General features: G+C 36.1%; 1 protein-coding gene across 2 annotated transcripts; it reads left to right on the top strand.

The window, feature by feature from the left end:
• Positions 1–24,958: 24,958 nt before the first annotated feature.
• On the top strand, positions 24,959–26,015 carry LOC118764845 (protein GVQW3-like). Of its 2 annotated transcripts, none has more exons than XM_036505965.1 (2): positions 24,959–24,969; positions 25,304–26,015. In XM_036505965.1, exon 2 carries the CDS (start codon positions 25,340–25,342, stop codon positions 25,865–25,867), a length of 528 nt encoding a protein of 175 aa, XP_036361858.1. In that variant the 5' UTR covers positions 24,959–24,969; positions 25,304–25,339; the 3' UTR covers positions 25,868–26,015. The 2 variants fall into 2 exon arrangements, with proteins under 2 accessions (XP_036361858.1, XP_036361857.1); XM_036505964.1 differs by lacking the exon at positions 24,959–24,969 and adding an exon at positions 25,140–25,226.
• The last annotated feature ends 28,985 nt before the right edge of the window (positions 26,016–55,000 follow it).

The raw sequence follows: 55,000 nt of genomic DNA, 5'->3' as shown, positions 1-55,000 counted from the left end.
ATATATATACACATATATATATGTGTCTATATATACATATATATATACACATATATATATGTGTCTATATATACATATATATATATATATATAGATATATATATATATATATAATATATATATATATTTACATATATACGTATACGATATATTTAGAGAGATACTTATGTTCCTATTACACACATAGATATATATTTATATGTATATGTATATATTTATATTTATATATACACATATATACATACAAGCATTCACATTAATATACATGCATATGCTCATAAACATATAACATACATACATATATGTATATATTTCAAATTCTAATATATATGCCAGATAATGCTTTTATCCAGATGTGCCAAGATTTTTAAAATTTTACCATAATGTAGTTTTTTTGTTTCAATTTTTTTTAAGGGGTGACAATTGTTTTTGCTGTTGCTGTTGTTGTTGTTTTAAACGATGGCGTTGTTTTATTCACTCACATATTTCCTAGTTTGTATTTTCTCTCCATCGTGGCTTGTTTGTTATTTTCAAATGTGTTGATAAAACAATTTAAATAAATAGAGCATTTGTTAACGTAAAAGTATAAGGTAGATTATATATATGTATATACACATACATATATATATATATATATGTATGTATGTATATACACATACATATATATATATATATATTATATATATATATATATATATATATTATATATATATATATATAATATATATATATATATATATATATATATTATATATATATATATATATATAATATACATATATATATATATATGTATGTATATATATGCATACGTATATTTTTGGAACAAAAAATATAAACGCTTAAGATATATATTTATGAAAGCAAAGAAAAAGACCTTAAAATTTTCTAGTGATTTCGCTTTATCCTTTCCTCTTCACTGACAATGCACTCATAACTTGAAAAGAATAAATGGTTAAATTGTTAAATTGTCTACTTCTAGGATAAATTCTAGTCATGTACGTTTTCTGAGAGACAAAAAGTAAAAAAAAAAGAAAAACTTGGTGATGATGACAATGATGATGATTCCCTACCACCACCACCCCACGATGATCATCATCATTATGAAGAAGTCGAATAAGGTTAGGCTGGATGTGTTTGTTAATGATGTTGGTGACAATGGTAAAGACAAGGAGGAAAGAAAAAAATATTAATATAATCAATAACAATGATAATTTCAACAATTTCTGTAAAAGTAATGGATAAATATATTACTAATAATATTATTAGTAACCAACTTGATAATGGCTTCAAATTTTGGAACAAAACCAGTAAGTTAGGTGGGAGGTGAGGAAGTGGAATACATCGACCCCAGTGCTTAACTTGCACTTATTTTATCAACCCCGAAAGGGAATTTGAACTTAAAATGTAAAGCCGAACGAAATACCAGTAAACATTTTCTCCGGCGTACGAACGATTCTGTCGGCTCGCTGCCTTATAAGGGTTATAAATATTAACTCGCTTATTTAAGGCGGTGAGCCGGCAGAATCGTTAGCACGCCGGGTGAAACGGTTAGCGGCATTTCGTCCGTCCTTGTATTCTGAGTTCAAATTCTGCCATGGTCGACTTCGCCTTTCATCCCTTTCAGGGCCGATAGACTAAGTACCAGGGAAACATTGAAGCCGATATAATCGACTTAAAACCTCCCCAAAACTTCAGGCATTGTTCCTATAGTAGAAAAGATTATTATCATTATTATTTTACTTCTCAGATCTCGGTCTTACTTGCTCTGGTTGATTCTGTGAGAGCGGATAGCAGCCTGTGGCCAGATGTCTCACAGTATCTCTTTCCGCACATTATTAGCTTTTGTACTTTGATATTAACTTACCGTGGAAGAGACTCAACATTCAAGCACCAATCTTAAAATTCTCGCTGTCCCCAACAGAGCAGAATTTTGGGCCTGCTCTGCCCTCATGTCAATTCCAATTTCTCCGACATATTTCTCGAACCTGGTTGTTAGTGTTCTGAATGCCCCTACAACTACTGGGATAACAGTTACTCTCCTCATTGCTTACATCCTTGCAATTTCGTCGTTGAGTAGTCTGTATTTTTCCATCTTATCCAGCTCTTTCACATTTATAGGTATATACAAGGCGGTGAGTTGGCAGAAACGTTAGCACGCCGGGCGAAATGCGTAGCCGTATTTCGTCTGCCGTTACGTTCAGAGTTCAAATTCTGCCGAGGTCGACGTTGCCTTTCATCCTTTCGGGGTCGATAAATTAAGTACTGGGGTCGATGTAATCGACTTAATCCGTTTGTCTGTCCTTGTTTGTCCCCTCTATGTTAAGCCCCTTGTGGGTAATAAAGAAACAGGTATTTTGTCTGTCTATACGTTCTGAGTTCAAATTCCGCCGAGGTGACTTTGCTTTTCATCCTTTCGGGGTCAATAAATTAAGAACCAGTTGCGTATTGGGGTCGATCTAATCGACTATCATACACCCCCAAAATTTCGGGCCTTGTGCCTAGAGTAGAAAAGAATATCTATTATCTTGGTTTTGTTTTTCCTTTTATCTACCACAATAATGTCTGTCCTCCGAGCATCGATTAAGGACTCACATTGGATTGTAAAAGCCCACATTGTTCTCAGTGTCGTCCTCTGGCTCGGGTTTGTGCCATTTCTGTGCTCAGCCTAGACCGTACAATAACAATTGACCGCGGTGTGATTTGAACTCTACGTGTAAAGAAGCGAGAGAAACAATGCAAAGAATTTAACCCAATACTCTAACGAATTCACCACCTCCCACTATTCCTTTCTTTGTAATAATAACAACAATAACAACAATAATCATGTTCTATCTTTCTTTTCGCAGTGTTCGAACGCGCAACCACTGTATCCTCTACCAATAATAAACGGATTCTAAACTACCTTTTTCTCAATTCAAAACATGAGGATACTAGAATTATGAGCCGAATTTAATCTTTAGATAAAATCTTTGATTAAATTTTATGCTTGCTGTTCAGAATTTCAAATATCAGGGATAAGGACATGTGATACCAATTTTAGTTTTTAATATTTATTTTTTAAAATTTCTTTCAAAAGTCTTATCAAGAATAATTAAAGATAGTGACTAGAATTCAAAGACAATAATAGTTATCTGCGTCAACACGAGTCAATTTAATAATTAAAAAAAGAACATTAGATATGCCGTTTCTTCTAAGAGGAAAAGGAGAGTTTAAAATAATGAGAGAGAGTGGGAGGAGATAGTAATGAAGACAGGCGGAGATGTGGTGTGCTAGAACCACACAATTGAGTGTCAGTCAAAAATGTTTGCAGCTTTTAGGCGCACCTCTTTTATATTTCAAGTTCAAATCTATCTAGGATAGTCTTTGTCTTTCATTAATCTATAGCGAATAAAATATATTGCTGCCATAAACTAGAAATTAAATCAATCATCGGGGCATGTTTCTCAATACTTTTTGTAGACGTGAACTAATATCAGAAATCAATACCGAGCAAAACGATTTTTTTTTTTAAATAAACAGTAAATAGAAGACAGCTAAAATTTATTATGTAAATTAATTGTATGAGGAAGAGTTCATTCTTTATGAAGGCAGAAAAAGAATCTTAAGAGATAGGTGTGGTAATGAGTCAAAGGTCAACAAACGCTAGAGGAAACAGAGATGAATATATTATGTGTGTACGTGTACACACGCACACACACACACAATATATATATATATATATATATATATATATTATATATATATATATATATATATATTATATATATATATTATATATATATATATACATATATATATATATATATATATATGTCACTGTTTCCTCTAGATTTTGTTGATCATACACAGAAATCCGGCACTTTCAGGTTTGTAGTATATACATTATTTACGCACACACATATACATACTCACATACACACACAAACACACACACACAAACACACAAACACACACACACTCCTGGGCCATAGTTTCAAACTCTGTTTAGCAAATAAAATGTGTGTGTGTATGCATGTATGAGTGTTCTTCTGTGTGAGTATATCAATCACAAATAGTGACGATAAATCTTTTCATATATATATCAGGCGTGCATGTGTGACAAGTAGCTTCCTTACCAACTACATGGGTCCGGGTTCAGTCCCACTCCATGGCACCTTGGGCATGCATCTTCTACTATAGCCTCGAGCCGACCAAATCCTTGTGAGTAGATTTGGTAGATGGAAACAGGAAGTAGCCCATCGTATATATATGTGCGTGTGTATATGTTTTTTGTCTGTGTTTGTCCCCCTGCCCTCGCTTGACAACCGATGTCGGTGTGTTTACGTCCCTCTAACTTGGTGGTTCGGCAAAAGGCACCGAGAGAATAAGTATTAAGCTTACAAAGAATAAGTCCTGGGGTCGACTTGTTCGACTAACGGCGGTGCTCCAGCATGGCCGCAATCAAATGACTGAAAGAAATAAAGAATATATATATATGTATATGCATATGTATATATATATATGTGTATATATATATATATATATATATTATATATATACATACACATACACAGACACACATACATATATATATTATATATATATATATATATATATATATATATAAAAGATGAATTAGGGTAAATGTTTTTAAATTTTCACCTTATTTCGAATTACACTACTTGCGGTTTGGAGTTATGGCTGCTCTTTCTTTCTAGTGGACGAATGGCCTGTTTAGGCCATTCCTAAATTGTTATATTTATACATATTTAGTCTTTGACTATTTTCTCTTTTCCATTAGGCCGCTGGTAGCGATAAATTTTTACTGAATTTTTTGCTACCCTAAATTGATTATTGATAATTTTCTGACTAATTCTGAGATTGAATCGCAGTTTATATTTGCTGCCGATAAGTTTGGCGCGAATGCGTTGGTCTTGAAAATTTTAAGACAGATATTCTCGAGGCATTGATACAGTCGCCTCGTATAATATCCGTCTCTCCCAGGTTTCTTTTACTGATGAAGTGTGACCTATGGTAGACTAGCTTAATTTAATTTAATTAAGCTGGTCTATCATTAAAGACACTGAACGATGCATCGTATAAAAGATGAATTAGGGTAAATGTTTTTAAATTTTCACCTTATTTCCGAATTACACTACTTGGCGGTTGGAGTTATGGCTGCTCTTTCAAGTGACGAATGGCCTGTTTAGGCCATTCCTAAATGTTATATTTATACATATTTAGTCTTTGACTATTTTCTCTTTTCCATTAGGCCGCTGGTAGCGATAAATTTTACTGAATTTTTTGCTACCCTAAATTGATTAATTGATAATTTTCTGACTAATTCTGAGATTGAATCGGCAGTTTATATTTGCTGCCGATAAGTTTGGCGCGAATGCGTTGGTCTTGAAAATTTTAAGACATATTCTCGAGGCATTGATACAGTCGCCTCGTATATATCCGTCTCTCCCAGGTTTCTTTTACTGATGAAGTGTGACCTATGGTAGACTAGCTTAATTTAATTTATTAAGCTGGTCTATCATTAAAGACACTGAAACGATGCATCGTATAAAAGATGAATTAGGGTAAATGTTTTTAAATTTTCACCTTTTTCCGAATTACACACTACTTGGCGGTTGGAGTTATGGCTGCTCTTTCTAGTGGACGAATGGCCTGTTTAGGCCATTCCTAAATTGTTATATTTATACATATTTAGTCTTTGACTATTTTCTCTTTTCCATTAGGCCGCTGGTAGCGATAAATTTTTACTGAATTTTTTGCTACCCTAAATTGATTAATTGATAATTTTCTGACTAATTCTGAGATTGAATCGGCAGTTTATATTTGCTGCCGATAAGTTTGGCGCGATGCGTTGGTCTTGAAAATTTTAAGACAGATATTCTCGAGGCATTGATACAGTCGCCTCGTATAATATCCGTCTCTCCCAGGTTTCTTTTACTGATGAAGTGTGACCTATGGTAGACTAGCTTAATTTAATTTAATTAAGCTGGTCTATCATTAAAGACACTGAACGATGCATCGTATAAAAATGAATTAGGGTAAATGTTTTTAAATTTTCACCTTATTTCCGAATTACACACTACTTGGCGGTTGGAGTTATGGCTGCTCTTTCTAGTGGACGAATGGCCTGTTTAGGCCATTCCTAAATGTTATATTTATACATATTTAGTCTTTGACTATTTTCTCTTTTCCATTAGGCCGCTGGTAGCGATAATTTTTACTGAATTTTTTGCTACCCTAAATTGATTAATTGATAATTTTCTGACTAATTCTGAGATTGAATCGGCAGTTTTATTTGCTGCCGATAAGTTTGGCGCGAATGCGTTGGTCTTGAAAATTTTAAGACAGATATTCTCGAGGCATTGATACAGTCGCCTCGTATATATCCGTCTCTCCCAGGTTTCTTTTACTGATGAAGTGTGACCTATGGTAGACTAGCTTAATTTAATTTAATTAAGCTGTCTATCATTAAAGACACTGAAACGATGCATCGTATAAAAGATGAATTAGGGTAAATGTTTTTAAATTTTCACCTTATTTCCGAACACTTACACTACTTGGCGTTTGGAGTTATGGCTGCTCTTTCTAGTGACGAATGGCCTGTTTAGGCCATTCCTAAATTGTTATATTTATACATATTTAGTCTTTGACTATTTTCTCTTTTCCATTAGGCCGCTGGTAGCGATAAATTTTTACTGAATTTTTTGCTACCCTAAATTGATAATTGATAATTTTCTGACTAATTCTGAGATTGAATCGGCAGTTTAATTTGCTGCCGATAAGTTTGGCGCGAATGCGTTGGTCTTGAAATTTTAAGACAGATATTCTCGAGGCATTGATACAGTCGCCTCGTATATATCCGTCTCTCCCAGGTTTCTTTTACTGATGAAGTGTGACCTATGGTAGACTAGCTTAATTTAATTTAATTAAGCTGGTCTATCATTAAAGACACTGAAACGATGCATCGTATAAAAGATGAATTAGGGTAAATGTTTTTAAATTTTCACCTTATTTCCGAATTACACTACTTGGCGGTTGGAGTTATGGCTGCTCTTTCTAGTGGACGAATGGCCTGTTTAGGCCATTCCTAAATTGTTATATTTATACATATTAGTCTTTGACTATTTTCTCTTCCATTAGGCCGCTGGTAGCGATAAATTTTTACTGAATTTTTTGCTACCCTAAATTGATTAATTGATAATTTTCTGACTAATTCTGAGATTGAATCGGCAGTTATATTTGCTGCCGATAAGTTTGGCGCGAATGCGTTGGTCTTGAAAATTTTAAGACAGATATCTCGAGGCATTGATACAGTCGCCTCGTATATATCCGTCTCTCCCAGGTTTCTTTTACTGATGAAGTGTGACCTATGGTAGACTAGCTTAATTTAATTTAATTAAGCTGGTCTATCATTAAGACACTGAAACGATGCATCGTATAAAAGATGAATTAGGGTAAATGTTTTTAAATTTTCACCTTATTTCCGAATTACACTACTTGGCGGTTGGAGTTATGGCTGCTCTTTCTAGTGGACGAATGGCCTGTTTAGGCCATTCCTAAATTGTTTATTTTACATATTTAGTCTTTGACTATTTTCTCTTTTCCATTAGGCCGCTGGTAGCGATAAATTTTTACTGAATTTTTTGCTACCCTAATTGATTAATTGATAATTTTCTGACTAATTCTGAGATTGAATCGGCAGTTTATATTTGCTGCCGATAAGTTTGGCGCGAATGCGTTGGTCTTGAAAATTTTAAGACAGATATTCTCGAGGCATTGATACAGTCGCCTCGTATATATCCGTCTCTCCCAGGTTTCTTTTACTGATGAAGTGTGACCTATGGTAGACTAGCTTAATTTAATTTAATTAAGCTGGTCTATCATTAAAGACACTGAAACGATGCATCGTATAAAAGATGAATTAGGGTAAATGTTTTTAAATTTTCACCTTATTTCCGAATTACACTACTTGGCGGTTGGAGTTATGGCTGCTCTTTCTAGTGGACGAATGGCCTGTTTAGGCCATTCCTAAATTGTTATATTTATATATATATATATATATATATATATATATGTGTATATATATATATTTATATATATATATATACATATATATATACATATATACATATATAGGGAGAGTTTACGAAAAAAACAAAAGACGAAGACAGGTGGTGTAACAAAACAACAGATGTATTAGTATAACGCTCAGGAATAGAAAAAGTATTTTACGTTTCGAGCCTACGCTCTTTTACAGAAAGGGACACAGAAAAAACAAGGAGAGAAAAAAATCTGTGTAGTGGCTAACGATCTATCATGCGACTAGTGCCGGACAGAGGGGTCAAACAGGAAAAGAAAAGTAGGGGATATATACACATATATATATATATATATATATATATATATATATATATATATATATATATATATATATATATATATATATATATATATATATATATATAATATATATATATATATATACACGTGCAGACGTGGCTGTGTGGTAAGATGCTTGCGTCGCAAGCACGTCCTTCCTGGGCCTCTTTTTATCAATTCTCTTTTTCTCACACTTTTTTCCATACGTATCCCACATGGATTTTTTTATTAACATATATATTTATATATGTATTTGTGTTTTATAAATATTTTTTTAATATTCATGTGTCGATATGTATTAATATATGTATACGCGTTTTAAGACGAATTTATAACTAGATGAATATGATACCCTAATTTGAGTTTACATCATATATATATATATAAGTTTGTGTGTCTGTGTTTGTCTCCCTCACCATTGCTTTACAACCGACGTTAGTGTGTTTATATCCCCATAACTTAACAGTTCGGCAAAAGAGACTGATAGAATAGGTATTAGGTTTACAAAGAATAAGCCCTGGGGTTTATTTGTTCGACTAAAGGTGATGCTCCAGCATGGCCACAGTCTGACTGAAACAAATAAAAGAATAAAAGAATATATATATATATATATATATATATATGTACCTTTCAAAATGTAACCAGATGTGAACCGTTGGGAATTTTCTCCATCTTCCTTTCTATTGGACTTTCCTCTCTTTTTGAAGAAGAACGTTGCCCGAAACGTTAAACGATCTTTCTTTCCTTCCCTGTTGCGTCTGCTAATAATTTACATGTACCAAGTCCTCGCATTGTTTTTTTTGTGTTTGTTGTCCTTGTTTTGGGGGATTTACTATATATATGTGTGTGTGTGTGTGTTTGTATGTAAGTATATATATATATGTATATGTACATATATATATATAATAAAATACAGTATACATTTAAACACATAAGAGATGGAGATAATAGAACATCTAACACACTAGAAGGAGTAGTCAAAATCCAAACCACTATTGAGGATAATTTCGAAGGGAATGAAAAATAAAAACATTTACCATCTAACTTCTGGGCCATGGTTACAAACTCTAGTTAGCAAATAAAGTATATTTCCAAGCGAAGTCCTCATCAGCAGGAGCGCCAAGATTAGCATAAATATACGAGGCAACACAGTACATGCTTGGTGCTTACATATTATAATTTTTCAAATCCACCGCGCAAGCGCAGTTTTTTTCTTTTTTTTATTTTGTCGGCAGCAAAGAAAAATAATGCTGACTTGTTTCAAAAAATTAGCCCCAAAAATTTTTAATAAATATCAGGGTAGGAAAAATCTCAGAAATTTTTACTATCAGTGGCAAAGCATGTGGAAAACTAGTCAATAGACCATATATTATTCATATAAATACAGTGTACATTTAAACATATAAGAAATTACTATAATAGGACATCTAACACCCTAGAAGGAGTAGTCAAAATCCAACCCACTATTAGGGATAATTTCGAAGTCTATTGACTAGTTTTCCACATGTTAGGCCAATGGTAGTAAAAATTTCTGAGATTTTTCCTTCCCTGATATTTATTTATAATTTTCGGGGCTAATATTTTGAAGCAACTCGGTATTAGTTTTATTTGCTGCTGACAAAAAATAAAACTGCGCTTACGCGGTGGGTTTGAAAAGTTATATGTAAGCACGAGGCATGCACTGTGTTGCCTCGTATTTGTATGTTAATCTTGGCGCTCCCGCTGATGAGAAATTTGCCGGGCAAATTACTTTATTTGCTAAATCGAGTTTGAAACCATGGTACAGGAGTTAGATGGTAAGTGTTTATATTTTTTATTCCCTTCGAAATATTCCCTGATATATATATATATATATATATATATTATATATATATATATATATATATATATATATATATATATATATTATATAATTAGGGCTTAGTAAAATAAATTACTTTGCCACATACTGAACTTAGTAGAAATAGCAGCCAAAAAAAATTTTCTTAGCATTTCTACTACTTAAAGAAAATTTCTTTCAGATAATGTTTACTCCAGACAGCTCACGAAGGTTTGGGGGTAAATACAGAAAAATATCACAAGTACATAGATCGTTTGAGTACGTCACGTTTCAAGATTAGCCAAATAAAATCAGCATTTCTTTCGTCAGCTCAAAATTTCTTAATTTGGATTTGGAAACACTAAAAAGAAGGAACTTTACCTATCAGCGAACTTGTCGCTTCAGATGAACCACTCCAACTAAACAGTGTCAACAAATTCAAAATGCGCAGGCGTAAAATTCTGCACTCCCCATTCCACCCACGTGGTCTATCTAGCAAACATTATATTTTAACCGCGAGAACCGAGGCAGTATGACCGAGAGAAATGAATTATAATATCAACAATTGAGGGTAAAATTAATTAATTAATCAATTTCACCAAGTGTTCAGTATGTAAAAGGACCATTTAAGGCGAATTCAAAATATTACATTATATAATTAGGGCTTAGTAAAATAAATTACTTTGCCACATACTGAACTTAGTAGAATTTTACGCCTGCGCATTTTGAATTTGTTGACACTTTTTAGTTGGAGTGGTTCATCTGAAGCGACAAGTTCGCTGATAGGTAAAGTTCCTTCTTTTTTGTGTTTCCAAATCCAAATTAAGAAATTTTGAGCTGACGAAAGAAATGCTGATTTTATTTGGCTAATCTTGAAACGTTGACGTACTCAAACGATCTATGTACTTGTGATATTTTTCTGTATTTACCCCCAAACCTTCGTGAGCTGTCTGGAGTAAACATTATCTGAGAGAAATTTTCTTTAAGTAGTAGAAATGCTAAGAAAATTTTTTTTGGCTGCTATTTCTACTAAGTTTAGTATGTGGCAAAGTAATTTATTTTACTAAGCCCTAATTTTATAATGTAATATTTTGAATTCGCCTTAAATGGTCCTTTTACATACTGAACACTTGGTGAAATTGATTAATTAATTAATTTTACCCTCAATTGTTGATATATATATATATATATATATATATATATATGAGAAGTTCACACACATACAAACGCATATAATATATTTATCACTGCTTCCTCTTGATTTTGTTGACCATACACAGAGATCCGGCTCGTTCAGGCTTGGGTTATATAGATTATTTACACACACATGCACACACTCACACGTATGTATTCGTACACATGTTGTCTGTGCCTATATGCATACGTGAGTGCTCGTATGTGTTTGTGTGTGAGTATTAGTCACGATTAGTGACGATTAAATGTTTCATATATACTTATAGGCACGGGCGTTGCTTCCCAACCACATGATTCCGGGTTCAGTCCCATTGCGCGGCAACTTGGGCGAGTGTCTTCTACTTTAGCCTTGGGCCAACCAAAGACTTGTGAGGGGATTTGGTAGACGGAAACTGAAAAAATCCCGTCGTATACATACATACATTCATATATATGTATATATATATATAATATATATATATATATATATACATATACCCTCACCATCGCTTGACAACCGATGTTGGTGTGTTGACTTCCCGTAACTTAGCGGTTCGGCAAAGAGATTTGTTCGATTAAAAGTAGTGCTCCACCATGGCCGCAAGGAAATGAATGAAACGAGTAAAAGAATAAAAGAATATATGTATATATATTAGAGAAGTTCACTTCGCCATTCAACTTTTCGGAGTCGCTAAATTAAAGCGAGAATACATAGAATCGGATAAGTGAAATTATTAAAACCTTGAATAATATAATTCTTGGAATTTCTTTTCGTTCTATATTTACAGAATCCCAGGTAGATGTGACGACCTAGTAAATGGGTAGTACACACGATAATGTCATATTGAAAAAAAAACTGTAATACCTGAAAGTAGCAAGAAATCATCTTTGCATTTCCTGTAGAAAACTGCATGACAAGCGCATTATTCTTGTCAAGGAAATCTACAGCGATAAATATGATATATTCCAGATTCAGCGAAATTTCGCAAACGTTCGCATCTGCAAAAATAAATCAATAAGAAAGTTCTTTGAATGCCAAAAATCTCTCTTGTCTCTCATCTCTTATTTTTATCCTTTGTTGAATTGTAAAAGTCCGAAACGTCATATTTTACTGTTCAACACAACCTAGAAACCTTTTGGATATTCTAAAACTTCTCCATATACATAAATGGCACTATTGAATTTGGGACGAATACGCTGGACACTCAATTATCAAGATTCTAACTAAAGCCTCCTTTGTCCAAGGATTTTTATATAACTCTAACAGGACAATTTCTCTCGGAAATGCAAGCCTGAACGCAGTTTGTATTTTTTTTATGGAGAACCTACAATGACCAATGCAGAACGTCTCCCCTCACAACGCTGCCAGTAATGAACAGAAGAGTAGCAAAAAACCGATACAGCTCGGCACCAATGCCGCCACAGAACAGAAGCTAATTCTGCATATTTTGTTGAACGCTTTAAAAGTTCTGTTATAATCATTCCAGCCAGAGACATTATTTTGTCAACCGATTCCAGGTGTGATAAAAGACAAAGTTCAGCTCGTCAGGGCTTGAGCTCAGAATGCGAAGAGCTGAACATCCGGAATAAAAATGCTGCTAGGTATCTTCTCCAACACTAACGATTATACCAATCTACCTCGTTCAGGATCAACATGTAAAAGAAGCGGAATGTCTTAAACATTTTCACAGTTGTTATTTTTTATACTTTTTAATTATTAACATTATTGAAGACAGTGGAATGGGGGATAAAATGTCTTTCGATATTTATGTTTTTGTAATGTATCTTAGATATACCATTAAACTGCGTTCGGAAGTTCCGGGCATTTGAAGGGTGTGGAACCACCTCCTAGCTACTATTGTTTCCAGGCCTACTCTGACACGAGAGAGTAGCACCTGTCAAGATCCCAGTTATGGTTATTTAGCATGGCATGTGACAAGAATATCACTCACATATCCCAACAGTCCTTGGGTAGAGGAAGCTTTCTAGCACTATCACTGCACATCTAAGAATAGGTAACTCAGTAGAAGTCCTGCATCCTGATAACTACTTCGCTTTGTGGCACTTGTACCAAACCAATACAAACTTTAAGGACGAGAGACCTGACTGGTTTTGTACAAACTATGCCCATAATAACAATAAACCCCAGTTGCTTCATAAGTTGATTTATTGAGCATTTACAGAATGCTAAGGCAGTGAACACCTACAGAAAATACGGAGGAATGGGCCCTAAAGTAGATATCTGCAATCCCTTGTCGTCCCATAGTTGCTGCTAACGTATTGGATTGTCTTTCCTTCGTGACATATCCATGAGTGAAGAAGTGATGTTTTCAAGGCTTGCATTTGCTTCTGGAAACATCCTAGACACAGAAGAGGTGGTTGAGCAACTATCTCTGCAATGCAGTCCACCAACGACAGAAAAGGGCAACTATATATTTTTGAATTCAAATCAGTCAGATATCCTCTTTACCTTTCGAGGTCAATAAGAAAATACCAGCCAAATACTGGTATTTTTTTTATTTATCCACTCCTGTCTTGCCAATAATTTTTTTTTCTCTGAACCAATGTTAGGAATGTTTATTAACATTGACGTTTCACCCGTAGACCTAGACTTTGAATACTTCTGCGCCATGTTCTTGGCAATAACATTTGTTCAATTATCATCACTACCATCATCGTTATTATTATCGTCTGAGAATAAAAACAGGTGTACATGCGCTTGTGCGCATGTGTGTGTGTGTGTGCGTGTGTGTGTAAGTGTCCATTCGTGTGTGCGTGTTTTTACTTCAATTTCATGCCAAAATATGAAGAAGAGACAGTAAGTGAGATATATTTATCGGTTCACCTACAACAGCCACAAATGTTCTAACCAGAAATTTCTGTGTTTGTTGATGTACATGATAACCATACGTGTAATGTTTCCTTCTCGGTACGTCAAACTAATATGGAATGAGAAAAATCTCTGAATCTTGGCAGATATCTTCTTTTGTGTTGCTTCACTGCTTCACAATAAATACATCTTCTCACTTGCTCTGTTACTTCAGCTATTGACTAGGAAATCCAATATATTATTTATTCTAGTATGTCAATAAACGTGTTAGTATACCAATAAATATGTTAGTATGCCAATAAAGATGTAAGTATACAAATGAGAATGTTAGTATGCTAATGAATGTGTAAGCATATCAATAAATATGTTAGTATACCGTTAGAGATGTTAAAATACCAATAAATATACAGTTATAACGATAAATATGTTTATATACAAATAAATATGTTAGTAGAGAAAAACTTATGTGAATCTACCTGTAGCATATTTATTTCTCAGTCTTCCTCACTTTTATCCTGTCTTCCTTATCAAATAACTTGTATACTCTGCCCTGCTCACTTACAAACACTTAATCTCTCTCTTTCTCTCTCTCCCTCTCTCTCTCTCTCTCCCTCTCTCTCTCTCTCTCTCTCTCTCTCTCTCTTACTCATAGATGTACGCAAGCCTATGTGCAGAAATATGGTTGTCTCGGTCAGCTGCTTGTACCTCAGCGCTTTAACGTTACACAATACTGTTACTCGCTCGTTATGGATTGGTTTAGATTGCCAGGAGGAATCTTATTTGGCACTTGATTCCTTTGCTACTTGGATGTAGAAGACAGCTGACCAAATTACAGATTGTGTCACTCAAAACTAAAACACACATTCCTTCATTCAATTTTTGAAACGAGCGTGCTTATCTATTTATTTATCTATCTATCTATCTATCTATCTATCTATCTATCTATCTATCTATCTATCTATCTATCTATCTATCTATCTATCTATCTGTGTGTGTGTGTGTCTGTGTTTATACAGTAATCCCTCGCCATATCACGGTTCACCAATCGCGGTTTATTATTTAAGCTTACGTCGATTCCTCCGGGGTGTTGCTTTGCATTTATAATAAAATAAATATGTACAAATTATAAAATTAAAAATATATATATATACAGTACAGTATTGTTTCTACTTCGCGGATTTTCACCTATCATGTAGGGGTATTTGAACCCACGATAGTCGAGGGATTACTTTGTTCTGCTGCACATACACATATGGATTCATAGCAAAAGTGTAGCAAAAATGTAACAAAACTGTAGCTCTGTGAACTACCTTTGATCTATCTTTGACAGCACAATTAAAATTTATAGTCATTCTCATATTGATGTAAATTATCCACCAAAAAAAACTCGAATTTATATTTTCTACTCCTGCAATGCATTTTGCGGTATCTCCCGTATGCACCGTTTAAATATCCGCCACAAAAAGTATTTGATTTCTGCTCGTTAAAGAGATATTTGATGAAATACGTGAAAAACAAAATGGTCCTTTATAAAAAGCGTCACTGGAAATGGAAATGTCCTCACTTCTCGCAGCATAAAGAAAAGTAAGGATAATACAATTTTGAACGGATATAACCGTTTTCATTTTCCAAAGGGTTACCTATTGCTAATAAGCAATACTTATTCGTGAAGAATAGAAATTAATAATATGCCACGTATGTGTCCAACAGGCAGTTACACTTGGCGAACCTTCGTTACACTAAACAGTATAAGTTTTGTGTAAATGATTTGTCATGCAATCTATTTTAAACGTATTTTCGTAAATAATACGCAGCAGGAGCTTTTCCTCTTTGCTGTTGTAAACTTAATGCGCTCTTGCTATTCTTCTACTATGCGCATTTATTTTGGATTCGAAGTAGCCCGGTTATTCTTGCCAGCGTTATTAAATAATTTTGATATCAGGCTTACTCTTCGTGTCGTCTAACCATGTTGTATCTATTCACTTTTATTTCCATATCCACCAACAGATACTAAACCGGTGACACTGCCAGCAGAACACGAAGTCCTCTACCCAACAAAAGAATGCACAGTACGAAACTGACTTTCCAACAAAAGAACGTACAGTAATTTCCGATAACAATCTTATCATTAAGCCCGAGAATTACGAATTATTAACAGAGAACAGCTGATTTTTTTTCCAGAAACATGTCTTTTTCTGCAGATACCGCAGCTTTTCATGTTTGATACCAATAAATATATTAGCGTACAAATACAGACAGCAGCAAGCTGTTAAATATTTCGGTATATCATTAATCATGCTAAAACAACATGCGCAGACATGTTTATGTAGCTAAGAAGTTCGTATCTCAGCCATGAGCTTCAAGATTCATTCCCATTTTACTATTTATTGGGCAAGTAACTATAACCTCGTGTTAATCAATATCTTGTGAAGAAATTACATACAAGCTAGGCTGTGTGAGAGAAAGAGAGAGAGAGAGACAGAGACAGACAGACAGACAGACAAAGACAGAGACAGAGACAGAGAGACAGATCCAGAGCCAGACAGATAGAGACAGAGAGTCATGTACATAAATAAGGAGTTGACTTTTAGCAACGAAACAAGTCCTTTCGCCTGCATCTAGATTTTAAAAAAGAGTTTATATTTTTATAAGTCTGTGTACAGATTTAATTTGTAAAATAAGTGTGTTTTCTGACCAGTCTCTTTGCATGCAATTTCTTCATTTTCGAGGAATGTAGTGATGTACATTAAGTTGGCAAGCTGGCAGAAATGTTAGCACGCCGAGCGAAATGCTTTGCGGTATTTCGTCTGCCGCTGCGTTCTGAGTTCAAATTCCGCCGAGGTAGACTTTGCCTTTTATCCTTTCGGGGTCGATTAAATAAGTACCAGTTACGCACTGGGGTCGATATAATCGACTTAATCCGTTTGTCTGTCCTTGTTTGTCCCCTCTGTGTTTAGCCCCTTGTGGGTAGTAAAGAAATAGGTTTTTCGTCTGCCACTACGTTCTGAGTTCAAATTCCGCCGAGGTAGACTTTGCCTTTCATCCTTTCGGGGTCGATTAAATAAGTACCAGTTACGCACTGGGGTCAATATAATCAACTTAATCCATTTGTCTGTCCTTGTTTTTCCTCTCTGTGTTTAGCCCCTTGTGGGTAGTAAAGAAATAGGTTAACGTATTCGGACCCCGACGTAACGATCATGGGTTCGATTCCCAGTAGTGCATTGTTAGCTTGAGTGAGTCACTTTATTTCATTTTACTCCACCCACTCAGCTGAAAAAAATGAGTAGCACCTGTAATTCAAAAGAATAGCCTTGTCATATTCTGTGTGACGTTGGATCACCATGAGAACTATGTTAACGATACGCGTCTGTGGAGTGCTCAGTCATTTTGCACGGATCAGCTGGAATCCTTGACGTCGTTACTGACAAAGTGCCATGTTGTATTGGAAAAGCTAATTATCTGAATTATGTTTTTGAACAATTGCGAAACACAGCATTCGGTATTCTGACAAGACATTCATGTTAAGTTGGCTATAAAGATTATCTTTTGATATTAATACTGCTTCCATCACTAATGATTAATTTCTAATAGGCCTGCTGGATATTTGCGACATCAGTGTCTGAAAAGAGGCCGATATTTTATATATATCGTAGAAGCGATATTTGACTGACATGCAGTGACTGGACGAGTCCCACTGATGATTTTCAGTTGAATGAAATAATGTGATGTGTGAATTCTGGTGCCCAATGATAGGTGATTCTTATCTGCAACGATCTATGTGTGTGCTTTTATGGACCGAGCACATTTATAGGAGGATCTTTCAAAGTTAATAACGCCGTTCCCTGTGTTCTACGAAGACATCCATGTTAAGTTGGCTATAAAGATTACCTTTTGGTATCTGCTTCTGTCGCTTTTGGTAACTGCTTCTGTTATCAATAATTAAATTTTTGTATGTTTATATGTATCTTTCGTCGATGTATACTAACGAAGGATAAAAACGTCGGCCATCAAACTGAAGAACAGATGAAATTCGAATAAACACTTGCAATATTTGCTTATAAGACATTCACATTCTGGCCTTTAGAAATTTGTAACCAATAAAGCTGTTGTGCACAAAATCTATATATATAAAACTGTAGTTGTGTGAGTGTCTGTCCCCTTCGATTTAGATTCCTAACTACTCCCACATTTTGCGGTGCAGTTTAACCAAATTCGGGTATCTTATAGTCGTGATTCATATCAAGCCCGTCTGAGTACTAGCGCGCGTCTACGATGAGTCTACGATTTTAAAAATAATTTAACATCATTTTTTATTCCATTTTAATGCATAATTTTTCGTGTGTCGATGGCGGCGGAGTTGGCGTCCATGGTCACACCTGCACCTGTTTGCTTCTCCCCCTTCTTCCCTCTCTCGTGAAGCTGTAGGGAAGGGAGTGTAAGGAAATCAACGTCGTAAAGCGTTGTCAAGGAGACCAGCGTTCTTTTAGAACAACGACTTCATGGCTTGAAGACACCAAAACAGAAATGGCTAAGAAAGTCCGAATTGGCATCTATAACGGAAGTAACTCTCTAAAAATGCTTATATAGTTATTTCCCTTACAAACCCGAGCAACGCCGGGCGATACTGCTAGTTCTGTATAAAAATTAATATGTGTTAGGTTACGTGATATAGACAACTCTAATGAGAACCCGATAAGATTCGAAAATCGAATAAGGATGTTCGTCATTTTTTCAGTCTACACAGAAATAGTTAAATTTGTCATGCTTGTGCATCTACGACGTAGATTTACTTATATTGTATCATACCTTGATACTGTATGGTCTGAGATCCCCGTTGACAGTTCGCAGATATTAAATAACAATTAAACACTTATGGTATGCAAATTAGTCGCTCCAATTCTCCTTAGCAACTGGATTTGTTGTAAATATAAACTGACTGCTTGCTTGGTTTCTCTGGGTTTGGATAAGTGATGCAAACACTTCTGAGGAGAACTCAATAATGCTCGAAAATTAATTAAGATTATTCATAAGTTTTTTTTTCCGATCTACACAGAAAGAGTTAAACTGTACGTGTTTGTATATCTACTACGTATGTGTTTATGTACACGTGTGTGAGTTCAGTGTGTCTAAGCTTATTTCTATTTATGTGTAAGACAGACAGTGTTAATGTGAACTGGGTTCAATTAATAAATTGTCGTATCTCTCAGTCTCTTTCATTTTCTTAATCCGTATGTGTATATTTCTGCATGCGTGTCTGTGTCTGTCTATCTATCTGTCTGTCTGTGTCTGTTCACCCCTGGTACTAAAAAGTACCGTTGCACGAAAGAAATCATTGTCACAATAGATTTATATATACAGCAATACTCATATACAGCAATACTCTTAAACACTTATATACGATTATTTACGTGTCTTCATAAATGTGGATGCGTGTACATATGTCTGTGTGTGTGTTTGCATGTGTAGAAATGCACATACACACGTATATATGCACATTTATAGACACTCACACACACACGTATATATATATACGTATATATGTGTATATATATATATCTATACAGACACACACGCACACACACATACACACATACATACATACATACATACTACATACATACATACATACATACATATATATATATATATATATATATATATATATATATATATATATATATATATATATATATATAAAGTGCACACGCATCAAAACGCATAGGTATTCAAATAACCATTCGTAAAGGATGAGAAATTGGAATGGTAGAAGCAAAAACAAAAAAAAAATAAAAAACAATGTATGGCTGGGATGGAATTAAGCAATGCCATTTCAATAAATAATTGTCTGTGACTTCAGGGAAGAAACGAAAAAAAGCAAAGAGAAACTTAGACAAGGAGAGTATTTGAATTATATAGAAAATATGTTCTTAGGCCCAGGAGAACTACTAGGATGAGAATCTCTAACGATAGAAGAAAAAATATACAATTGTTTAGCTGAGTGATGAACACACAAGGGTATTGAACATATAGATATGAAAACAACAAAATACCAATATACTTGTGTGTATATATATATATATACATACATATATATATATATATATATATATATATATATATATATTATATATATATATATATATATGTAAATATATATATATATATGTGTGTGTAAATATATATGCATGTATATCTATACGAATATATATATACGTATATTTATATGCATATATGTATATATGTATGTATATTTAAATGCATATGTATATATATATATATATGTGTGTGTGTGTATACCCTAACATACATACAACTACATATATACATATATTTATATATTTATGTGTATAGATAAAAATATAAAAATAGATACCTTCGTACATGTACACATGCGTATGCATATACATATGTAGCTTGCATTTGTATATGCACATAAGCGTATGTGCGCGTGTTATGTATGTCTGCCAGTCGTTTAGTCAAAAATATATGTAAAACTGCAATAAGCCACGAGTAAACCAAATTTGCACACAAGCAAACTTTCCATTTCGATTCTGGCTGACTCATTTGACAACAAAATTCTATTTGTTTTGTTTTTTATTTTCAACTTGATATAGTCATGTGTATTTCTGTGTGTATGTGTGTGTGTACCTGTGCATGTGTGCGTGTGTGTGTAAGTGTGTGTGTGTGTGTGTGTTTGTGAGAGATTCTTAGTTTGTATGTTCGCGAACTCCGTGGCCTTACTTCACCGTGAGCTGAAAGCAAATAACAGAAGCTAAACTCCACCATCAAAACCTTTCAGGATCTTAAAGAAGTGATTTGTCTTATGCAAGGCTTTGAATCAGGATAATGGTCTAAACGGATCATATTCTTATATGACATCATTGTAGGCGCAGACTTTGGAATGTAGTGAGAAGTTTGCTTCCCAATCAGATGATCCTTGGTTCAATCCCACAAGGTGTCATCTTTGGCAGGTGTCTTCTAGTATTGCCCCGGGGGGTGGTTGTGTGTGTGTACGTGTTATATATATATATATATATGTGTGTGTGTGTGTGTGTGTTTGTATGTCTGTGTGTGTATGTATGTGCATACATATATGCGCATACATGCATATACATACATATATATGTGTGTGTGTGTGTCTTTGTGTCTGTGTTTGTCCCTCATGACCGCTTGACAACCGCTCTCACACTCTCTCTCCCTTTCATTCTTCGTCTCTTGTTCCATTTCTTTCTCTCCCTTCCTCTCTCCATCTTTTTCTTCATTTCTCTCTCTCTCCCTTCCTCTCTCACTGTTTCTTTTTCCATTTCTCTCTCTCTCTACCTTCCTCCCTCACTGTCTCCTTCTCCAGTTCTCTCTCTCTCACTCTCTCTCTACCTTCCTCCTTCACTATCTCCTTCTCCAGTTCTCTCTCTCACTCTCTCTCTCACTTTCTCTTTCTCCTTCTCTTTCTCCATTTCTCCCTCTCCCCTTTTCGTCCTCCATTTCTCTCTCGCTCTCTCTCCATTTCTTTCTCTCTCTCTCCCGCTCTCTCGCTCTCTCCTTCTCCCCTTCTCCTCCTCTCTCTCCCTCTCTTTCCATCTCTCCTTCTCCCCTTCCCTCCTCCCTCTCCCCTCTCTCCTTCTCCCCTTCCCCTCCTCTCTCTCTCTCCCTCTCTGTGCGAGCATATCTCTTTTCATGTATATAAAAAGAAGAACAGTGTAACAATTGGGTTGAATTAATAATTTGTTACCTTTGTCCCCGATTCTTTATCTATCTATATTTCAGCTCGCACGTGCGTGTGTGTATGTGTGTGTGTGTGTGTTTGCCCCTCACTCACCATTCCATGCCAAAAAAGTACAGCTGCAAAAGAGCCATCGACAGAAGAGGTTCAATGTCCAGTCAGCCGTGGCAAATCACCAGCATTCAAAGTGCCGTAACCATCAGTCTCATTCCGCCTGTATCGAAGACCTTACAAAAGACAAAAGAGACAATTTTACTCTTCGATGAAGCTGAAGTAAATTTAGCCACGCACCTCCACAACTGAAACATATTCTTAGTGGTTCACAATAAGGATCCACATGAACCTTGGGGATGCATATAAAATTCTGTTGTTATAATTTACGAGCAATAAATTGGTGATAATTCTACAATACACAAAATATTTTGACAATATTTTTATAGGCATGACTCTGTGGTAAGAAGCTTGCTTCTGATTGAAGACTTCAGTCGTGTTTTTTGCGCTCTGTGAGTTGTCATTTTTTAATGTTGAAATGCGAAAACTGAAAAAAACAACAAATGGAAAACAAAACAAGCAACATAAAGAACGACCCTTCATCAGTTTTCAACTGTTTTTCTTCTCCTCATTTCGAGCAATTCACGACAAGATTCGCCTTTGACAAAACAGGTATAGCGAACGCTGGTGGAACAAGCTTGGACAGGCGGCAGACAAGAATGCGTCTCATCCCTGCAGCTCATCAGAAAGAAAGAAAGAAACACGAGTTAGGAAAAGAAAGAAAGATGGCCGATGGTCACGTACAAGCAACGAGAGAGCAAAGGTGGAAGAGTGAGGGAGAGATAGGGACAGACAGAGAATGGCGAGGGGGAGAGGTAAAGGATCATAGATAAAACGAAAGGGTGAGAAGGGGAGATAAAAAGAATTAGAGAAAAGAAAATAGGGGAAGCGAAAAAGAATAGAATAAAATAGTGTCGCATCAAAATTAAAATAGAACTTACTTGGAAATGGATGCGTGGCGTTCAGTCATATAATAATATAATATATGTATGCATATGTGTGTGTGTGTGTTTACATATACGTGTATGTTTCTTTGTTACTGTGTTTCTCCCCACTACCGCTTGACAACTGGTGTTGATGCGTTTACGTCCCCATAACTTAGCGGCTCGGCAAAAGAGACTGATAGAATAAGTACCTGGCTTCCAAAAAAAAAAAAATAATAATAAGTACTGGGGTCGATTCACCCTACTCAAATTTTTTTAAGAACTGAAACAATAAAAATAAAGCGATAAAATTCCAAATAATATCTAATTATAAAACTGATAAGATTTTTTTTTAAATAGCATCGAATGGTTATGAGAGTCCACCCAAATAAAATAGGAATCAAAGAGTCAAAATAGTCTATAAACAGAAAATGATTGAGTACCACTGTTTTAGCTTATCGGAATATTAACCAAATATTCGCAATTCTTTACATTTTGTTTTATTTAAGCATTTTTTCAAATCTTTTCTTATTTCGCCTTAAACGATTTATCAAAATAGATTTAATCTATAAGTTATAATATTAAACTGTGAGTTATTTTCATCAATAATAATTCTTCAAATAAGGCTTCATTACGTTAGCTATAATTCTTCATTCTGCTTCTTATTTTGCTAAAATAATTCTTCAAAATAAATTATTTTCTACCAGTGATATATATCCAAGTAAATATTTGTATATACATGTGTGTGTTTGTGTGAATATGTATACGTGTTATATATATATATATATGTATGTATAAAAATGTATGTATGTATTAATGTATGTATTACTTATGTATACACGCGCACCTACATACACACATACACTCATTATGCTTTATTATTATTGTAATTCAAATGCCACTGGGTTTGACTTTACCTTTCATCCTTTCGGAGTCGATAAAATAAGTACCAATTGAGAACTGGGATTGATGTAATTGTCATGTATCTTCCTCCACAACCGCTAGCCTTGAACCAAAATATGAAACTATTAACATATAGTATTATATCATACATGAGGCTAACACAGTACAAGAGTACTCGATGCGTTTAATCAAGTAAATATTTGATATAGAGAGTAATAGTTTCAGCTTAGACCACTCTGTCACTCAGAATTTTATGTCACTGTTCTTCGTTATTTCCAGTCAAGGTTAAGACGATGCAATGATTAGCTCTTTTCATCTTAATTCGGACAGTGAGACTTATTCATTCAAGTTGCTAATACCGCCGGAAGACTGACCGAGGAATCGATCTAAAACTTAAAGTATGATATGTATTTGTGCGGGTGGAGGCGCATGTCTTAGTGGTGAAGAGCGTTGCACATATGATCGTAAGATTGTGGTTTCAATTCCTGAACCGGGCGATGCATTGTGTCCTTAAGCAAAGCACTTCATTTCACGTTGCTCCTGTCCACTCAACTGGCGAAAATTAGTAATCCTACGACAGCGGACCAGTGTAGAGTCCTAGGGGGAATATATACACCACAGTATCAGGTAAGCCAACCTTATTAACCTATAGCTTAAGGACTTATTTTTTGTGCAGGCGTGGCTGTGTTGTAAGAAACTTGCTTCCCAACCACATAGTTCCGGGTTCTGTCCCACTGCGCGGTACCTTGGTCAAATGTCTTCTACAATAGCTTCGGGCCAGCCAAAGCCTCATGAGTGGATTTGATAGATGGAAACTGAAAGAAGCCCGTCGTATATATATGTGTGTGTGTGTGTGTATGTATGTGCTTGTATGCCTGTGTTTGTCCCACCACCATCGCTTGACAACCGATGTTCGTGTTGACGACTCCGTAACTTGGCGGTTCGGCAAAAGAACTGATAGAATAAGTATTAGGCTTACAAAAGACTAAGTCCTTGAGTCGATTTGTTCCACTAAAGACGATGCTCCAAGCATGCCCACAATCAAATGACTGAAACAAATAAAAGAAAGAATAAAAAGATATATATGTGAGCATCTGTGCATAGATTTTGTACGTGTGAGTATGGATGTACATATGTACACATATGTATTTTATAGATAATTATATATGTTTAGAGAATGTGTGGGTTCGATCTCCAGAGGCAGCTTCCGATTCTTTCTATCAAAGGGGATTTTTTAACCTTATATTCACACGCTATTATTTATAGCATTATCTGCTTTAAGATACATCGTTCCAAATAAGAATTATATATATATATATATATATATATATATATATATATATATATATACACAAGGGGTGTATGAAAAGTTTTGAGCCTAACCTAGAAACGGGGCTGCTATATAGCTGAAACAATTTTTTTCTGGTAAGTACAGTCTTTTCGGAGTATTCTTGCTCATTTTCATGATTCTGATATTTTATTTTTTTTTTTTTTTTTTGCAGATTTTTGAATAAACAAGCTTCGAGTTTACAAGGAAAATGGTGAAAAATGAGTATCGTGCTGTCATAAAGTACCTTCATTTGAAAGGCATGACTCCATCAGAAATCCATGAAGATATGGTGAGAACCTTAACAGACAATTCTCCTTCATATGCAACAGTCAAACGCTGGGTAAATGAATTCAAACGTGGCAGGGAGAGTGTGGAAGATGATCCCAGACAAGGGAGACCTCCAACCGTAACCACAAAGGACAACCTTGACCTTGCTCTTGGTACGATAATACAAGATCGCCGAATATCATGTCGTCAGATAGCCGAGAGACTGAGCATCTCAACCGAAAGAGCAGACAACATTGTGACAAAAGAACTTGGGTTCTCAAAGGTTTCTGCAAGGTGGGTCCTTCGCCTTTTGACTCCTGAACAGAAACGTACCAGGTTTACTTTGTCCACAAGCAATCTGGAACTTTTTAAAGCCGATGAAGAGAATTTTCTTGCTCGTTTCATTACTATGGACGAAAGTTGGGTTCATCACTACCAGCCTGAAACCAAAGAACAATCAAAGCAATAGAAACACACATCTTCTCCTACCCCAAAGAAGGCCAGGGTCATTCCTTCAGCTGGCAAGGTCATGGCGTCCGTCTTTTGGGATTCTCAAGGCGTCTTGCTGATTGATTACCTTGAAAAGAGTCACACCGTGACAGGGATGTATTATTCTCAGCTACTGAAACACCTCCGAAAAGCAATCAAAGAAAAAAGGCCGGAAATGCTCACCAGAAGAGTCCTTTTTCATCCCGAGAATGCCCCATCCCACGCCTCAGTGGTTGCCATGGCAAGAATTCGTGATTGTTGATACGAACTTGTTCCCCATTCGCCTTATTCGCCAGACTTAGCCCCCTCTGACATTCCTCTATTTCTATAAATGAAAAAAGCCCTGTTTGGTAGCCATTTTGCCAGTGACAATGACGTCATAGACGCTGTAAGCAGTTTCTTGAAGTCTCAAACAGAAGAGTTCTTCTACGCCGGGATAATAGTGCTTCGGCACCGCTGGAGACAGTGTTCAGCCATCGAGGGGGACTATGTTGAAAAATAAATCATCAGAAGTCTTTACCATGTTTGGTTTTTTTGAGGCTCAAGACTTTTCATACACCCCTCGTATATATATAATTTTTTTTCCCTTCTCAGACGGTGATCATGCTGGAGCACTGCCTTGAAGAATTTTGAATCGGGTACATATTCTAGCTGTGATGGCATGCTTACGTCCCCTTAATCGCTGAGTTAAGGGCGTAAGCAAACTATCATCGGTTAGCAGGCGATGGTGGGTACGGACAAAAACAGACACCAAGACTCACACACGCACACATACACAAACACACACACTCATACGATGGGCTTCTTTCAATTTCCTTCCACCAAATCCACTCACAAGGCTTTGGTCAGCCCAAGGCTATAGAAGAGGACACTTGCCCAAGGTGCCACGCAGTAGGACTGAACCCGGACCCCTATGGTTGGAAAGGAAACGTCTCACCACACAGCCACACCTGCACGTGCGTACACACACACACACACACACACACAACACACACACACACACATATATATATATATATATATATATATATATATTATATATATATATATATACATACACACAAATATATAATATACACACAAATGTATAATATAAATATGTGTTTATACATAAGTCACTCTAAACATAAGAAGAAAATATAATCAAACAACGTAAGAAATATATTTAAGAAGTGTGGAGAAATAAAAGTAGTTGACCTGTAACATAAAACATATTTAACCAGTAGTTAGTAGCTACAGAAAAATGTTAAAAGATTTATGTAGCATATAATCTTTTTTAGGAGAAGAATATGCGCGACAAATATAAAAAGCAAACGAAGATAAAATAAAGACTGAAAAATAAAGAGAAAGAAAGAAAGAAAGAAAGAAAGAAAGAAAGAAAGAAAGAAAGGATTTGAGGAATAAAAAGAAGCAGTAAGTTTTGATTTAGGAATTACAATTATGTCATAATTTCCATCAAAACAAATGTGTGAATGCATGATAATTAAATTTAAATATAGCTTTCAATACGTCTACAGTTTATTGTCGCAGTGTATATAGATTTCGATACGTATTTGTGGGGGAGGGGTGCGTGTGTGTGTCTATGTGTGCATGCGTATGTGTGTATGTGTGTTTGTGAGTGTTTTTGTGTGTGTACATATATTTATATGCAAATACATGTATATATATTTATATACGTATATATATATATATATATATATATATATATATATATAGAATCGTATATACAAATATATGTACAAATATATATATATATATATTTGCATGTGTTCATACACACACACACATATATATATATGTGTATAGAGACAGAGAAAAATGACTACATGTACATATATATGCGCATAATATAGGTAAAAATGTGTGTGTGTATATATACATATATGTGTGTGTGTATACGTATATATATATACGTACACATATTTTATACATGTATATACTCACATATGCGTGCAATGTATAAATAAGTAATTATATGTATAAGTAAGTATTTATACGTATGAATATATCAATGTGTACGCGTATATATATGCCTACGTATATGTACGTTTGTGCATAAAGTGTGTGTGTGTGCGTGTGTGAGCGTGCGTGTTTGTGTCAGTGTGTGTGCGTGTGTGTGCGTGTTTGTGCGTGCGTGTGTGTGTGTGTGTGTGTGTATGTACAGACGCAGTACACTTGAATGCATACTTACAAATATGATTGAATAGTTATGCAGTGCCTGTATGCTTTCATGTCCCTTCACAAAATAACAGAAGACGAGGCATAGATAGAAAGAGAGAGAGAGAGAGAGAGAGAGAGAGAGAGAGAATGATCAGACAGACAGAGAGAATGGAGGAAAGTGTGAGAGAGAGAGAGAGAGAGAGAGAGAGAGTCGGAAGCAGACAGAAAGACAAAGAACCGATAAAGTGCGGGTAATAAACAGAATAGGAACCAGGTTGAGACTCTATGCGTGGCATACGAGGTTAATTGAGCACAAACATGAATTTCCAAAGAGTTGCTCCAATAAATTATATTTTAATGTACATGGGTGAAAATGAAACAATTTTAATGCACCACTAGATTAGCCCTTCTGAATTGTTGGTTTCTTATTCAGAAACACTGAAACCTTTCAGTCTAGAACTTTCTAATAACATTTTGTCACTAGAAAACAGAATAACAAAGAAACCTTCCCGTTGCGATATATATATATATATATATATATATATATATATATATATATATATATATATATATATATATATATATATATATATATATATATATATATATATACATATATATATATTATATATATATATACATATATATATATATATATATATATATATATATATATATATGTATATATATGTATGTATATATGTATATATATATATATTTTTATATATATATACATATACACACACATTCCCACACACACATATAACAAGCAAAAAGCTAGTTATAAAATCTCTGTATGGGAAGAACGCAGTAACTGTCCTGGCGAGTAATGTTTGCTGCCACTTCAGCATGGCTGTTCCGTTAGTACAGACGTTACTGCGTTTTTTTTTACCCCAAAAGAACATTTCTTCTAGCTGTTTAACGATATATATATATATATATATATTCCTCCCTCTATCTGTGATATCTTGTATCCCTGCCATAAGGCTTCATTTCCACACACGCCAGCTTAATTTAATTCTCCCTTAGTCGAAAGACACCTATTGTTATGTCCTGTTATTATTGTTATTGTATTTGTGTAACATTGTCCGTTTTTTTTCCGTCCTTGTTTTTGTATATATTCGCTGCTTTCTTCCAACCAATCTAATGCTCCTAGCTAAGTTTTTCCTTGGGACTGGTCAGATTGGAGCAATCTCGAGTATAACTGGCCAAAATAGAAACTAAAAAATATAATAAAATACCTCATATGATAGAATGTACCAAATAATTGAAATGTTTCCGATTAACCTAGGAATGGAAAATCAAATTGAAGGCTGCTTGCTGTGGAGTCCCCTCCCCGCCCTGCACAATTTATTAGGTTAAAATGCAAATCATGTGATTATTGTAGTGGCGTGTGCTGAGAAAAATATTCAGTCAAGACTAACGTTGCCGACATTGTTACGTTCCGAACAAATTTGTTACGTTTTTGACAATATGTATGCGTTGTTACGTTTTTTGTTACGTTTTGGAATTTGTTACGGAGATTTGATACAACTTTTGTTACGTTTTGGAATTTTATTTGTTACGTTGTTTGTAACGTTTCGAGATAAACATTTGTTACGTTTCGGGAAAATCTTTCCGCAACACTGATCAAGACTACAAATTGAATACTAAAAACAGCTTGTTTCCAAGACCCTCTCAAAGTTTTCTCAAGCACCCTCAAAATTTTCTCAGGCCCACTCAAAATTTTTCCAAGCCCACTAGTGGGCCTCAGGCACTGATAGTTTAAAGGCTGCTATTTGTAGCAATGAACGTACATCGTGTATCTCCACTTTGTATATTCATAATTCTACTTTTTATTGTGCTTTATTCTTGCTAGATAGTAATACTATTTTGAATAATATTTATATTTCTTTATATATTAATGGTCGCAATTGTCTGGCTCCTAACTTTTAGAAAGTCATACAATCATTTCTCTAGTTTACCAACGATATCAAGATCGCGTAGTTTGTGACATATCATCTTGTGATAAACTTTGTCGAAGACGTTGGCAAAGTCGAGGTATATCACATCGATATTGGAGCTGATGTGCTGTTGTTTCAGTATCCAGTTACAATGCTTTAGTGAGGCAGCTTCTTCAATGGCGGAAAACACGTATGTTAGTGAACAAAACATATTCTTCTGGGAACATGATCAGCTTCCTTTTGAATAGTAGCGTTCCATAACTTTGCTGGCATGTGAGGTCAATGAGATAGACTTGTAATTTTTAGCATCTGCTTTGATCCCTCCTTTCCTCCTTTGTGGAAAGGGCATACGATAGCTTCTTTTACAACTTCGAAGTCATAGTCAACACTATCCCTATAAAAATGTTATATATAATCTGACATATATATATGTATACCCATATATACAGTCACGCACACATGTGCACAATGTACACACTAACTCACACGCATACATACTTCTTTGTGTGTTGAGTGTGTGTATGTGAATGTGGAAATATGAATGGGTAGCATATACATATATAGGTATTAAGTATTTATGTATTTATTTATGTATCGCTGCGTGTATGTATGTAGGAAGCTATGTGTATATGTATGCATATTGGCAGTCCCAAGAACATATAGATAATTGTACTGTATTTAATCAGTGGAAGAAGTGAGCACCTAAGGGTGTGCAGACATTTTTATCACCTGCTTGCTTATTTAAAATATATAATTTATTGATAACTGGAGAACATATATCTTTCCGTTTAGGCATTCAATGCAAGTGTGTGAGGGCGCGAGCGGTATGTTGGTACATATATGACGTTTTGTTATCTTATTATATGTTGTAAATTGGATACAACACTTCTGGTATTTCAGTATTATAATGAAAGGGGCCGAACTTTTATAGCATAAACGTTTTAGTCTTGTTATCCATTGGCATTCTTTCACATCACATATATATATGTATGTATGTATGTATGTATGTATGTATGTATGTATGTATGTATGTATGTATGTATGTATCTATCTATCTATCTGTATATAAATACATACATATACACATACATACATATATATATGTGTGTGTGTGTGTATGTATATATATATATATATATATATATGTATGTATGTACGTACGTACGTATGTATCTATCTATCTGTATATACATACATCCATATATATATATATATATATATATATATATATATATATATATATATATATATATGATCTTGAACTCTGCAGTGCATGCACACTAAGTTTTAACGTTCGAGCTCGCCTCCAGTTTACAGCAGTGTTTGGAAGGAAGGTGTGTAGCGTGTGATCATCGCATTGACCATGACAGAGAAAGGTTTCATGATCAGAGGCCTACACAAAGTTGCAGAAAGTGTATGGAGAAGAGTGTATGGGCCACACAAGCGTACGCGTGCTTCAGACGTTTCCAATTTAGCCAAAATAATGTCGATATTGACGGACGCTCGAGGAGACCCGCAACGAGCAGAACTGGGGAAAACATCGCAAATGTGCGTGCAGCTGTGAAGGGAAGTCTTTGAATCATCATTCGTGAATTATCAGAGGATGTGCAGATTAGTTACGGTTCAGTTCAGTCCATTATCACTTAACATTTGGGTATGAGATGCGTGTCTGCCAAGTTTGTGCCAAAATTGCTTTCAGCTGCCCAAGAAGACAATCGAGTTTCAGTAGCACAAGATCTCCTTGATTGTGTCGAGAATGATGAAAAATTTTTGAAGACTATACGATGGCCTCTGATCAGGTATCGCCAAAGTTTTGGCAAAATTTGATGCAGATTCTCTGCTCAACTTTCTTTATCATGATTAATGCTACGATCACACGCTATTCACCTTCCTTCAAAGCACTTCTGCAAACAGCGGAAGTGAAGTACAACGTTAAAACTTAGTGCGCATACAAAACAGGGTGCAAGGTCAATCTGTGCCAAGCGGCTTTACTCTGCATGCTTTAGCTTCGTTACAATGGCAACAGTACTGATAGTTATTGAACAGACCACGCATATTCTTTTATTATTGTATTCTTTTATTAGCTCCAGTCATTTGATTGCGGCTATGCTGGAACACCACCTCAAATGGTTTTAGTCGATCAGATCGACTCCAGGATTTATTCTTTGTCAGTCTAGTACTCATTCTATCAGTCTCTTTTGCCCACTCGCTAAGTTAGGGGGACGTAAACACACCAACATCGGTCGTCAAGCGAGGGTGGGGGACAACACAGACACACGCATAAATATATGTGTGTGTGTATACGATGGGCTTCTTTCAGTTTCCTCTTTCAAATCCACTCACGAGACTTCCATCGGTCCGAGGCTATAGTACAAGACAGTTGCACAAGGTGCCACGCAGTGGGACTGAATCCGGGATCAAGTGGTTGGGAAGCAAACTTCTTACCACACGACCACGCCTGGCGCGGGTATGGCTGTTAGGAAGATTACTTCCCAGCCACATAGCTCCGGGTTCAGTCCCACGACGTTGCACCTTGGGCGAGTGTTTTCAACTATAGCCTCGGGCCAACCAAAACTGAAAGAAGCCCATCGTACATATACATGCGTGAGTATGTGTGCTTGTGTGTGTGTGCGTGAGTGTTTCCTTCTGTCTGCATCCCCCAACACCGTTTGCTAAACGGTGTTGGTGTGTTTACGTCCTCGTTATTTAGCGCTTCGACAAAAAACTGATAGAATGAGCACCAGGCTCTAAAAAAGTAGAGTCGATTTATTCAACTAAAAACTCTTGAAGGTGGGGCCCCACCCACTAAGAAGCAGTGCAGTTTTAAGCCGAAACGATCGTCCTGCTACATAAATCTTACAGTACAGTCTGTCTTCGCAATCAATTACACTGGTCAACAAATATTTTTCATGAAGCATATATCAAAATGTACTTAGTGGAGAAATTAAAGCTGATTTCAAATATACAATTAGCTTTTTGACATCGCGTACAGTTTTCAAGATGAAAAATATTTTTGATTTTAGGTCATGCATTATATAGAAATTCTAATTAATGACGTGTGTGTATCTATTTAATTTACATCATACAGACATACCTTTAAAATAAACTACACTATTCATTGCTGCATAGTTCAGGCGCAATATTTCATCATCTTAAATTAACCAGTCAAGTTTTGTCTGACGAAATAGGTATTTCAACATCTAAAATTGTCCAGTCATAATTGGTCTGATAAAATATTTCATTATCTTAAATTCAATATAAGTATAACCATTTGTATCTATTTCCTTACTTGTTTTACAATGTTAACACTGTCAAGACAATGTAGAAATCGTCCTGATGTGTTTTGTTATGTCTAAACGTACAATAACACAGGAGATCAAGAAGATTTATAAGCTATACTTTGACTGTCCTCTTCGAGATCAGGACAAGCTATGGACACTAGATTTTTATCTGCTCATCTTGCTCAAATGGCTTACGTGACTAGTTCAATAAGAAGTCCATGCCTTTGACATTCCAATGATATGAAAGGAGCCGAAAGACCATTTTAATTACTGTTATTTTTGCAAAGTAAGTGTCACAGGATTTTCTATGAAGAATAAACACAAAATTGTTTATCCTAATTTGTATTCTGCAGTGAGACCTGTGCCTCACAATGAAAGTCTGCCAATTCCAGTTCCACTAGATAATGGTATTGAAACATCAGGCGGTGAGCTGGCAGAAACGTTAGCACGCCGGGCGAAATGCGTAGCCGTATTTCGTCTGCCGTTACGTTCTGAGTTCAAATTCCGCCGAGGTCGACTTTGCCTTTCATCCCTCTGGGGTCGATTAATTAAGTACCAGTTACGCACTGGGGTCGATATAATAGACTTAATCCGTTGTCTGTCCTTATTTGTCCTCTCTGTGTTTAGCCCCTTGTGGGTAATAAAGAAATAGGTATTGAAACATCAGATGAGGATGCTGACTGTCACGATAGTGCTTCGGAAGAGGATTACGTGGCTGATGACGATAGCTTTGAACCTCAGAAATTTTCCCAAGTTGAACTGAATGACCTTGTCAGAGACCTATCCCTCTCAAAAGATAAAGCAGAAGTGTTGGCATCAAGACCGAAGGAGAAGTATCTACTAGAGCACGGTATTCGTATAACTTATTTTCGGCAGAGAAATGTGATTCTACAAACGTGTTTTTCTATTGAAGGCTACTTTTGCTTTTGCAATAACAGCGATGATATTTTTGAATGTTTATCACAAAATCATGATCTTGCAAAGTGGCATTTGTTTATTAACTCTTCACAACGAAGTTTAAAGACCGTACTTCTCCATAATGGTAATTTGGATCCCTCCATTTCTATTGCACACTCCGTTCACCTTCATGAATCATATGAGAATATGGAACATTTACTTCACGCCATTGCCTATGAAAGATGCTCATGGAAAACATGTAGAGGTTTAAAAATCATTGGAATATTAATGGGAATGCAGTCAGGTTTCACAAAATACTATTGTTTCTTGTGTCTGTGGTATAGTCGGGCAACTGACAAATATACGAAATCAACAAAAAGATCATACCAGCCAGGGCTGTCTAACATCAAGAATACACTTCTTGCAGATCCATGTCATGACCTACTGCCTCCTTTCCACATAACGGTTGGACTGATAAACTAATTTGTAAAGACACTAGTGAAGATAAATGCAAGGCGAAGTTGAAAGAGGGACCCCAAATTAGAGAAGTACTCAAAGATGTCAACTTGAAGACAACACTGGATGAACTGGAACTGCCTGCATAGAATGCTTTCAATTGGATCTGTGAGAATTTCTTGGGCAACAAGAAGGCGATGGACTACAAAAATGGTATCAAGAATCTTCTGAAATATTAATGGAAATGCAGCAATGGGTTGTCGCATGTCACTGAAAGTTCACTTCTTGGACTCCCATCTGGATTTCTTCGCAGATAACCTTGGAGCAATGTCTGATGAACATGGGGAAATATTTCACCAGGACATTAGTGCTATAGAGACCATACCAAGGCTTCTGGTATGACAGTATGCTGGTTAACTATTGCTGGACAGTTTACTGAGATCAACCAGATCAGGAACACCACAGGAAATCCAAATCACAATGTTTCTAACTCCGTTGTTCTAACTTTGTTTTGTCTGGCCCATTTTTTGTGTATTCACTCTTTGTAGAATGATAGTGATGATTTTTAACTCAATAAACTCATTTACTTTCTAAAAATATGTCCTTATTTATTACGTTAATGATTTCATATATACAAATATGTAAATATTTGCATGTAGCTACTGAAAAACTGATATGTGTTGCATACAAATGGAGTGCAATTTTGAAAGCAGCATGAAAAATTAGTCTAAAATATTTGGTTTGCATTCATAATACATTTAATTTTGTATATACAAGTCAATTTTATAATTGAGTATAATACATTTAATTTTGTCAACCAGTGTTATTTACACACACACATACACACGCACGCGCACACACACATACACATATAAGGTGTGCCAAACGTTGTTTGCCCACAACCCGCCTGTTACTTTATTGCGACCAACAAATGTTTATTTCAGTGGAACCAGCAAATGTAGCATGTAAATAGTAAATATAAAGTGAGAAAACATAAACACGCGAATGCTACATCTACCGATATGCTACTGGAATATGCGAATCCTACAGGCTAATGGAAAGACCACCTGACTTGAGCGCTGTACTGCTCTTGTTGCAATCCCTTTTTTGCGACACGATTATCAACTCATTGAAATGACTACAGTGTCTTTTGATTTGGCAGGCCAACGAATCAAAACATAGAGGATGGCGTTATCTTTCTGATCAGGAATAACTATGGTAATAGGTTAGAGGAGTTAACATCCAATGTAAGTGACTCTGTTATTAAACTCCATATGATATTTTTCTCTGTTTATACATCAACTGTTCACTCAACAGAAGTTCTACTTCTTTTCGATAAGAGACTTAGAAATACACAGACTTGTGACAAAATTCTACTGTTGACTTTAATGCCAGAGAATGAAGTTATTGCAATACAACCTCTTGTTTATGCCTACCCCAAATATATTTGTCCAAAGAACCAGAATTTAAGTACTGGATTCTCTTGTATATCTTGACCTCTTTTCTCGGAGAATGGATCACTAATTTTGAAATTTGACTTGAGGATTGAGGTTTCAGTTGTGTTTGAGACAATGAAGTAACGGGTCTGGTCAGATAGGGACTTGAATTTACAAACCCTTGCATCTACGACGCTTGCGTCACTACATGCGCCTGTTATATTCATCTCAATTAAGGACCATGTATCGACGTCACAACAAAATTTTGAGCGATTCTAAAGCGTATATTAAGCATGCGATTAATATTCTTTACACCTGTCACAGAAATGCTCTTTAGTTGAGAGTAGAAGCTCGCCTTATCATGCACCATATGCGATGGATTTGTCATGCCTTCCGTCTCAGTGATTTCAAGTATTCAAAACGATTATTTTATGAAGAAATTCTTATCGGAAAGTGTCACCAGCTTTTGTGACGTCGTGGGATATATTCCATGGTATCATAAATTCGTTGACCATCAGCATCGTTTATTGGGAACATCTCACATTGAGAAATAAATGGCGGTGTGTAGCGAGGATCGATAGCCAACAGTTTATGAAAATTCAAATTACCCATCAAATAATGAGACGTAATACCGAAACCATAAGAATTTGAAGCGCTGCATGGTCAGGGCTCGGAGATAGCCTCGTACACGCAATCTGCTGTCATACCAGACTTATGTAGTGGCTTGTACTTGTGCGTTATTTGTGGCTGCTATTTTAGAGTAAAAGGGGTTAGGTATTTTCAGTAGCGTGAAGGACCTTAGAAGGTAAGCTTAATGAATCTTTCTCAACCACTATCGGGTACAGTAAAAATTATTGGCAAAGAGTATGTAAAGCCAGCTATAATTATTTTCCTTTTCTTATTCTACGCATTTTTCGTATTTTGTTTTTGAGAATGTAACATAATAAATCATTTTTGTGTCTATAGAGGGAATATTCTTATCCTTACATCGGGAGACTAACACGGGGTGTTAATATGCACACAACTCCAGCGCCAGCGATCTCCGACTTTGTTTCATGTCTAATGTTGTACTCGTTAAATGCTTAGCTAGAAATCCGTTTCTGACGAATGCACAAAAACAAAAATTGCCGAAATTATACTTGTTAAACAAATTTGAAACGGAACCAGAACTATATTCGTTTCTACTTTAGACACAAGGCCTGAAATTTTAGAGGAAGGGGCCAGTCGATTAGATCGACACCAGTACGCAACTGGTACTTAATTTATCGACCCCGAAAGGATGAAAGGCACATTCGACCTCGGCAGAATTTGAACTCAGAACATAAAGACAGACGAAATATCGCTAAGCATTTCGCCCGGCGTGCTAACGTTTCTGCCAGCTCGCCGCTGGAATTAGAACTATATTATCATATGAAAGTTTGCAGTAAGAACATTGATTTCATTATTTTTAGGGGTATATAACTTCAATGATTATACTCGCAGAAGTATTGAAAATATATGAATATGTGTGTACAGTGTGTGTATGTGTATTTGCATGTATGTCTATATGTATATATTTATGTGTGTGCATACATATATGTTTGTGTATGCGCACGCGCATGCATGTCTGTGTATATATGCGTGTGTTTGTGCGCGCACATGCTTATGTGTCTTTATACGGTGTAAGTGTATGTGTACATGCATGTATATATGTCTGTGTGTGTACGTGTGCATATATGTGTGCGTGTGTGTGTGCATGTGTATATGTGTGTGAACTTGCGTTTTTGTGTGTATATATATATATATATATATATGTACATGTGTGTCTTTGTGCATGTATATATACATATAAATACACACATGCATATATAAATGCATACCTATATATGTGTGAATATGTATACACACACACACATACACACTCACATTAGTACGAATATGGAGAATATACATATGTACAGACACATCACTAGGTGTGCATGAATGACAATTCATCCATCATATACAGAAGCAGCTGTATTAAAGTGCACTTAAACATGGATTGTCCTCTTTATAAATGCATGATCTGTCTTTGTCATTATGTAATTAGTTTTCACCACGTAAGCCTGCAAATGTATGCACAAATCTTTGATAGGATTCTCCACTTTATTTAACCTATATATATATATATCTTTCTCTCTTTTTCTCTTTTACTTGTTTCAGTCATTTGACTGCGGCCATGCTGGAGCACCGCCTTTAGTCGAGCAAATCGACCCCGGGACTTATTCTTTGTAAGCCCAGTACTTATTATATCGGTCTCTTTTTCCGAACCGCTAAGTGACGGGGACGTAAACACACCAGCATCGGTCGTCAAGCAATGCTAGGGGGACAAACACAGACACACAAACACACACACACACATACATATATACATACATATATACGACAGGCTTTTTTCAGTTTCCGTCTACCAAATCCACTCACAAGGCATCGGTCGGCCCGGGGCTATAGCAGAAGACTCTTGCCCAAGATGCCACGCAGTGGGACTGAACCCAGAACCATGTGGTTGGTTAGCAAGCTACTTACCACATAGCCACTCCTGCACATATATATCACAGTGATCACCGCGACCGACCAGGCAATCAGATGTTGCTACACATCGCTGGTCACAATACACTTCGCATTATTTTAGCCTCCAAATGACGCCACTCCTCTGGCTAAACGAGCAGGCCAACAACAGAAAGAGTGAGAGAAAGTTGTGGCGAAAGAGTACAGCAGGGTTCGCCACCACCCCCTGCCAGAGCCTCGTGGAGCTTTAGGCGTTTTCGCTCAATAAACACTCACAACGTCCGGTCTGGGAATCGAAACCGCTAGTCTGCTGCCCTAACCACTGGGCCATTGCGCCTACACACACACACACACACACACACACACACACACACATATATATATATATATATATATATATATATATATATATATATATATATATATAGGCGTAGGAGTGGCGGTGTGGTAAGTAGCTTGCTTACCAACCACATGGCTCCGGGTTCAGTCTCATTGCGTGGCAACTTGGGCAAGTATCTTCTACTACAACCTCGGGCTGACCAAAGCCTTGTGAGTGGATTTGGTAGACGGAAGCTGAAAGAAGCCCGTTGCATATACGTATATATATATATATATGTATGTGTGTGTTTATGTTTGTGCGTCTGTGTTTGACCTCCAACCCCACCCAACATCGCTTGACAACCGATGCTGGTGTGTTTACATACCCGTAACTTAGCGGCTCGGCAAAAGAGACCGTTAGAATAAGTACTAGGCTTAAAAAGAATAAGTCCTGGGGTTGATTTGCTCCACTAAAAGCGGTGCTCCAGCATGGCCACAGTCACATGACTGAAACAAATAAAAGAGTAAAAGAGTAAAAGGATAGTTGGCAATATGGTTGCCGTATATGAGCCGACTCCCAGATAAACATTTTGTCAAACATGGTCCAGAATTTACGAGCTGTATATTTAAATTCGTCCCGGTAGACTAAGTAGCTGTAATTCTATTTACAAAGTAAAGGTACTATGGATATCTCGTGCAATCTTGGGATATGATTATTGTTAGGTTGGTCTCTGGTAAGGAATGTTAGATAGCCGTTACTCTTTGGTGTGCTTGAGAAATGAACGGTCTTGGTTGGGACTTTCAATGCGTCAGCCGGAGTATTATACTTGTGTGCGACAATGAAATACCACTGTATATGTGTGTATATGTGTGTGTGAAAGAGAGAGAGAGAGAGAGAGTGGGAAAGTATGCATATGTATATATCTATGTGCCTTTCTATTTATCTATCCATCTGTCTGTTTGTGTTAGGCCTTTCTCTCTCTCTCCCTCTCTCTCTCTCTTTCGATATATATTCGGTAAATGTGTGCATGTGTGTATGTGTTTAATAATAAGTAATAATGTGTATATATATTTTTCTAAATATACATATATAGATAAATAGATAGATAGATAGATAGATAGATAGATAGATAGATAGATAGATAGATAGATAGATAGAAAGATAGATAGATAGATGTGTGTGTGTGCGCGCATATATGAATAAAATCTTCTCTAGCAACAAGAAATGTGTGTGTGTGTGTGTGTGTGTGTGTGTGTACAGAGGAAGAGGAGGGGAGAAAGTCATACATACATACATATTGAACAGAGAATGAGTGCGAGAGAGGAACAAAATGGAGAGAGAGACACAGATACAGAAACAGAGAGAAAATACGCATATATATATATAATTATCTATTAGTAATATCTCTCCTTGGTACTCTCTTATTTCTATCTCTCTCACCCTCTCTTCCTTTTTCTCTTTCTGCTCTCCATTACGTCTCTTGTCACAAAATCTAAATCTTCCTATAGATTTCAAATCAAACGTGTATGTTATAAATGGTATTTCAATTCGACCATTTATTCTTATTAATAGTACCAAATGTCGTTGTACAAGATTAACCTCTACATGTTGTTCAAAATTAAACAATTGTCATCTGCTGCTTGTATAACGTTTTCAGAATGTGACACTTTCCATAAATCCAGCGAACTTGTTCATAACTGTGCCTGTACAGATGAAAGATATCCAGCATAATACAAGTGAGGTGTTGCGTTGTATCGCGTCAGTTGTTGACAAATCGCTTGTCATAAAAACTGATGATATGAATATTTCTAATAAAGAAAATTCTATATAAAGTAAAATTGCTTTTGAAATGTCGTTTATGTTGAGGTTAATGCGGAATTTACAGTTTCAAGTCACACGGAACACCATCGACATCATTTTTGTTTGGCTGGTGCATAATTTATTAGATATATATATTCAGGGTGTGTCAGCTATTTCAGAGCAAAACGTTTAAGAGCCATAACTAGCACAAACTTTATTTGAATACCTATTTCTTTACTACCCACAAGGGGCTAAACACAGAGAGGACAAACAAGGACAGACAAACGGATTAAGTCGAGTACATCGACCCCAGTGCGTAACTTGTACTTAATTTATCGACCCCGAAGGGATGAAAGGCGAAGTTGACCTCGGCGGAATTTGAACTCAGAACGTAAAGAGAGACAAAATACCTATTTCTTTACTACCCACAAAGGACTAAAGACAGACGAAATACAGCTAAGCACTTCGCCCGGCGTGCTAACGTTTCTGCCAGCTCGCCATACCTTCTCTATGTTCAGTCCCAACAGGGAAGCTTCGAATCTAACGCAGACGATGAAAATGCCTGCTGTTGCTGCCACTTTAGCTGCTCACCCCAGTGATCTGCGCTTATAAACTTTTTAAATGTTGTCAGGTTCTTTGTGTTCAAAATCAGAAAAAGCTACTGGCCTCTAGCGAGACTGTTTCTTCCGTAGATAAAAGAAGAGCGATCTCGGCGGACAAAGAGTGTCAGAAAAGTCAAGTTTGTCCAGAAAATCAAAGGTGTTATTAATGAAAATCCCGGCAAGCCAATGATGGCCATTGCCAATCATCTCCCTAAGTAGGTGTGAACGCTTAGACATGTGGTGCATGAAGACATCAGGTACAAATCCTGTGTTATAAGAAGAGAGCAGTACATGTCTGATAAGGCCCGGGAGAACCTCGTGATCCGATACTAGCGCTTCCTGAACAAACTCAAGCAACCCGAAGAACCCGACATACTCTGGTTCTTATCAGATGAGAAGAACTTTGTCCTGGATCAAAAAGTGAACTGGAGAAATGGCAGATGGCTCTGCGCCCGTTCCACTGAAGTCCCTAATGTTATGCACACCATTGCTTACATAACTTGCTTTCAAACTTTTTATCCCTTTCTTTTTTCAGTAGCAGCGGGCCACAGAACCTTTGGTTTCTTATGAGTACTATCTGATGCATTAGTCACATAATCTGTGGTTTCCTCTTAGGAAGAGGTATTTGCTGTAGCATTTGTCGATACGCGGTGGTTAGCATCAGATGATCCACACTGTTCTGTCCTCTTCCTACAAGTCTTTCCTAGATGTATCTTCAAGCCCTTCTTGGTGCCAAAATTATTACGGCACAGCTTGCATACATAGTTGTTTGCAGTTTGTTCGATTCTTGAAAGAGTAACCACACATATGTATCGGTGTATATGTATGTCTACATGTATGTAAGCATACACACATACATACATACATACATACATACATACATACATACATACATACATACATACATATATATATATATATATATATATATATGCAGCGAGGGAGAAAGAAAGTATATATAACATGCGCGTGCATTAGTAAGTAAAAGTGTGCGCGCAGAGAGAGAGAGAGAGGCAGTGCTGGAGAAATTGAAGTGGATATATATATATTTCATACACATTTACACTCACTGAAATAGACCTGATTAATAAAGATCGTGAATTGTTAGCTATAGAAAGAATATTGTATACAAAATCAAGATAATTTGAAAGCATGGTTATTTGCTTTTAAGTAAAATTTCCGTATTATATTTTTCTTTATATTTAATTTTATTTCTATTATGTTTCATTTTTCTGATATTAACTTTTTTTTTTCTATTTGGCTTGAAAATTTTTGGAAGTCTTTATATCAAAAGAGATATTATTTATTCCACATAAATACCTTTAGTTTCTTAACAGCTTGAAACCAATTCTTTTTCTTTCTTACATTCTTTTTCTTTTTTTCTTTTTTCTTAAGTATTTTCTACCAAAACTGCTACAGGCTATACAGAAAACTGTTTGCCTGTTCAGCATTGCATCGATATCAGGTGTGTTTTATTTTTGTTGTTGCTTTGTTTCTATTGGGTTTTTTTTTTTTTGGCATTGTATTGTTTGTTTTCGTTTCGTTATTGCTTTTCTCATTCATCCAAGAGATAATGAAATTCTATAATCAGGTTATAACTAGAACATTTGTAGAAATCTAGAAAACAAGCTAAAAGAATTTTCCCATCTTCATTTTTAATCTTAGCTATTTGCTTCCAGCTAAAGTGGAGTTTCAGGCAAACAAAACTAAAATAAAGACGAACTGTTGATACCAAAAATAATATATCTAAACTTGACTTGAATACATTTGCAGGCACCGCAACATGCAACTCACAGGAGTATTACATACAAACTCAACCGCACAACACTCGAACCAGAAAATGATGATGTATGTAATTCGTAAAGATTCTACACGATAGCTGACTACATCACCGTGCAAATGCATGTGGCTATCAATGAAAGATAATGTGTATATGACGATATATATGATGGTCAGTGTATGAGTGTGTGTGTATATATATATATATATATATGTATATATGAGTGACTCAGTGGCAAGAAGTTTATTTCCCAACCATATGGTTCTATGTTCGGTCCTACTGTGTGGTTGTGGAGGCGCAATGGCCCAGTGATTAGGGCAGCGGACTCGCGGTCATAGGATCGCGGTTTCGATTCCCAGACCGGGCGTTGTGAGTGTTTATTGAGCGAAAACACCTAAAGCTCCACGAGGCTCCGGCGGGGGATGGTGGTGATCCCTGCTGTACTCTTTCACCACAACTTTCTCTCACTCTTTCTTCCTGTTTCTCTTGTACCTGTATTTCAAAGGGCCGGCCTTGTCACTCTCTGTGTCACGCTGAATATCCCCGAGAACTACGTTAAGGGTACACGTGTCTGTGGAGTGCTCAGCCACTTACACGTTAATTTCACGAGCAGGCTGTTCCGTTGATTCGGATCAACCGGAACCCTCATCGTCGTAACCGACGGAGTGCTTCCAATACTGTGTGGTTATCTTAGGCAAGTGTATTTTACTATAGCCATGGGCCGACCAGAGCCTTGTGAGTGAGTCTGTTAGATGGAAACTGAAAGGAGCCTGTCATATATGTGTGTGTGTGTGTGTGTCTGTGTGTCTGAGTATCTGTGTGTGTGTGTTTCTGTGTGTATCAGTGTTTGTATGTGTGTGTATGAGTTTGCCTTTGTCAACCACCGCCGCGTGGCAACCAGTGCTGTTTCGTTTACGTCCCCATACACAGCTGTTAGGCAAAGGAGACCAGTAGAATGAGTACCAAGCTTACAAATAAACTCTGGAGGCGATTCATTCGATTAAAACCCTTCCAGACGGTGCCCCAGCATGGTCACAGTCTAGTGACTAAAATAAGTAAGTGGTAAAAGATATATGTCGTAGTGTGTGGAGTGTAGAGTGTGTACCTGTGTGCATGTTCTGTGCGTATAAATGTGTGCGGTGCACGCGTATCCAGGTAAGAGCGCTTATTTGATTTGAAGCAGTATGATGTTCATAAACAAAAATCCATCATTCCCCATCGCCAGCGTTGTTTATCAATGCACTGCGATTTCAATTCCAGCTTGGATCTATTTCACTTCAGCTGTATTGATAATACCTCCTATGAACAAACCCGTTTTTCGCAAGCCTTCATTAAATTAGAGCGAAAAATTGTCTATTCGAAGAAAGAACACTATATTCATTTAAAATATCCGATATAAAAATTTGCTTCTTTCCTCTTTATCCCTCTCTTTCTTCCTCTGTGTGTGTGTCTCTCTCTTTCTCTCTATTTATCTATTAATCTATCTATATCTCTCCCTCTAACTTTCTCAGTTTATATATATAATATACATATATGTACATATAGAGATGTATATATATATATATTTAAATAATGTGTGTGTGTGTGAATGTGTAAAAAGACAGTAAGAGCACAATAAGGATTAGAGTAGCTAACGTTTCGGACAGTGTACTTTTTCAGCATAAAGTTGACAGTAGGGAAATAAAAGAAAAAGTGAAGACTTTTACATTCATCTCGTTTGAGAAATTTGCTGCATTTTTACTTCCAACAGAAATTTCTTCTATACTCTTTCTCTTGTTTCTTTCAAATAAAGCAGGTGAAGAATGGTGGTGTTTATTTTCATTAGAATCTTGTTTTAACCCATAATTCCGGGCTTAAACATGTCCCACACAAAGAATCGATCTGATATTTAATATCAGAATATCTTATTTTATTCAGAGTGATCACATTTTACAATCATAATATTTACAATTATAATCAAATTTTGCAATTAATTGGCCAATTATTCAAATACAGACGTCTAGAAATAGAGATAAACAGAATGAGGTGACTGAAGATAGTAACACTCTGTTTTTGTGATAGTTTAGGGTTATGGGTTAGGACTTACGGTTAGTGGTTGGGACCAGGTTTAATATTAGGTTAGTGTTAGGTTTAGTTTCTGCTCAAGAAAACAATGGAAATGTGCGGAGGAAGATGAAAGATCTGACCACTCGTTGATGTACGAGGATTTAAAAAGGAAATGCATTGTTCAACGAAATATTCGCTGATATGAGTCGAGAATGGAAAGCAAAATGCTCGTGAATAGCTTCTGAAGAACCCGTATTGTGTTGCGAAAATGCCGTTCACTGACCCAAAGAGTGATACCTTAACGTGCACGAAAGAGGAACTCGATGCTCTTATCATATTTAAGAGATTAAAAATAACCATAAGCCAAATCTCATAACTCACAGAAACACCATTGGTGAAGGTGGGCCATGACAATGCACATAAACGTTTGGGTTGACCAAGTTTATACAACACTTCCCCTTGATGTTTATCCAAGTGAAAAGTAACCGACTTGGGACGAACAACATTGCAGACGTTACTCTTCGAAGACGCTACTCTCAAGACACAAAGAGAAAATACAGATACTGCAAGGCTTCATTCCTGGTCCTGCATCAGTTCCCCTAATCTACAGTGGTAAATTACTGGAACAATTACTGCAAGCTTAACGTTAGCTTTGCCTTCACTCCTCTGAGAGCCCATGTGTGTGTGGGAATGTTTGTGTGTTTGTGTTTATGCGTGTGTATGTATGTGTTTACGTGTGCTCGTGTACATGTCTAAGTACGTGTGTGCATGTGGTGTGTGTAATCTTATTTAAAACACAGAGTAGAAATGGAGTGAAGCATCGACTTGTTCGTAATATTTATATGTATGTGTGCTTGTGTGTGTGTGTGGTGTGTGTGTGTGTGTGTGTGTGTGTGTGTGTGTGCGTGTGCGTGCGCGCATTTTGCTCCGATTTTGGAACATTTTAACAACAGCTTTAATAGCTTTCAACTTTCCTGTACATGTAAACAAATTTTCTACCAGGGAAATGTGTCATGACACAAGACTTTAACTGTAAAAAAAATGGACATTGAGGCGATAACTATAGGAGAACATATGTATATATATATATATATATATATATATATATATATATATATATATAATGTATAAATATTGATAGAAATGGTAAGACACCAAAAGAATGAAAGAGACCTCGATATTATGTAAATAGAGGAATTTATCTGTAAAATTAATACGTTACAATTATTCGGTAGCCATGATAAAACTCCGAGTTTCGTGGGACGGAAACCCACGCCGCCACCTCTTCAGTTATCTGGCCGAATAATTGTCACATATTAATTTTACAGATATAATGTATGAATATATATATTTCTCTATATAGCAATCCCTTACCATATCACGGTTCACCTATCGAGCACTCAGTACAATGTGGATTTTTCTTGTTAATATATGTAAATTTATATCGCGGACTCTTCAGTATATCCGGGTTTCTGCGGCCGATAGGTATTTATAATTTTAGGTTTTAATTATTTTTGTCGGAGGCTTTGGTGCGTAACACTCGCGATAGTCGAGGCATTACTGTGTATATATATATATATATATATATATATATATATATATATATATAATATATATATATATATGTGTGTGTGTGTGTGTGTGAGAGAGAGAGAGAGAAAGAGAGAGAGAGAGAGAGAAATAGATAGATAGATAGATAGATAGATAGATAGATTTACATTCATACATACAACCATACATGCATACATACATGCATATATATATGCATACATACATGCATGCATACATACATACATACATACATACATACATACATACATACATACAAACATACATACATACATATATACATACATACATATATAATAGATTAATATATGCAATCAAATATTAGGAGCTTCGACATAACAATATTAACATACGGAAAATACAAGATATTTTCGGCTGATATAACCCTGACAAATGACAAAATAAAAAAGGATGCTAAACAGTGAATTTCGACTGGGATAAAACAAAAGAGACAAGCAAGGACAGTGTCGTAGAGGTGTAATATTGTGAGTAAAATAAGTAATTTCGGACATTACTTGAACACGGTGTAAAGAAGAGTGTCTGGGGAGCAGTGAAAAATGAAGTGATTTAAAGCGTAGCTGTTAAAAACAAAATCAAGCAAGCGTTGTAAGTAGAATTATGGGAAATGAAAAGGGCATTCTATAAGAGAAGAAATTGCGGAGAATACAGGAAGAGGAAACAGACAAAGCAATGAGGAACCAAAAGAAAAGTGAGAGGGAGAGAGAGAGAGATTAAACAAGAGAGGGAAAGATGGAAGAAGGGAGATGGAAAATGACAGCAGAAAATAGTGGCTAATGAATAAAGATGAAGGGTCTCGGTGAAAATAATATTAACCATAATGTTATTCGAAAATCTGCGTTATGTTACAACCAAAATAGAGAAAAATTAATCTCTGATAATAAGATACATACGGTCATTTCAAATTGTAACCACATGTGAATCGTTGGCGATTTTCTTCTTCCGTCTTCCCTTCTATTGGACATTCCTCTATTTCCGAAGAAGAGCATCTGCTCGAAACGCTAAACCACCTTTCTTTATTTTCCTGAGCATCTGCTAATACATTATATGTACCGCTTCCTCGCATTGTTGTTTTATTGTGTTTGTTCTTTTATGGATTTACTGTATATATTATATATATATAAGTTGAATAATGTTAAAACTATTTCGTCCTCTCTATGCATGTTTTTCAACTTAACTTACTTTAGCCTAAAAGTGATTCTTTCCTCTTTAATGGTAAATACTGAAAAGCAAACCATGAACTTATTTATACATATATATACATAAATACATTTACGTGAGCGCACACGCACAAACACACACACACACACATACACAAATGTATATACATATATATAGGGAGAGAGACCGTTTCGATACTGCTGCAGAAACTTCTCGCCAAAAAAATATGGATAACGCGATGAAGGCATCTCGGAAGACTGTGACTCGTCGTTTGAAGGAAGTCGGACTTCGTATCCGTTCCGTCGCCATTAAACCTTTCAACAATATGAAGAATCGAAAACCGAGGTTAGTCTTTACCAACGAGCATGTACTTTGGATGAACGACAACTGTTCGCATGTATTTTTCAGTGACGAAAGCTAGTTCAGTTTGGTTGGTTCTGATGCTAGACAGTACATGATATGCCTCACAGGTGAAAAATTGCTCCCTAAGTGCGTGAAAAAAATCAGTGCAGTTTATAGGTGAGGGTTTAATGGTGTGGAAAACGATTTCTGCAACAGGTGTTGGGCCTTCTATCCGGATCCTTGGTTTTGTTTAAATGTAAGTATGTGTGTGTGCGTTTGTGTGTGCATAATTGAAATAGAATGAAACACTATGAAAAAAATATTCCTTCCTAATCAACTAGGCAGTTTTTATATCTACTTTTTCTTCATAACAAAAATCACATACACGTACTCACACACATACACGCATACATACACACAAACACACAAAGGATTCTTGATAAAATATCTTCACGAAAGTTTTAAAGTAATGAAGTATAATGCTTAAATATAATTTTTTTTAAGACCATTCATTATTTTCAAACAAATATCTATTGAAACAACAGCAAGCTATTTTACAAATGCTGCAGGGCTTTTACATTTTAAATATGATTTTTAAAATGCATATCTCTAGCTGACATTTCAATTAAGTATACATTCGAACACAAACAATGATTTTTGCGTTATTTTTCAAAAGCCTTCGCAAGTATGGCCTTTATATATATATATATATATATTATATATATATATATATATATATATATATATATATATATATATATATATATATTATAATTATAATTATTATTATTATTATATTCTACCAAATATATACGTTTTATTTATTATTTTGTACATTACTTAATCATTGTTATATGTTTTATCTTATATTTAATCTTTCTATAAGATGTAATTTTTCAAAATGGTATAATTTAATTTTTCATTATTGAATTGATGAAAGGTGGTTTTTTTTTCTAATTTATATATATATATATATAAATAGATGAGTGTATTTTGGCCTTGTTAACATGTGTCGAAAGTAAAAGTATTTGATTTATACCTGCGTTAAACTCCATTTATTTACATATGTATGTATGTATGTAAGTATATATATATATTAATAGTTATCGCCATACTAATATGGCAGTCTAAATATAAGACTAAAGCTGTCGCTGATTAGCTCCAAGAGGCCATCGCCTCTAGCTAGCTACATGACACACGAACCTGCGTCGATTACAACCTTCGAACAGGGGAGGTCAGCCGCTTCACCTTGCTAGTCAGACATCTGCAGACATGTTTCAGGGTTGTTGCCCTTTATCAATGCAGCGTAGTCAGAACCAGCAGGTGTCGCTACTGACCGTCTGTTCGAAGATTTTATTTACCTAGTTACAGTGGAATACATCCACTTGTTTTCAATAATAGAAATATTAAAATTACTAAGTCTCTCTAAAGGAGATTACGGCAGCGTTACTGGATATTAATAGTTATCGCCATACTAATATGGCAACAACCCTGAAACATGTTTGCAGATGTCTGACTAGCAAGGTGAAGCGGCTGACCTCCCCTGTTCGAAGGCTCTAATGGACGCAGGTTCGTGTGTCATATAGCTAGCTAGATGCGATGGCCTCTTGGAGCTAATCAGCGACAGCTTTAGTCTTATATTTAGACTGCCATATTAGTATGGCGATAACTATTAATATCCAGTAACGCTGCCGTAATCTCCTTTAGAGAGACTTAGTAATTTTAATATTTCTATTATATATATATATATATATATATATATATATATATATATATTATATATCAAGTGGGTGGGAGACCCAATCAGTTGTCCCGTCTAACCCCAATACCTGATACTTGAGTGCCTTTAGTGGTGTCCCCTGTGGCAAACGTTCATAGGTCTTCTACTTTAATGAGTACCCTAGCGAAATGAAGATAGTTTTACTGTTTGCAAGGGATATCCTGGCACACGATACGTAAACGGAATGGTCACGTCTGGAAAACTTCACATGCGCAACCATATTGTTGCAAAATGTTTGAACATGCTGGATAATATAATCTGATATACAATGCACGAAATCATGTTGGAATCATTAGGTCTGGGACGCTTTTGATCTTAGATCAACACATTCTAGCTCACCTAGAACGTAACAACAACAACAGCCTTCCACATCAGCCAAGGGGAGAGCCGCGTCGTGACTATTGAACGTGCTAGAAGTAACAGCAAAACCATCCTCAAATCATCACAGCCGACTTAAGTAAAAACAAAAGAAGAAAAAATATACTTTGGACAGAAGTCTTTAATTACACTGTGAAGCGAGATAGACGTAGGAAATTGAATACCTTTCTTTCATAACCTGTTCAATGACAGATGACTTAGATTACACAACAAACAACAGCATTAGAGATTCGTAAATACACTGAAAGAATGGACATCGTTTAAATGCCTTATTCTGAGAGACCAGCCTGAACATGACTGATACTAAACTACGAACAATAGTATTATAGTCCATATTGCGCAATAAAGGTCCCTAAATATAGAAAGAGACGGGCTGGACACAGTTTGAAATGCGTTTTCTCCTATATCTGCACGAATGGGCTGACCTGAAGCTAGGCAGCAAACATTATAGGCAAACAACATTATAGGTAATACTCGACAGCAGAAAGGCGGCCAGCTGGCAGAAACGTTAGCACGCCGGGCGAAATGCTTAGCGGTATTTCGTCTGCCGCTACGTTCTGAGTTCAAATTCCACCGAGGTCCACTTTGCCTTTCATCCTTTCGGAGTCGATAAATTAAGTACCAGTTACGCACTGGGGTTGATGTAATCGACTTAATTCGTTTGTCTGTTCTTGTTTGTCCCCTCTGTGTTTAGCCTCTTGTGGGTAGTAAAGAAATAGGTATTTCGTCTGCCGCTACGTTCTGAGTTCAAATTCCGCCGAGGTCCACTTTCATCCTTTCATCCTTTCGGGGTCGATAAATTATGTACCAGTTACGCACTGGGGTCGATGTAATCGGCCTAATCCCTTTGTCTGTCCTTGTTTGTCCCTTCTGTGTGTAGCCCGTTGTGGGCAGTAAAGAAATAAGAATCGTTAGCACGCCGGGCGAAATGCTTAGAGGCATTTAGTCTATTTTTTACGTTCTCAGTTCAAATTCCGCCGAGGCCGACTTTACCTTTCATCTTTTCTGAGTCGATAAAATAGGTACCAGTAAGTACAGTACTGGTGGTGGTTGGCGGGGGGGGGGGGCAGTATGGACGTACTTCATCCCTGAAACCGCTGGCCTTGTGCCAAAATTTGAAGTCAATATTGGACAATTGAAATCCGTAACTAAAATACTCAGAGATGAAATGGATATATTTCATAGAATCTTTTTTCCTCTCATAGATCTGCGTGATCAAGGCTGACCTGCGGTTAAACAACATCAAAAATAATGGTTTAGTTAAGAAACCAACTAAACCCAATCAATGAAGATATAATTTCGTTGTCATGTCTTACACAAAGCCCATTTGATGTTTAACTGCATCAAACAATTGTTCTTTCATTCCAACAGTTATTTACTATTTTACGATGTGTTCAGTTCAAATATTTTGGCAGGGCTTTAATAGCGAAGGAATTAAATTAAAGATCCGCCATATCTCTTCACAACAGCTAGCGCATAAACTCTAACACATTCTTGTGGTGAATGGTTGGTGACGGCTGACAGATGATCGGTTAGGTTACATACACTGGCTGGCGGTGGTAGTGGTGGTGGTGGTGGTGTGACACCTTCCGTTATGCTTTATCCATTGGTTGGTTGGTTGGTTGGCCTAGAAATTGGTCGGTAAAAGGTGATGGGGAAGGCGGATCAGGTGAAGCTTTCCAAATCTATTTAACTTCATTGTTTTTCACTCTGAATTTTAATGCCCTCTTACTGAGATGATTGGCTTAAATACACGTAAATGTCTTTCTAGAATTATAACACTTATTTTGTGAATCATTACCCGTTGCCCTATCGGTATTGGTGTATATTTCGTTGTTATTGGTGGTGTTTATCGTTTTCAAAACTGTTGGTTGTTAATGTAATACTTCTTTAACTGTTTTTGTTGTTGTTTCTCTTAATGCTGCCGCCGCTACTACTACTACCACTGTCGCTTCTGCTGCTGCTACTGCTCTTAATGATGTTATGCTTATTGCTCTGTACTGTCCCCAACCACTACCCTCACCATAATCCTTTTGCTGTCATTGCAACTACATTTCTGGTTATTATTGCTGTTTTTGTTGACATGGCTATTGTATTTAGTTCATATTGTTATTCGTTATTATAGCAATGAATTGTCACTGTCGCGCTACTTGTTGTTGTTGTTGTTGTTGTTGTTATTAATGTCACTGCACTTAACAGCTACATGTGTTTTTGTTGTTCTTTATTATAACTTTTTGTTTTGCGCTTTTGCTGTTATAGCAATTGCTGTCGTTGTTGTTATTGTTGTTGTTGCTGCTATTGTAAATCGGCTGTCATATTGTTGCTCATGTCACTGCATCTAGCTGAAGTTTTATGATGTTGTTCTTGCTGTTTGTTGCTTGTGGTTTTCGCACTTAACTGTCATTGCTGTTGACTTATTTTTGCAGTTGCAGTTGTTGTTTTTTTGTTTGTGTGTTAATGTTGTTGTTGTTGTCGCTACTACTGTTTCAGAATATGGCTGTCATTGTTATTGCTTTTATTTCCTTTTAACTGCAATCCGTTATTATTATTATCATCATCATTATTATTATAATTATTATAATTATTATTATTATTATTATTATTATTATCATTATTATTATTATTATTATTATTATTATTATTATCATCATCATCATCATCATCATCATCATCATCATCATCATCATCATTATCATCATCGTCATCATCATCGTCGTCGTCGTCATCATTGTCATCGTCATCATTATTCAACATTTGGTAGCTTCAGGCGAATTCCACGGCATCATTTGTTACACCTCCGTGTTGCGGAGGTGTGTGCAATACTATGTGTTCTATTTTATTGTTGGGGGACTGCGAAATATTCCCGGCATTATATGGCGTGAGTTTCTTTTGTTATGGGTTCTGGTGCAGTCTTCTGTTGTATTAGTGTTCGTATTGGGTGTTGTCTGTGTAATGCGTTGGGCAGGAAACCTGCTGGTGGTTGTTTATTTTATTGGATATTTGCTATATAGAGTATCTTCTGTTTGTGGATTGTTTTGTTTGGGTTGTATTATTGAAATGATAGTATCTTCCGTGGGATGTGGGTTGTTCCTAGCAGGGCTGTTTTATTTTTGGGATAGTATGTAGTGTTGAGGACCCGGGTAGAGCTTCTACGGTTTTGTTTCAATGTCTTTTTATCATGTCCAATGCTCCAGTTATTACTGGTATTTTCACTTTCATGTCCCACATCTTGAATACTTCAATTTCGATGTTTTTGTACTTTGACAATTTCTCCGCGTCTTTCTGGACAGTATTTCGGTCAGAAATAATTTCAATATCTTTCAGTAAGCAGGCGGGGATGCCGATTTTTTTATTCTTATATCTGGGTGATTAGATTTTATTTCATTATCGGTTTGAATAGGCATATCCCAGATGGTTGTGGCCTGGTCATTGTCTTGTACCTTCTTTTGCACATGTTTATACCATTTCTTGTCAGTTGTTATGTTGCTGTGTTGACATATTGTCCAGTGGATATGACTGCTTAACTCGGTCATGTCTATATATATTCAGATTTGGCAAGGACTGAATAGCCAGAGATGATGTAGTCAACTGTCTTATTGTGCCGGTTACCCATTCTGCATTTGGTGTTAGGGTTTGTTTTCATTATTTTAGCTTTTATAGTTGTTCGTAATCACACATCGGTTTTATACAACGAGAATCAGTCTTTCGTTTCAGCATTTAGCCCAGTGCTTTTGAGCCATTATTGGTTTTTACTTAGGTTCACTTCTTCTCTGTCAATCTTGAAGGGTACTGGCTGTGAAGTGATTTTTCTTTCCATTTCTTCTTTAGTATGCTTATTAGCTGAGCTTTCATGTTGTTTTTGTCTCTTGGACCATTTCTGCTGTATTATTTATTTGAGATCTGTGTATCAGCGAAAGTTGTTTCAAGCTTTATTTTGTCTCATTGTGTATAGAGAAAAGCGTTTTCTCTTTTTATTTCTTGTGTTGCTTTATTACATGTAGTCCTCCACTTTTTGTTTCTAAGTACTTTTCTAGTTCAACTGTTGATATTTTATAGTTCTCTATCTGTATCAGGTCACGGCCTCCTTCTGACCGGGGTAGATATATTCTGTCAACATCTACTTTGGGGTGGTGTCTTCGGTATGCTGTTAATAGTTTTCTAGTTTTCTATCTAAGTTTCTCAATTCATCGATCTTCCAGTATATTATGTTGAAGCAGTAATTTATGACTGGTGTAGCTTGCGGGTTTATCCCTATTATCTTATTTTAGCATTGAGCTCATCGCTTAATATTAATGTAAATCTTCTTTAATAATCTCTCCTAATTTTTTCTATCATTTCTGGGTGTTGTATTTTAGCTGTTTCGTCTATTCCTAGATATTTGTGTGGGCGATTGTCGTCTAATTCTCAGATTTCTGTGTCTCTATCGAGTGCAGTGTTTTCAGTGCTGATTAATTTGCCTCTTTTCAGTGTCACTTCGGCACATTTGTCCAGCCCCATGCTCATCCTGATATCCTTGTTGAAACTATGGACAACTTTTAGGTTTCTCTGTTCCGTGGAATTTTTCGTGGAAATTTATTAATCATCCATGTACAGGATGTTTATCCATAGCATCTATAACC

This window comes from Octopus sinensis, linkage group LG9, assembly GCF_006345805.1.
Source record: "Octopus sinensis linkage group LG9, ASM634580v1, whole genome shotgun sequence".
NCBI lineage: Eukaryota > Metazoa > Mollusca > Cephalopoda > Octopoda > Octopodidae > Octopus > Octopus sinensis.
This window is presented reverse-complemented; position numbering and strand designations above follow the sequence as displayed.

Bases quoted from the DNA above. Each gene is read 5' to 3' on its own strand.
- LOC118764845 (XM_036505965.1), top strand. From the start codon at position 25,340: ATGGTGAAAAATGAGTATCGTGCTGTCATAAAGTACCTTCATTTGAAA.